Source organism: Sphaeramia orbicularis, chromosome 5, assembly GCF_902148855.1.
Source record: "Sphaeramia orbicularis chromosome 5, fSphaOr1.1, whole genome shotgun sequence".
Classification (NCBI taxonomy): domain Eukaryota; kingdom Metazoa; phylum Chordata; class Actinopteri; order Kurtiformes; family Apogonidae; genus Sphaeramia; species Sphaeramia orbicularis.
Genome location: NC_043961.1, coordinates 40078796 through 40150884, shown reverse-complemented (window position 1 = coordinate 40150884; position 72089 = coordinate 40078796). Strand labels below are relative to the sequence as shown.

The 72089-nt window shown below is 37.8% G+C and overlaps 1 protein-coding gene and 1 long non-coding RNA gene across 3 annotated transcripts in view; both read left to right on the top strand.

The window, feature by feature from the left end:
* The window catches only part of LOC115419609 (uncharacterized), a 2097-nt gene extending 1809 nt beyond the window's left edge, over positions 1 to 288 (top strand). The window contains exon 3 of the long non-coding RNA XR_003935447.1: positions 69 to 288. This is a non-coding gene — a long non-coding RNA (uncharacterized LOC115419609). The remainder of the gene's footprint in view (positions 1 to 68) is intronic.
* Positions 289 to 29176: 28888 nt separating this feature from the next.
* Positions 29177 to 54084, top strand: LOC115419594 (gamma-glutamyl hydrolase). 2 transcript variants are annotated; one of them, XM_030134486.1, is made up of 10 exons: positions 29177 to 29476; positions 35508 to 35622; positions 38369 to 38419; positions 41126 to 41210; positions 42345 to 42483; positions 46593 to 46696; positions 48239 to 48329; positions 51895 to 52032; positions 53340 to 53460; positions 53608 to 54084. In XM_030134486.1, coding segments are annotated over exons 1-10 (957 nt in total). In that variant the 5' UTR covers positions 29177 to 29364; the 3' UTR covers positions 53609 to 54084. The 2 variants fall into 2 exon arrangements, with proteins under 2 accessions (XP_029990346.1, XP_029990345.1); XM_030134485.1 differs by having other exon boundaries at positions 29178 to 29476; positions 53340 to 54084.
* Positions 54085 to 72089: the final 18005 nt, after the last annotated feature.

Below are 72089 nucleotides of genomic sequence, written 5' to 3'. Positions count from 1 at the left end.
AAGTGCAAAGTCAGTCGAGTCAAGTGAGTATGAAGATAATTTTATGTCTTTACTTTATTCAAGCAAAGAAAAAAACATAACATGCTCGCACTTGAAAACCCTCGGCCTGACTTATGAAAATCTTCAAAATATTGACTGTCACTGATATGTTGATTTGCAATATGCAAAATGTTCGACACTGTGAATTAATACTGGAACTGATTTGTGCAATAGACGTATAAAGGAATCCAAGATTTATGTAAAACAGTCCATACAGTGGTAAAGAATTAATGTAAATGAACCATAAGAGAAATAAGTGTAAGATAAATAAATATACATGTCAAGGAAGAGTAAAGGGCGCATTTCAAGTTTGTTATACGGATATTCTAATTTATCTGTTTTTTTTTTTTTTGTTTTATTGTATTTTTTTGTCTGTAATTGGTCGCCCCCTCCAGCAGATGGCGCCCATCTGCCTGTGTAGCCTATGCCCAGAGGCAGCCAGACTCTAACATAGCATTATTAACATTTGTGTTAACATTAGGGTCATTTTCACAGGCTTGAACAAAATATTGATGAAAGTTATTCTTGTTTAGTTCCATTTCTCTCACCCATTCCTCCGCTCTATCACGTCTCCACTGCCAGGCTGCAGTGAAGCCGGACAGGAAGTGGAGACTCCAGTGTTTGTTGTTTCCATATGATGGTTTACAGAGGCATTTTCTTTCATCCCTCTTTTATTCTTAACTATGCTGTGCACTGTCATGTCCAATTTCGGTCCGCATTGAGTGCAATCTGAGTCTGCGAGTATGCGCAGATATCCGTGGAGTGTATCAGCCATGGGCATTTCTAGGCCATTTTTGGGGGTGCTGAATCACCCGTAAATTGATTCCCAGCACCCCTAAAATATCTGAAGGTTGCTGAATTTTTTCGATCTTCTTGTTTACTTTATGTCTGTTCTCAACATGCTAAAAAATGTCAAAGCCATATACAGTACGTGGTTGAAACATAATATTTTAACAACAAAAATTCAGGACGATATTTAAAAAAGGGAAATCATCAAATCGATTTCATCCCTCTTGTGCCTCCGGGCCTCCAGGTTATCGTAGGCTCTTCCTCCTCTCTGTGACAGCGGTCTTTCACAGAAGTCTGGGTAATGACCGGACTTCAAATCTGTTCATGAACCTGCAGTAGTGATACCAGTGTAAGCCGTGGTTTCCGGATCCCGCAATTCACATATAACTACATGGGGATCACTCATCTTACGTTGTCCCGGATTCATACCGTACTGTCTTCTGCTGATGGTCCAGGTCGTGGGGTCAACAGCCTCAGCAGAGAAGCCCAGACAGCTCTCTGCCCAGACGCATCCACCAGCTCCAGGGATATAATCCCTCCAGCATCTCCTGGGTCGGTCTCTTCCACGCACGGATCCCCCAGTTTAAACAGAACCGCATGGGGATCACTCATACTACATGGTCCATGCACGCACAACTGATGCCTGCCTTACAGTGGTATCACTTCTGTGGGCCCAGGTACCCCAAAAAGGGCAAAACAAAACAAAACAAAACAAAACAAAAAACAAATAAATAAATAAATAAATAAATAAATAAATACATATATATATATATATATATATATATATATATATATATATATATATATATATATATATATATATACATACTTGATTTATTTCTCTTACTTGCTAAATGTTTCATTCACAAATGTAAGTTCTGTAACACAAAACCAAATAGTATTTATTTTTTGAAACATGTTGAACTTTATTTAAAGCTGTCAGATAAATCTGGAAACAAAAAGGCTGTAAAAACCATCAGTATTTGCTGTGATTTGTACATTGTATTGTAGTGAATTCCCCCTGGCAAACTTGTTGTTATTTTCTTGTTGTATACAGTGTTTGTAAACTCTGCTTCATTCAGTAAAGATTTAATGAAAAAGAAAAAAAAAAAAACCTTCAATTTTTTTTTCAAAAAAAAACCCAAACAAACAAAAAAGAGCCAGATTCAGGTAAGAGTGTAAGATCAACTTGTGTAACTTCATTTTCTACAGCAACCAAATATTCTATTACAATGATGTTGTAAGTTGAATAAATGTACCAGTTTATATCTCTTATTAGATATAAAACACATTGTTTGGTTATTTGCCTTTTGGTTAAAGCACAAAGAGAGAGAGGGGAGCAGAGAGACACTGAACATATACTCTGGTCAGTGTTATTCCACATATATATTGGTTTCTGTCCATTTATCCAACAGATGTCTAAATGTTCCACTGATAGAACCTGCACAGTGAATGTCTTGTCATGTGCAGACAGTGTTTGAAGTAGATCTGGTAGATCTGACACTAATATTCCTCTGGAGTTAAACCCATTATCACGTATATACAGCAGGTAGAGGAGCTGCTGTATCAAAATGGAGGATTGTCTTCCACCAGAAATTAGGGTTAGGGTATATTTCTTTTATGATTCCAATCCATTCCTCTTTTACTGTGGATCAGCATTTAAATAACTTTCATCAGATTTGATGGTTTAGTCACAGAGTTTCTCATACCCAAAAAATGTTACGCTTTTCTTTCACAAATGTGGTAATGATGGTCTGAAATTGTGTTAAAATGTACAAAACAGTGAAATTTCTCTTGCCTGGCCAGGCAGCACTCTGGGTGCTCAGCACTCCTAAACCTCTGATCCTAGAATCGCCCCTGGTATCAGACCAACTCCAGCCAACTGTTTGGGGGCCTGCCCCTAGTGGCCTGACTTATCAGTGCATGCCAAAGTTTTTGGACAGACGGACGGACAGACAGACAGATGACCAATTGATGACAATACTGTGTGGCCAGTGTGGCCGAAGGTAAAAACGCAAACAAAAAATACAGTTTTGAAACAAAAAATCAAGATTTGAAAACAAGAATGAAGGTTTCAATAATTTTAAGCTTAACAAAATTGATTGTGTTGTCATGTTCTTTCATTTCAAATCTGAAATTTCTGCAAATGTTTTGTCTTTTTAAAAGTTATGTTTCCAAGTCCAAAGGTTTTGCACATCAAAATCTTTTGTGAAGCTAATGAACAATGTTGCTACTTACTGTTGTATTTCTATGTTTGTGTATTCTGCCATCTAGCCTCGGGCTGTTATTATAATTATACAGTTAATAGCTATGACTTAGCAATGTACTCACCAACATTAGCGAGTGCTGCTATGGAGTAAATACAATGAAAGTATGGTTTGCAGGCTCATACCACATGTGAATGCTATTGTTATATGTTCTGTTGTAACAAATGTTACTTGTCTCAAGCTGTGCAAATATAGAAAACTGAATGTACATTTACAGTATTATTCTGTTTTATTTTGTCCTCGCTGTAACTATAGCCTACCAGCCACCTCTCACCTTATTAAGTCTATGCTTCATTTGTCTTATGGATAAAAATGTACTGTCTGTTTTGTGAACATGAACTTGTATGAGGATCCACTTTCTATGGTTTGTTTGGCAAGAAAATCAAATTCTGAAATGAAGTTGTGAAGTGTGGCACAAGTGAAGGTAATCTTTTACCTATATATAAGAATTAGCAATCATGTTGTATAATCTTGATAAGATTTGATTTTGTATTTGATTCGTTCGGTCTAGCAAGTACAGGAAAAAGTGTGCAGTCCACATTCCAAGAACGCCAGACTTTAAAAAAGGACAATCATTTTCCAAGAAGAAAAAAGAACCTCCAAAGAAAAAACTTGTGAAGGTGACTTCTTTTTGATGATGTAGACTGACCATTGTGAGGGTAGTCCACTTTGTCATGTACTTGTGCTGTGTTAATGATCCTGTTTACAGCATATTTCTATGTTTCTATGTAGATTTCTGGAGGCATTATGATTATGAAAGATGGAGAGCTGAAAGCTGTGAGAGGAATGGTGCTACCACTTGCAGTGCACCCAGGGGTGGATGCTGAGCAACTGTGTAAAGCTGCTGAACAAAAAATGAGAGACTTGAACAAAAATTTACAAGGTGGTCCAGACTTTCTTCTTGGCCCTGATGGAACTAAGATAGTTGACATTCCTGGGACAGACACACCTTCACTCTCCAAGCCTACAGGATGCACTTGGGAAAGCATACCAAAGGATCACAGTATGTATTTGAACAGTTGAAGATTTCTATTGTAAGTGATTCTGCAATTAATTACCAAACAAGAACTTAATGCTCTCTTAAATTGATGAGTAACTGAAGTAAAATCTTTTTTGTCTGTTTTTGTATTTCACAGCTCGGGACGTCAGCACAGACTCATCAGATACAGAGGTGATCATGACAAGCAGAAGTGATGCTGAATTCTGTTCGGCTGATACTGTAGTGAGTAACATTTATCATGTTGCTTCTGATTAGACACAAGGTAACATGCGGTTCCTTAACCTCATATAACTCTTACTAAATTTAAAAATAAAATAGAGATTGCCAATTAAACCATTAATGGACATTGACTATTAAACCATTAGTGAAATGGACATTATGAATAGTGCATAACAGGGTAACAGCAGTGGTCAATACAGCGGTTAAAATATTGCATGACTTCGGACTCTTAAGTACCTCCACTCACCACTCCACTCGTCTATGGTTTGTAATACAGGATGCACTTTCTAACTCAGAAGATGGCCCTTGAATATCAAGAGGTACAATGGACACTGCACACTCCAGGTATTATGCTTTCCTCTCAAAATGTAAAGTATTTTTTATTTGCAAACAATACATATTCACTGTAATTGTTGTCTCAGCAAATACACAGTATTATATGCATCCATTATAATAGAGGATGAAGAGGACTCGACCAGTGATGCAGCCTTTGCCTGACAGGAAGCAACAGGAGGGCTTAGGAGGACAAAATAATGAGTTTCTGGGCAGACTACCTGCTTGATAGTGAAGGTTGGTCAGTCTTCCTCTGAAGTTTTACCCACACAAAATATAAAGACAAGTCCTATTGTTGTTGTGGATGCTATGTTAAATCAGTTCATTCCAGTGCTTTGTCCTTATAGCAGATGACGGTGCAGTAACCTTGGAAGAGATCTTCATGTTCACCACAGGCCTGCCATGCATGCCTCCTGCTGGGATGAAACCTCAGCTATGCTTGCAATTCATTGCAAAATCAAAATACCCTATGGCAAATACTCGTGCAAACACTTTAAAAATGCCTCTCTCAGACAGCTACAGCACCTTTAAAGAAAATATGGACTTTGGCTTTAAGAATTCCCCTGGCTTTGGATGCACTTAAGCAGCCTTCAGCATTTTGTCCCATGAATCAAAGCCATAAAGGTAGACAAAAAGCAAGTGTACAGTTAAAACTAGGGATGCACCGATACCACTTTTTTCCAGATCGAGTACAAGTACTTACATTTGATTACTTGCTGACACCGAGTACTGATATGTGTACTTAATAATACCAGTACAGTTCTTAGTTACTTTTGTAAAAGTGCTTTATTGTCGTTGTCATTAGTCTGACTGTAACGAAGTACTGCTACTGACATTTAAAGCTATACCGTATGATGTGGCATTTTTACACTTTTCTTTTGTCATCTTAAAATGCTCCTAATAAGTGTGTGTCAAAATAAAATGTAAAAGAAATCCACCAGGTATTGAAACTCAAAAATGTTTAATTCTCATATATTTCTAATAAAAGCCTGACCAATCATTTTAGTCGGTCCGAATGAAATAATTGGCCGAACCTGACTGAGCCTCCTGTCAATCATCCATTACGGCCGTCCAGCATCCGATCCATTATCGCCGTCTCACATCCCATATGTGTCCCTCTGAATCTGACGCTTCACTGGCGCTGCTTCTCCTGTCACTGACCACAGTCTACTGTCTAGGATGTGAATGGATAGAACTGACATGCACATGTGGAAGGGAATAAACGGATTTATGAACAGAAACGACAACTGAGGGGCACAAACGGGAGTCTGATGAATGAAGGATGGAGATAAAAGTCCGGAAGTCAGCTGTACTGGACAGAACAGGTCTGCATAAAGCTCAGCTTTTATGACGGTGGGACTCATACAGGTGCAATTACATGGTGTCACACAATGTAAGATGATGTAGGATGATAATTGTATGGACTATGAAACTTCAAATGTCCACGGGAAATTCACGGAGGCCACGCGTTCACAGTGCACGCGCCCATCCCCTGGGCACTGCAGTGAGGACACTGACCTAGTACTGCACAGACCAGGTCTACTGATGGAACAGGAGCCGCGGGCCCGCAGCAGGTGGATGATGCATCTGATTACTGAGGGAGGGGTCCGCGGACACGCCAGAACGGGCCGGACCTCCACCTCTGCTTCCTCCTCCGTTTCCATCGCGCATCAGGTGAGAGGAGGAGAGAGGAGGAGCCTCAGTGCTCAGGCAGAGGGAAGGGGGCGGGGCTTTGGAGGGAGGCGGGTTGTTCGTGTTCAAACTTTTACTAAGTGCTGTGAGAAATGCCACATCGGTAGGTATAGCTTTAATGCAATGCAATGAGCATTTCTCAATCAATCCACCAGAGGGCGCTGCTCTTAATTAACCATACTGGACAAATACCATGAAGAAGAGTAAAGTTTTTCGAGGAGAAGAAGAAGAAGAAGAAGAAGAAGAAGAAGGAAGTCAGTAATAACACACATGGTGACGACAGAGGAGGTAATACTAATGCGGATACTAATGTTGATATTGATGAGGGTAGTTGTCATAAATATGTCAGTAGTTTTTCACTAACTCACACAATCGCTCTTTGAAAATATCCGCTACCTCCACAGATCCCGGTGGCACTGCTTCTCCGTCTGGGTACGCACAGAGCCTTATAAGATAAGTGGTATCGGTGTGTTTGTATCTGAGCACTTTTATGAGTATGAGTATTACTACACATACTCAGTATCCCTGATACCGGTGTTGGTATCGGTGCATCTCTAGTTAAGACACTTTGCAACAGTTTCCATTTGGGCCAGACTTTTGTATTTTGGATAAAATCATACATGAACATTCTAACATTTTTTTTTTTTTTTTACATTTCATGAATGCTAGCTATATTTAGTGTTTATGTACTTTAAGTCACATTGAAGGCTGATCAAACCGGAACAGCTGTGCCGGCAGCACCTTCCATCTTCCAAGCTCCGGCCACACTACAATTGCTGCACTCAGTGATGGGAGCATCACTTGGTTAGATTACATGTTGCCAGGTTCGCTCACATGCAACGGGAAACATCCGATCAAAACAAAAAAAACAAAAAAAAAAAAAAAAAAGAAGATAATTCACATATCAACCAAGACAGCGATGACTTGTCCAGGCATTTCATGGAAGTCTAAGTCAAGTCTCAAGTCATGAATAGCAAGTCAAATTCAAGTCAAGTCTTTTATCACTGTTAATCAAGTAAGTCACAAGTCCTCAATCCGGCAACTTAAATCTGACTCAAGTCAAGTCACTTGATTCAAGTCTTCCATTTCTGGTTGCAGGTGCTGATCTAATGCTGTAAAGCTGGCTCAGGGTTTGTGCAGATACTGTGAATCCATAGTTCTCTCCATTAAATGTACAAGAAAATCCAGAAAGTTTTAGATGTGACAGGGTATCACATCAGCAAATCTTAGTTCTTTTGATTTTCATTCTAACTATGGAGTTTTTCAAAGGACAAGGATGTGATGTGCATCCTGTAGGCGTGGAGAGTAAAGGCGTGTCTGTCCCAGGAATGTCAACTATCTTAGTTCCATCAGGGTCAAGAAGAAAGTCTGGACCACCTTGTAAATTTTTGTTCAACTCTCTCATTTTTCGTTCAACAGCTTTACACAGTTGCTCAGCATCCACCCCTGGGTCCACTGCAAAAGTGGTAGCACCATTCCTTAAACAGCTTTCAGCTCTCCATCTTTCATAATCATAATGCCTCCAGAAATCTACATAGAAACATAGAAATATGCTGTAAACAGGATCATTGACACAGCACATGTGCATGACAGACTGGACTAAAGCTGCAACCGATTAATCGAATAGGTGCTTGACGTCAATGCAAAAAGTCCCGATTCGACTGATCAACTCGAATTGATTGAAGGGAGATGTTCTATTGCAGTTTTCCTGAATTTAAACTTCTTTGTGCATCACAATAAGTGTCCGTGTGAAACACAACAGTGAAACCAATGTTTAACAGCAGAGAAATGAAGGAAACAAAGCTTTGATTCAGGTGAATTGTGGTTGACTTATTTTATTTTGATCACTTTGAGTTGATTAATCGGTTGCAGCTCTAGACTGGACTACCCTCACAAAGTCTATATCAGCAAAAAGAAGTCACCTTCACAAGTTTTTTATTCAGAGGTTCTTTTTTCTTCTTGAAAAATGATTGTCTGTCCCTTTTTTTAAAAGCCTGGAATTCTGGGAATGTGGACAGCCCACTTTTTCCTGTACTTCCTGGATCAAACAAATCAAATACAAAATCAAATGTTATAAATATTGTACAACATCATTGCTAATTCTTATATATAGATAAAACATTACCTTTGTTTGTGCCACACTTCTCAATTTCATTTAAGAGTTTGATATTGCTGCCACACAAACCACAGAAAATGGAAACTGTGCATGCAAGTTCATGTCCACAAAATGGACAGTGAGGAGAAAATAAAACAGAATAATATTGTAAATGTACATTCAGTTTTCTATAGCACAGCTTGAGACAAGTAACGCTGGTTACAACAGAGCATATAACGATAGCATTCACATCTGGCATAGGTCTGCAAACCGTACTTCCACTGTATTCACTCTATAGCAGTGCTTGCCAATTATGCTAAGTATGTTGCTAAGTCATATCTATTAACTGTGTAATTGTAATAACAACCCGAGGTAAGATGGCAGAATACATAAACATAGAAATACGACAGTAAGTATCAACATTGTTCATTAGCGACAGCAATCATTAAAAACTTATGAACAATGATTTACTTACTTAACCAGCAAGTCCAGTCCTATCACCACCAGTTTCTGTTGCCAGTAATTTCCATTGTGGTTTATTGTGTTGTGTTGTGGTTTATTGTGTTATGTTGCTTTTATATTGCTGTGACACTTCTGGGCTACCGTACAGAAGGACCAGGCACCAGCCACACTGTCAATCCAAAGCAAGCTACCAGTAAAAACCCACCCCTTATGCTCATATAGATCTCACCCATCCTGTTCAGTTGAACTTGCATTCAAAAGTTTCTGCTTCATAAAAGATTTTGATGTGCAGAACTTTTTGACTCACAGACGATTTTGACCTGGAGGTAAATACCACTTGAACTTGCAAGAAAAACTTTTTGACACAACTTTTTTGTCAATCACAGATATCTCCAAGAAGAAGAGACACTGTGGGTGTTAATCATTCTGAAAGATGTCACCATGACACAACCTTCAAGCACACGGCATATTCTGAGAATAGTCTAACATTGTATTTTTCCAACACAGACATTTACCATGGCAGAGCCGGCAAAAAGAAAGAGGTGGGCATTGTCAGAAGATGGAGGAAGAAGAAAAGAATGAGTGACCAAACCAGGAACAAGACGAGTCTGCCTTGGTCCAGCTTTAGCAGAATGGAGAAAGATGAAAGAAAAAGAAGCACCTAAACGGATGCAAATTTGGTGTTGTTGCTGTTGCATTTCGCCAAGATAAATCCTCTATACTCAATGCATTCTGGTGGATTTTTGGTATTGATGATTGCTATTCGTTGTAATTTAGAGTTTGGTGTCAAGGGTCACTCTCACAGACTTCATGCATAGGTATCTGGGGAGTGGTGAATAACCCTACAGGTGGATGCTGGTGGGGTGGAGGTCCATAGTAATCAGAAGGATCACAAATAAACCAGAAATGAAAGCCAACATCAAATGATTTGATGATAAGCATTACTTCATGTCTATCAATAGAGAATAATGTACCATCAATTTTCCATTGGGTATTCCGGGTCTTAGATCATCAAACACCCTCGCCCGGGCGGCCTAGCCAGGGATGATCAGCCCTCAACTTGTGTCCACGTGGCCCACTACTCCAAGGATCCCCCCTCCGGATCCACAGCCATCTTGAAGCTTTTTCTGCAGCCTCTATGATGTTCTTGATGGCTCTTTTGCACAGCTGGCCTTTCACTCCAAGGAGTTTGAGGGTTCAGTGTAATGACTGGCCGGCAAAACCCCGGCACCCCACCTCAACTGGTTCACCACAGGCTTTCCAGCCTTTCCTACTGCACTCTGTCACCAGCTCAGTGTATTTGGTCCTCTTGCGCTCATTAGCCTCCTCAATCTGGTCTTCCCAGGGGACAGTAAGCTCTACCAGAACCACTTGCTTCATTGACTCTGTTGTCAACACCATGTCTGGGCAGAGTGAAGTGGCTGAAATTTAGATCACAGGTGTCAAACGCATGATCCGTGGGCCAAAACCAGCCCTCCAAAGGGTCCAATCTGGCCCGTGGGATGAATTTGTGAAATGGAAAAAATGCATTTAAGACATTAACAATCATTTTAGTTCAGGCTCCACGTTCAGCCTAATTTGATCTCAAGTGGGTCAGACCAGTAAAATATTACTATGATAACATATAAATACTGACAACTTCAAAAGTTTTTATTTGTTTTAGTGTAAAAAAAAAAAGTATCATTTCAAGAAAATGTATACATTTACAAACTATCCTTTCACAAAAAATGTGAATAACCTGAACAAATATGAACAACATGAAATGTCCTAAGAAAAGTAAGTGTAATTTAAACAATATTCTGCCTGTTATTAAATGTTTTGTGTATTTGTAGAGTCGCTGTGATCTGTAAGTTGTAATGTACATTTGCAAATGAGAAGCTGAGGCATAATATTGTTAAAATTGCACTTATTTTGCTTACAAAATTTCTGGTTCTTAACGGTTTTTCATGTTATTCATATTTTTTAAAGACAGTTTATAAATGTAAACAGTTTCATGATGTAATTTTCCTTTTTTCACTATAAAACATAGAGAAAAGTTTGGAGTTGATATTATTTATATATATTATGTTATTATTTTACTGGTCCGGTCCACTTCAGATGGAACTGCAGAATTACAAATGCCACTTATTGTTAAGGTGTCTCATAGGATATGGTTGGTTGGTCGTGTGTGGGCAGAAATATACTCCCATTGTAAAAAAAAAAAAAAAAAAAAAAGAGAAAAAAAGAAATTCTATGCAGGAGGAAATGACCAGGGGCCTGGGGGCTGTGCATGGCAGTTTTGGCTGTTTCATCATTTGCACATCTAAAACAGATTCTGTAACCCTAACACAAGAAGAAAGTGTCAGTTTTAAGTGTGAGACACAAATCTGCGATATACGATCCACTTTTACCATCATAATTACGTCTGGAGAAATGTATAAATACACAAAGCACGACTTTAACAATTCCCATATTCCCACAGCTCCCATGATCACAGAACAGTACAACATGACTTGAACTAGCTCCAGTGTACAAAGACTCACTGCAAAAGTGTATATGTCCAGCAGGAATGCAGCAGCTTTTGTGTGATGTGCATATTACATCAGTAATACTGTTTATAGTAGGGATGCACCGATACCGATACAAGTATCAGCATCGGCTCCGATACTCAGTGTGTGTACTCGTACTCGTACTCATAAAAGATATCCAATACAAATGCACCGATACCACTTTTGGCCGTTTGACATTCACAGTTCAGTGCAGCAGGTACGCAGCGGTGGAATAATGTGTGGGGAGTGTGAAGAGTGTGGAGATTTTTCAAAATAAATGACGGTGATAAAAGTAACGTTGACTGTAAGTAACGTTAAAGACACAGACAGATACAGACGCAGCTTTCTGTCCATCCTCTGTGTACATTCCATCTGTTTTCCAGGTGCTGGCGGATGCATACCCAGAATGAGAATTCCAGCAGGTGTACGGAGTGGTGCGGACCCCCGCCAGCGGAAGTGAAAACGAAACTTATCACTCATTTCTCTTTTCTCTACCTGCTGAAGCTAAGCTTTTAAACCTTACTAGTGAAAACACTATAATATTAGTATCACATTAGTGTTACTTCTGTCATGTTTGTTATTACTGACTTTCTTCTTCTTCTTCTCAAAAAACTTTATCTTCTTCGTGGTATTTGTCCAGTATGGTTAATTAAGAGCGGCGCCCCTTGGTGGATTACTTGAGAAACGCTCATTCCAACACATTAAATGTCAGTAGCAGCACGTTTTTCCAGTCAGACTAATGATGACAATAAAGCACATTTACAAAAGGAACTAAGAACTGGAATGGGATTATTAAGTACTTGTATCAGTACTCGGTATCGGCAAGTACTCAAATGTAAGTACTTATACTCGGTCTGGAAAAAAGTGGTATCGGTGCATCCCTAGTTTATAGGTTTTAAATCAAAACAAAGTCACATAGAAACATTTAATTTAACAATCAGGGGGGATGCACATAGAAGTGCATATTAAAAGTCATGTCTTTACTTAAATTAATAACAAAAATGAATATTGTGATGTATAAGCAGTAGTTAGTCATGTTTGCAATTAAAGGATTTGCTAAAATTTGTTGTAATGCATGTTGTCTGGTGTGGTAAACTAAGAAAGAAAGGATGAGGTGACTGAAGAAGGCGAGACAAGGACAGAGATGACACATAAAAATGAAAATTTTTGACAAAGACGTGTCTTTTCATGTGCTGTTTTCTTTTCAATCAATCAATCAATCAGCCAAATTGTTTTATACAGCACCAAATCATAATAAAAGTTATCTCATGACACTTTACATATTGAGCTGGTTGAGACCAGACTCTCAAGCCAATTTACAGAAACCCAACAGAATCCTCCAGGAGCAAACACTTGGAGACAGTGGAAGGAAAAACTACCTTTAACAGGTAGAAACCTGAGGTAGACCCTGACTCCTGGAGGATGGACCACTGACATGACCAGTTGGACATGGATGCACAGCAAACTGAACTAGAACTGTTAAAAAGTAGAACAGCTGTTGCTAGTATAATTACCAATAAGTACAACAAATACCCATAACTGTTAATACTACTCCTACAAGTACACGTATTACAGTTATTATCCTCTATTAATGATGAATAATAAGCTGCTCTTGCAGAACAAAGTGCCTTTCTGTATTTATTTAGACTGTTCTGCCAGGCTGAATGGTGTTCTATTAGTTTAGTAGAACGCTACTTTCTCTCCAGCTGCTTTAATTGGTGAATATGAGAATTAAACCAGGGAGCTGACTTCCCTTGTTTTATAATCTTCTTCTTTAGTGGAGCGATTAGATCTAATGTTTTTTTTTTTTTTTGCAGAGAGTCTGCTGTGTTATCAACAAATTTATCAAACTGACATGGACTAAAACTGACTGAGTTAGGGAAATAATCCACTGTGTAATTCAGATGCGAGATTGGGATTTCCTCCTTAAACTTGAAATATAGCATGATCTGATAAATGCCTGGTATAAATATTTTTGGCAGGGAGGGAAATATTGAATAACAAAAATTTAAAAGTTATTTGGCAGTAGTCAGAGAGGAGGGGATTTAGTGGAAAGACTATTAAGTCTTCAAGTTCCACCCCATAAATCAGGGCTAAATCAAGGGTGGGATGAAAACAGTGAGTGGGTTTATGTACACACTGACTAAAGCCTGTGGAGTCTAGTAATGACATAAATGCATTACTGAGGCTGTCACTGTCATTGTCTACTACATGAACATTGAAGTTTCCAACAATAATGACTTGATGTATTTTAAAGACTAGACTGGCTAGGAACTCAGCGAACTTTAAAAAAATTCAGTGTATGGACCAGGACGATCCACTATAATAAATAGTATAGGCTGGAGTGGTTTATAGATTGGGTTGGATATACTAAGACTAAGACGTTCAAATGAGTTAAAATTTGGCTTAGGTTTAGGATTTAACTGTAGAGCTGAATTAAAATAGCTCTGACTTTGTGAATCTGATCATTACGGTGACTAGGAGGAGTAGCTTCACTGAAGGACATACTCCTCCTCACAAAACCAGGTTTCTGTTAAACAGACCACAGCAAATCTGCCAGTGTTGATTTTCCAGTGTTACTTCTATTTAACACTATTCAGTGTTAATATAATGTTTGATCCATAAAAACTAACACTCGTAGAGTCAGCTTGTGTCTTTGATAGTGTCCTTTTTCGGCGTACATTTACCAGGTGTTGAGGAGCATGATTGAACACCATAATGGGTGTTGGTTTCTGGACAGAGCAACAGAGAAGACCAGTGTGCTCATGGACGTCATATGAGGCGTCGTATAAGTACCATTTTACTTCTAAAACAAGGCTATTTATTAGGCTGGAAGGAACTTTTCTGTCAGTATCATAATGTGTATATTTCTGTTCGGACCAACTTGCTAACCAGCTGCTAAAATTAGCTCTTGCTGCAAACTTAGAACATCGAACATGCTAATTTTAGCTGGACGGCTTCTTGCGTTGTAGTCTTAGGTAATTCATACAATTCATACAAGAGTTGAGAGCAAAGCTGTTGAACAAATAGTGCATGTCATGGTGCAGTCCTGCGTTGCCACAGACCCCTTCCTCAGACTCATTATCAACTTCACCTGCTGGACTTAACGCTGACAGATTGTACATTTTTAACTCTAATAGTGTTAATCCCAGTGGACAATGTGGACCTTATGAGCAGTAAAGAAAACACTACTTAAATGTACATTTAGCACCACAGAATGTTTCTTGAATACTGGTGCAGTGTTGAATAGTTAACTCTGTTGGTGTCACTAATTAATGAACTTTGAATACTAATCTAGTGTTCTTTTCATCTATTGTGGTGTTAATATTTTACACTTAAAGAGTTTGCTGAACACTGTCATAGTGTTAATCATTTTAACATTTTCAAAAGTGTTAATTTAACACTTAACTGGTGGTTCCCATATAAACCCTGGCTCGGTGTTAATTTCAACTCTGAGGGTGTTAAATTTGCATTTTCAAATTTGCAGTGTATGTGATAATGTGATATAATATCATTGATTAATAAAGCTTTAGAAGATAGAGATCTAATATTCAAGAGGCCACATTTTATTTTCTTGTGCTTTGGAACTGTTGGAGTATTGGTGTTTTTTATTCGGTTTTGATGTACAGCTGTTTTTCTCTTTCCTTCAAATATATTAACTTTACATGTTCAATTTAATTCAAAGAACTCTATTTTTCCGTTTAAGAACTTCATTTGTGAAGAGCGACAGTGCATATTTAAACAATAAATACGTAGATGAATGTTAATGTTCAGGGGACAAACACAGTCTCTATAGGTTTAAAGTGGGTATCTGCTCTGGAAGTGCAGAGAAGTGTACAAGACTACAACCCTGCTTCCTGGTTTCAACTCTGGGTCGGGGTTTTGGGTCAGTCTTTTGTAAAGTTTTGTTTTGTCACTTTGTCACCACAGAACATCTCACTGTGTGCATATATTCAACTAAAACAACTTCTCTACCAGCATTGCTTTAAGTCAGGCATGTCCAAAGTCCGGCCCGGGGGCCAATCACGGCCCGCGGTCAGATTTTATACGGTCCACAGCTTCAGTTTTAGAATGTATTATTTATGGCCCGCTTGGACTGTTGAACCGAGTACACGAATCATAAAAGGTTCAAAATGCAGTTTCTCCTTTCACCTCATGGTGGCAGCACCACTCTAACTCTATCTGGCTCTGTGACTTTGCCGTGAACCCTTTTCGCTAATTTCTAACCATGGCGCCTGTAAATAAAAAAAACGAAGTTGACAGTGAGGGCCACCACTTCCAGGAGAGATGGGAATTACAATTTTTTTTCACTGAAAATCGAGGCGATTGTGTTTGCCTAATTTGTCAATAGACCGTTGCCTTGTTTAAGGAATTCAATGTAAAAGAGACACTAGCAGACAAAACATGCTAACGCATACGACAAGCTAGCAGGGAGTGAGCGCTCCGAAAAAGTGAAGCAAATTCAAGCTGCTTTAAACTCACAATAGTGACTTTTCATGTGAACCTGTGAGTTCAATGAATTCACCACCAAGGCAAGCTACCAAGTTGCCAGGTTAGTTGCCTCTAACTGCTGGTGTTATGTACTTGTAGATGTGACACAAAATATTACTTTCTGAATGATTTTGTGAAAGACAAGAGTAAGAGTCATATGTTTTCATCTTAAATGTTAACAGACTTTGCATTACTGAGTAAAATATGAGTAATGATTACTCATATAAGTCATTTTTAAAATGAATGTGGGGTTAAGATTTTTATCAACTTCTTGGACGTTTAAGATACTCCACACAGTTTGTTCTATGTTATCTGACTCCAGATGTGAAAGGAAGGCAGAAATGTTTTTTTTTTTGTTTTTTTTTTTAATTTGTTCACACCTGAGTGGCTTAGATTTGGTTACATTGCCATTTAAAAAAATGATATGGTGACAATGAAAATAAAATTGTTGGAGAATAGCGCTTTTATATGTAATTTTTACTGTTTAAAAAATGTCCAAAGGGACCACTGGCCCCTGGCAATCTCCACATTATCAGATCTGGCCCTCTTTAAAAAAAAGTTTGGACACCCCTGTTTTAAGTCATAGCATCCTGCACTCAGCACCTCTCATGAACTAGCCAGACAGCCCATAGACCTTTGACCCCTATTCCAGAGCGACAGTGGCTGGAACTAGATCTATGTATACCACTGTTACAGGCCTATTCAAGGGTTAAGATTGATGTCTATATGCAGAAAAAAGGAAAAAAAAAGTAAGACATGAAAGAGACACAAAGTACAACAATACACGGTGGGTTTTAGTTGTTTGACACTCTTGATCACTTGATCTGCAAACCTATTTACCAAACTTAGAGTGAGTATTTAGCTTCATGTCTTAATGTTACACCAAATTGTCATATGTAGTTGGTTTGACATTAGGTGCCAGGAGTTCATTATAACTGTGTAATTAATTTTTTTCCCCTTGCGTTCAGCTATAGTGATACAATAATCATTAAAATGTCATAAGCGTTACTGCTCTGACAAATGACGTTGTAAAGATGTCAGGAATAATTGCTTTGACCTCATCTGCAGCGTCATGTTTATGACAAGTTCAGCTGTCTTGGTTAACACCTAGTTGTCATAACAAAGGCATCTCAATGTCAACTTTGAAATGTACAGCTTTAAAAGTGACATAACTGTCAGAATAACACTTAGAGATAACAGTCCTAAACATCGATAAAGATGACAGGGGCCAGGTCAGTGTCATGAACATCCCTTCAAATAGAACTATACTGTTATGTAACATAGACCTATTTAGAGTACATGTATAGATAGATAGATAGATAGATAGATAGATAGATAGATAGATAGATAGATAGATAGATAGATAGATAGATAGATAGATAGATAGATAGATAGATAGATAGATAGATAGATACTTTATTGATCCTTTGCAGGAAATTGCTTTGTTACAACAGCAGCAGTACAAGAAGAAAAACACTGACCCATCACGTGAACATCCCACAAACAACCATCAATGGAACAAATGAATAATAAACAGAATAAAAGATATATATATATGTGTGTGTGTGTGTGTGTGTGTGTGCGTATATATATATATATATATATATATATATATATATATATATATATATATATATATATATATATATATATATATATATGTACATTAGACTGCAAGATTTTAGCAAGATTGTGTCTTTCTTGATATCTTTTTTTTTTTTTATTACATTTGTTTAACCAGGAAGTCCCACTGAGATTAGGAATCTCTTTTACAGGGGAAACCTGGCCAAGGTAGCAGCCATACAAAGTCCAAAAACATAAAACACATACATGATACACAATTAACAATAAAGCATAACAACAACTTTTCAACCATAATGGCATCAAGAAAAACAGTGACATTCGTCCTACACTGCATTCTCCATGATATGTTTAAAATCATTAATGGAAATGAATGTATGTAGTTTTACAGTTTTTTGAAGATTATTCCATGACCATGGTGCAAGGTAGGAAAATGCTGTTTTTCCAAAGTCTGCCAGAACTCAGAACAGTCAAAAGCAACCACTTGTAGCGATCTTAAGATATCTGTCTTTAACTGAGATGTATTTTTCAACTAGAAAAGCACTCGGAGAGTGCAGACCTCCACCAAGGCAGATCAGCCCCCCCCGATCACCACCAAAATTTAATCATTTGTTCCTTGTGTCAATATCACCATTTCCTGAAAATTTCCTGAAAATTCGTCCATAACTTTTTGAGTTATCTTGCTAACAGTCAGATAAACAGACAAACAAACCCAGAAGAAAACATAACGGCAGAGGTAATAAAATACCATGAAGAAATTTTATAGTAAAGGATCTATGCATGGAACACAAAGCAGGGACATCAAGATGATGTTAAGCCAAAACCGTTGGACATTTAACCTTAAAACTGAAGGTTTTATGTCATTGGGCCAAATCTCCATGATTACTTTTTTTTTAGCAGACTGAACTTTAAGTGATATGAGAGGAAAGAGGACTGCTACCCAATACAATCATCTGTGTTTTGTTTCTGAAGATGATCAAAACCATGACTTTGACTCATCACCTGTCATCATTTTCTGTTCTGATTCTGTGAGAAATGATCCTACAGGGGCCTGGTGGAGGACTTTGTGGGATGGTGCAGCACAAACCACCTGCAGCTGAACACCTCCAAGACTAAGGAGATGGTGGTGGATTTCAGGAGGAATAGACCCCGTCTCCAGCCCGTTTCCATCAGGGGCATGGAGGTGGAGGTAGTCAGGACCTACAAGTACCTGGGACTGCAGCAGGACAATAAACTGGACTGGTCAGACAACACGGACAGCATCTACAGGAAAGAACAGAGTCATCTGTACTTCCTGAGGAGACTGGGGTCTTTCAACATCTGCAAGAAACTGCTGCTGATGTTTTACTAGTCTGTCGTGTCTAGTGTTCTATTTTATGCTGTAGTTTGTTGGGGAGGGAGCATTGAAAAGAGGGACACTGCACGACTGGACAGACTGGTGAGGAGAGCTGGCTCAGTGGTGGGCCCAAAGCTGGACTCTGCGGTTTCAGTAGCAGAGAGAAGGACCCTGTAGAAGATTCTCTCCATCCTGGACAACACCCAGCATCCTCTGCACAGGACTGTGATCAGGCAGAGGAGTGTGTTCAGCTCCAGGTTCTGTCTCTGACCTGCTCCACAAACAGGCTCAGGAACTCTTTTGTCCCCCTGGTCATCAGATTGTAGAAGTCATCACTGAGAGGTCGGGGGGGTCTCGGTCTCAGTCATGATCACATTTGGACTGATCCAGTGTGACTGTAGAATGTCTCTGCACCTTATGTAGTTTTACTACAACGGTTTTTCTACCTGTTAAATCACTTAAGATCATTATAAATCACTGTGCCTTGAAATGTATAAATACTGTACATTGACTCTTAATACATTTAATTTTATACAGATTTTCAAATTAGAAGTGTTTTGTTTATCATATTGTACAGCAGGTTGTTTAGAGTATATACTCACCTTAATGTTAATGTTAATCTGGTTACTAACCTGCCTGTTTTGTCTGTTTTGTTGTTGTTGTTGTATGTAAGCTGCTGAATATTTGAAGTATCTATCTATCTATCTATCTATCTATCTATCTATCTATCTATCTATCTATCTATCTATCTATCTATCTATCTATCTATCTATCTATCTATCTATCTATCTATCTATCTATCTATCTATCTATCTATCTATCTATCTATCTATCTATTGGTCTATTTTGTGTGTTGACACAGAGCCTTGGAAATGTGGCCTAACTTGCAAACTACTACGTGAAACAGTGTCAGGTTCATCTGTCTTTATATTTACTTTTTAGGTATGGGCAGGGAGAAGAGGCAGATGGAAGGTGTTTTTCTTTTTTTCACATTCTGATTCTGATTTTCCACCTGACTCTGGTTCCTGCAGCTTTATGTTCACACAAACACGGTCATCGTCTCAACAAAGGCCTGAATATATTTTTCAAGGAACTGCATGAAAAGCTCTGGGGTCTTTTTGGTGGATGAGTGTGACCTCTTGTGGATATTTAGTTGCAATGCAGCCCAATTTGCACCTCTGCATTTAGTCACTGATCCATGGGCTACCTGCATTGGAAACTGCTGACTTTATCAAATGAAGACACACATGCACACACTCACTAAAACACCTACACTTTTTGCTGCAGAACTGACTCTAACATGCAGAGACACATCCACCACGCTAGCCTCCTCTCTCTTAAACTGATGAGCAAATGCCAAAGAAAGGTCACATTAAACCTTGATAAATACTCCGTATCTAACACACACATACAATACATCATAATTCTTCCACTCAAATATGGTAGGATATGTAGTTTCCAGAAAGCCAAACAGCCTCCTGAGCTGTGGGGCTTAAATGTAATAATGGTAATAATACTCAAGAGGCAGAAACTGATAAAGAGAATGAGGAGTCTACTCTGGGCCGGGGATTTTAGGAGTATTTAGGCGATTTATTCAAGTAAAAAGTACTAATATCACATAAAACATTTTCCACTGCAGACCCTTAGTAAAAGTAATTATCCCTTTAACACTTTAACCCCTGATGTGTCTGTGGTGCTTGTTCTGAATATATGATTTATTACCTCCGCCAAGGAACGGTGGAGGTTATGTTTTCATTGGGGTTTGTCTGTCTGTCTGTCTGTTAGCAGGATAACTCAAAAAGTTATGGACGGATTTTCATGAAATTTTCAGGAAATGTTGATACTGGTACAAGGAACAAATGATTACATTTTGGTAGTGATCAGGGGAGGGGGACTCGTCTGTCTTGTCGGAGGTCTGCGCTCTCTGAGTGCTTTTCTAGCTTTAATTATTCAACCGTTTGCTCGATTGTAAAAATTTGAAAAATGCTTATAGAATTGACCTTGTAGACATCTGAGCATGCTCAGTGCACCCCCCACCACCTGTGGAATGGAGGGTAAAACACAGAGCAGTGAGTGAGACAGACTGTCTATAAAAATAGACTGTTTGGGCTTCTTTTTTTGTTTTTTTTTGCTATTGTTTGCAGCGTTGTGGTGATTTTCTTCTCTCTTTTTTTTTTTTTTACTGTATTTTAACTGAGTTTTGTATGGTAGCAAGAGCCAAAAGCCAAACACACTGCACTGGCCCAATGTGTCTCAGTTACAGACAACTGTAAGTGCAGAAACGATGCAAATTCACAAACTCAAACAGAAGTCTAAACAAGATACAAAAAGAGGAAAATGGTGCAATTGAAAAAACGCGCTGCAAGAAACACAGACAAATGCATAATCATCCAATGTGCTGCAAATAGAGAAACGATGCAAAGCGCAAATGATGCAAACTAAGAAAACCTCTGTAAATGAAAAATGCTGCATAACCAGTCGGTATAACGGAAGTGCTCCAAAACTGCAGGGGGCGCTTTCAGGGAAACAGCTCAAAGGAGAGACACACAGGATGGAGAGAGAGATGGAGAACAGCTGACTGACAGTGTTTCAAACTACAGTGGGAACAAATTAAAGTCAGTTCCTCCAGGAATTTGCGATGTTGCGATCGCAGCTATTAACGCAAATTCAACCAATCACCGCAAATTCTGCATGGCGCTGCAATTTCGTCCAATCACCGCGAATTTTCCGCAAATTTGACTAATCACCTTAGCCCCCTTTCGCCCACCCCTGTCTACGTGACATGTACGTCATCACGTTCACTTCCTTGTTGACGGTTGAGAAGATGAGGATATGTGCGATTCAAAACACTCACATTTACCAACAAATGTCACTGCCAAAGTTCGTGCAAGTCAGTTTCCAGATGTGTTACACAAAAGCAGATGTATACTGTTCTGCACTGCCCGCAATATTGTGATGGAACATGAACGAAAGTGGCCACTCCACAGACACTTTTCAACCACAAAACATGCAGGAGAACGACTGAAACTGGAAGAGGACAGACGAGACAAGTCCCAATGACAGAGGCTGCTGGATCCAGAACAACAGCAGGAGCTGAAAGGATCAAGGTTAGCGCAGATATACTCTATAAGGCAATAGAAGAGAAGAAGAAAGAACCTGTGGAGGCATACTTTCCTTTCTGTGTATTGTGCGTGCGTGTGCGTGCGTGTGCGTGCGTGTGTGTGTGTGTATGTGTGTGTGCATGAGGGAGTGTGAGCGCAAGTCTGTGTGTGGAGTTAAAAAATGAGCTCACAAACGAAAATAGTCATTAAACTTGGTGTTAATATTAATGTTTACTCTAATGTGTTAGATAGAAAACAACCCAAGTTTGGCTGCCGTGTGTGCCTGTCAGTCTCTGTGTGTGCATGTGTCTCTCTGTGTGTATGTGTGTCTGTGTGTGTGCCTGTCAGTTTCTGTGTGTGTTTGTAACCCATCTAATCTTAACCCTAAATATTCTACTATATCATTAAGGAAGCAAAAGTCATGTGTTGTGTTGTATAAATGTGAGATGGGGATGGGATTTAATAAGTTTTCTTCTTCCCACTCCTTTTTGAGCAGTACATATTGAATTTATTTTGTTATTACTAGAGTACATGGCAATTGTTATTTTGTCTTGATCATCTTTACTAATTGATTTGCTCTGATATTAGTTCCTTGTGTCATGTCGGCTTCCAGACAGTGTCTGGATTTTGTCTGTCTTTTCTGTTTTGTCTGTCATTTCCTGTTTTATTTTGTTAAGTTTCCCTCATGTGTCATGTCTGGTGTCTTTACTTCCCCTCCTTCATTGTTTTACCTGTTCCTGATTACCTGTCTCCGCCCTGATGTGTTCCACCTGTGTCTAATTGTCTTCCCGCCCTCTTGTGTATTTAAACCCTGTGTCTTCCCCTCTGTCTTTGCCAGTTTGTTTGCTCCTTCATGTGCTTACTTACCAGCGTTTCTTAGATCCTGTCAGTCTGTCTGCCCGTTGTGACCCGTTTTGTCTACCGACCACCGATTCTGCCTGTTCCTGTTCTGCCTGCTCATCTGTTGTGACCTGGTTTGTTTATCCGACTACCAATTCTGCCTTACCCCTGTGTACCTCAGCCTCCAGCGTTTACCTGTGTGTTTGACCCATCGCCTGGATTACTGACCGTGAGTTTAGCCTGTCCCTCATGTCCCGTTGCCTACTGTATTGCCTTCCCGTGTATGACCTGGTCTGTTTCTTGACATCCCTCTGTTTTCTCCTAGTCAGGTTGCCGTTGAGATTTTTCCGGCTCGGCCACGCTGGCCGCCCGCTGACCCCGCTCACGGCCCAGACGTCTAGTCCCGAACTCAGCGTCTTCACAGATTTATTAATCATTCTGTGTAGTGCTTTAACCTTTATGATTGTGTTCAATAAACACACTCAACTTAACGTCTGTCTTCTGGTCTTGCATTTGGGTTCAGCCTTTGTACCAGACCCGTTACACCTTGTACACAAATTTTTCTTTTTACATTTTTCTTCTGCTCAAAACAAATGAATGAATGGTGGGGAAAAAAAGCCTGTTTTGTTTAAAATCATTGCTTCCTGGTGCTTTTTAAGGCTAAAAACTCAAAAAAGACTGTTCTAGGTAATTTGCAAATGCCCATGTTTCTGTGACTTTAATAAAAGAAGCCTCAAATCATTACAACTTTCACCGCAATTTTTTGGAAAAGCTGCCGCAAAATCAGGCATTTTAGGCCACAACAATCAAAAGAAAATCCCATGAATCCTGGAGGGTCTGTAAAGTTAAGGCATTGCATGGTAATGTGACTTTTATTTGATTATATTTTACACTAGTCTGTTGTCTATAATTATATCACTGTACAGCACTGGCACTGAGTTCATATTCAACATCCTAAATCTCTTACTGATGTACATTCTGAGTGACTGATTTAGTCCAAACCTGTCAAACTTCAATTCGTCTGTCTTTTTCTGTTATTCCACCCTGTTTTGACCCTAAAATAAAACCACTGAGGAAAAGGAACACAAGCACATACTCACAGCAGCTTTTATGACACTGAAACAGACGACAGTTCACAGCAGCACCTTTACCTGGAATTATGGCTCACGGGTTAAAGGGTTAATGTCAAAGAGGAACAGTGTTCCTTTCTTACAACTCGCCTCCCATTCCAGTCAGTCATTGCTTAATTAGCTGTGGTATGTTGATGTAAAATTGTGCACATCACAGACTGTAATGTAATTGCATCATGTCACAACACAGGACGTCAAGCCAAACTTGCAGGAAATCATAGAAAATGTTCAAGTTGAATAAACAAGTCTAAACAACTGTATTCTTGCCTGAAAAACCTAATAATAGTGTTTAATTTGGGAAACTATAACTCTCAGTTGTATGGTTCCTTGTTTCCTGTGTTGTGAGGTCACACTTACAATGACCTCAGAACATTGTGAGAGCCCCAAATGCTTCCTGTTTGGGCTGTCCTGAGAGGATGTGGTTTTATCTGGACAACTGGAAGTCATTACCTGATCACCTGGTTTTAGTTTGACTTGCTTTGTAGAATTTGTTTATCACTACATTAGGGTGGTCCAACAATCATGGTAAAAAAATAAAGTTTCAGAAAACCTCAATTAGAATCCTGTATTAGGTTTTGGCATTCAAACGATGATTTAGGGAAAAATTTGGAAGAAAAAGGAGATGTTTTAGAGGTTGCACAAGTTGCTGGAAGTTTCCTGGAAATTGACTAATTTTGCATTTTCAGCATAGCCAAGCTGACCTGCTAAGAGAAGCAGCAGTACTATCAAAACCATGGGTTTAGTGCAGTGGTCACCAGTCCTGGTCCTTGAGGGCCGGTATCCTGCATGTTTTAGATATTTCCCTCTTCCAGCACATCTGACAGGTGTTATCAGGCTTCTGCAGAGCTTGATGATAGGCTTATCATACGAATCAGGTGTGTTGGAAGAGGGATACGTCTAAAACATGCAGGAAACTGGCCCTCGAGGACCAGGATTGGTGACCCCTGGTTTAGTGCTTCATCTAGCAGTATATGTATTAAGTAAGGCATATACCAGGTTAATTTACTGGAATTTTTACTAATGCTTATTTTTGACTGTTAACAGATAAATACATATGGCCTGCAGCAGTATGGTTCACAACATTATGGAAAATGAAGGTTCAGAGGTTTCACTAAAGTGTTGTGATGCCCGTAATCAAGCAGATATTGAAGGGAAGCAGATCAGTGATTTTGTCACCACTAGCACGATGCGTTTCTTTGAAACTTTGGATCTGCCACAAACATTCTTCAGAATTCCTCCAGAAGACTGGGCTGATGAAGATTTTCAGAAGGCTGCTAAAACTGTGGATTCCAGAAAAGTTGTCAAAGATGTTGCTGAAAGAGGGGTGGAGCCTTTTCAAGACTTCAACTGTAGCTGAACAAAAAAATGAAGATCAGAGACAGTTCTTGCTCCAAGTTGTCAAAGAACACATGAACATTTTTTGTAATTTCAATAAAGCAACAGTGGTTGCTGGACTTTATAAGTAACATTTTTATGCAAGTTGCAGTTTGATTTTGAGAATAAAACTACAAATTATTCTAATATTGACACAAGCACATGGAGAAACCAAAAGCAGCACCTCAGATTTAGGTCTTTTAACAGTTTTATTATCAGACGAACTAGTAACAGACAAGGAACAGACAGCAGGTTGGTCAAGGCAGGCAGAGGTCGTGCACCGGGGAATCCAAACAGAACCAGAGGGAGCAGGCTGAGCCGTGGTCGGAAGACTGAAGGTGGGTCGAATCATCCAGGGCAGAGACAGACAGGCTTGGTCGGGTGAAGGCAGGTCGATACCGGGGCAGAAGACAGGCTGGCGTAGTCAGACGAGTGGGGGTTCGGGGAATCCGGGCAGGCAGGTCAGGCCGAGACAAACAGGTTCTGGATCAGAGGTTCAGACAGGTAACACTGGAGAGTTGCAAACGAGGTTGAACAATCTGGCGAAATACACACGTACAAGGTAGTGGTTATATAGGCCCAGGCCTAATGAGCGACAGCTGGGACCCACAGGTGAAAAGAGCTGAGTAATTAGGAGGAGTGTCAGAGAGAGATGAGGAGGTGTGGCCAAGAAAGAGAGAGAGAGAGAGAAAGAGAGAGAGCGAGAGAACAGAACAGGCAGAGATGGGACAAATATGCCTTATTCATTTGGCCAGTTATGTTATAGTATATAGAGTAATCTTCACATGTCTTGTGCAACCTCTAAATATTAATTAATTTGCATAAAATTTGGACTAAAGTAATTTGGCCAGATACGGAACCAAATGCAGAGTTCTAATCCAGAGAATCTTAAAAAAAAAAAAAAGTTTTTGGACCACCCTACACTACATATTTCACAAAACAACACTGGTTTTAGGAATTGGCTCCAGCACCCACTGCAACCCTAGTGAGGAAACAGTGGGTTCAGAAGAAGATGAACACTGGTTTTGCTGATTCAGACCATTTATATAATTAATGCATGCTCTATTTAGATTAAAATAAATAAATAGTAAACTTGTCATGTGTGGCCCAGTCCTGTTTGTCCATCCTAAGGGAGGTACCATACCAACAAACTGACCAAAGCCAAGTCAAGTCAAGGTGAGCAGAGCTGATACCATCATAGTATAAGTGCCATTGATATAGTGGTGTTAAATTAGCTGTACATATGTAAACAGACCAGTGGTGGCTGCTCGTCTTTCAGAGAGGGGAAGCTCATTGTCGGCTTACATCAAAAAAATTGTCAAGTTATTTAAACATAAATTCAGCCCTCTGTTCCTTTTTAAGAAAATGGTCAGTGACCTTATTGTACAAGCAGGCGTCTTTTCCAGGGACTTGACCAGTGTCCTCTCAATGGCCAGTAGAGCTAGGCTGCTTAGACGGCCTTGGCCCATTGTGTTGCAGGTGTAGGACTTGAGCCTTTTTAAACAAGAGAAGCTCCTTTCCACACCTGCTGATGTAGTTCCAATTGTTGCCACTAGTGACAACAGTTTGTATAGCTGAGGCATTGCACTGTCCAATTCCATATCTTTCAGAAAAATCGAGAAATCACACAGTTTTCCCGTTACCCTGTAAGTCCTCATTCGAATACAGGACTTGAAGCTCAGACCTCAGGTTCCCTGAATCAAAATAGACACCATAACTCTTCAGAAGACTCTGGAATGCCTCTTCTGGAAACACATCTCCCATGTCAGCAAACATCCCTGGATTGACTAACTCTAAGAACTGCAAACTTTCCAAATTTGAAAAATGCAAATTATGTTAAATTGACACAAGGAAGTACAATGAGTGTGTTTTATTTACAGTGCAAGAAATGAACAAATAATTTCGTAGTGGTTTCTCTCTCAATTTCACAGCAGAATGCGCAACGATATTAAACTGAACTCTGTCAAGTAAAGGAGTAGATCTCAAAATTGCTGTCAATCAAACGGGGTTCAGCCTTTCGACTGATCCTCCAATCAGCACATGGAAGCTCAGTGTCCAGCTCAGCTGAGCTCCGCCCACAGCTCCATTCACCCCCAGAGACGCCGAGCGTCCGGGGGAGGGACAACATCGTGACATTTATCCAATGGACTCTATACACAGCTCCACTACTTCCTGAACTTCAGGTGACTCCTTTATTTCCTGTCTTTCATTATTGGACACACTGATTAATCCAGGTGTGTCTCCTGCTTCTTGTTGTGACTACTGATTAATTAGGCACACCTGGATTAATCAGTGTGTCCAATAATGAAAGACAGGAAATAAAGGAGCCACCTGAAGTTCAGGAAGTAGTGGAGCTGTGCATAGAGCCAATTACTGTCCAGTTTTGAGGCAATGAAATAAACTGTTCCACTCAGTCCCATTGACGTGCATGGACGCCGAACTTCAACGGGCAAATGCACTGAGCAGAGATCGTATGAGAAAACAGCGCAACGGGAATGTATGAGAAGTTAACGACATCGTGTCCATTGATTTGTGATAAAGCTGATTCTGAACAAACTTGTCTTTGAGATGAATGTGTTCTAACACATTTGTAGTCAATAAAATGTCAACACAACCGTATATATTTAACCACGTTAATTTTTGTAATTTTAGGGGAAGCTGAGCTTCCCTTGCAGTCTATGAGAAATTGCCTCTGAAACAGACCACATGCACACACACACACACACACACACACACACACACACACACACACACACACAGTATTTTGTTGGACCACCCTTAGCTTTGATAGCACCTTCTGTGTCATTTTCTATGCCACATAATACCTATGCAATGTCACAGTAGGTGTCACCACAGTTACTTCTGTCCAGCGTTGTATTATTTCTACACCACAATCTCAAACTTACTCTTTCATGCATGAATGATGAAAAAAAGTGTCTAGATTTTTTTTTTTAATTAATTTTATTACTCAAAATTAGGCTTAAGTTGAAGTGCATTTAGAATATATATATATATATATATATATATATATATATATATATATATATATATATATGTGTGTGTGTGTGTGTGTGTGTGTGTGTATATATACGTGTGTATATATATATATATATATATATATATATATATATATATATATATATATATATATACATATATATATATATATATATATTTTTTTTTTTTTTTAATTTTGGTTTTATTAAGAAGATATTCATCCTCCTGAGACCCAGGAAAGTACAAGTTTTGGCTTTTTTTTTTTTTTTTTTTTTATAATTACTTATATAGGAAACATCATGATGCAACAGTTTTTTCAGATGCTTTTTTTTTTTTTTTTTTTTTTTTTTTTTACAGCCTTTGCAGTGGACAGTTTTAGTTTTTTGTATAAAGCTGTGAAATTCTTGTCCACAAACATGAACAGAAAACCATAGCTGGGTCTTAGTTTGTTGGTGTAAATATTTTCATAATTTAATATTATTTTTTTTACACTAAAACACAGACAAAAAATTGAATTGTTGTTGTTTATAGGCATAATGTAATATGTTTTTTTTTCCACATTAAACCACAAAGACATTTTGGAGTCATTATTTATAGATTATTATGCTATGACTTTACTTGAGATCATGACTGGGCTGTATGTGGAACCTGATCTGAAACAGGTTGAACACCTTTGACTGGTTCTATCTTCAGTGTCATTTTTGCACTATTCAGTCCATCCCACGGGTCGGATTGGAACCTTTGACGGGTCGGTTTTGGCCCGCGGACCACATGTTTAACACCCCTGTAGGTAGTTAATATATATTTTCCAGGAGGAGCAGGAGGAGGCCCTTGTGGCTGACGTGGGTTCGTGGAGAGGAGCTCCACATTTGACTGACTAGGTCCTCGTGCAGCCACAGGAGGAGGAGACACCGGAAGGCTCGTGCCGTCCTCCGCGTCACCGCCTCCCAGGACGCGCGCACATCATTCTACCATCATATCACCTGCTCACTACTGGGAGTAAACAGTCTGTATACAGACTAAACCAAAGCTTCCGCCCCAGTCACCGTCGGTCCTCTGCAGCGGTTTTGTCCGGTAGCCGGTGTTTTGGATGTGTCGGCCGGTGTTCGCGGTGCTGCTGACCGCCGGTCTGTGCTGCGCTCCGCCCGCGTGCGGCGGCGCGGCGGCCAGGAGCCAGCAGCTCAACTACCGACCGGTCATCGGTAAGACTCCCACACCCACACCCCACTGGTGCATGTCATCTGTGCGTGTACAGGATTATTATGGCATTTATGTAACTGTCATCGAGAACGTTCCAGAACATGAGCCTGTGCACAGGGATGGGGATGTGTGTGCTGGAGAACATGTGTGCGCTTTGATCCACCTAGTCCAGGTCTGGAAGCAGAAGAAGAACACATGCGCACATTTCAGTTTGGTATTGCGCTGTGTGTTCTGTGGAAGTGCTTTTCCCCTCTATGGTTGGTGTGTGATGCATACAAATCTGTTTCTGTCTCCCACAGACTAAAACATTCTTTGTTCTTATTCTGTGCATTGTCCAGGGGTCTCCAACCCATGGCCCCTGAGCCACATCTGGCTTTTTCGCTTCTTTCCTGTGGTTCTCTGTGGCATTCTCAAAAGTATAAGATGCATCAGAAAAACTGTTGAACATTTGAACATTCATGTATGATAGGTGTCGGCTTAAAGCAGGGGTGTCCAACTCATTTTAGTTCAAGGGCCACATACAGTCCAATGGGATTAGGGAAGTAACGATATGAAAATTTCATATCACGGTTATTATGACCAAAATTATCATGGTTATCATTATTACCACGGTATTGTTGAAATGTGCTCAAAATGTTCAAAAAGTACTAGTACACACACTCAAATAATTGAACCAAGTTGTATTTTGTAAAAAAAAAAAAAAAAAAAAAAAAAAAATAATAATAATAAAATAGGCACAATATACTTTCTGTTGGCAGAAACATTCAAATATTAACATGTAAACATCAAACATACAAATGTGCATTAAAGACGGAACCTTATGGACACTTTGACCATTTTCCAGATCAAGTTTGAATTGTTTTAGTTTCTTTTTAATAGATAGTCTCTCTCGCTCTCTCTCTCTCTCTCTTTCAAAATGCGGTAATCAAACACGGTTATCATGATAATTAGAATTTAAACGGTAATACTAACTGTCTGGAATTTTACCACAGTTTATTGTTATACCGGTAATTGTTACATCCCTAAATGGGATTTCAAGAGGGTTGACCAGTAACATAATAGGCGTACTAACCTGTAAATGATCATTTCCAATGATAATAATCCAAATTTTTCTCTGTTTTTTAGTGAAAAAAAAAAGGCAAAATACATTATGAAAATGTAATGTGAACTACCATGTACAACCTGAAATGTATTAAGAAAAATAAGTGCACTTTCAACAATATTATATCTCAGCTTTATCAACACAAATTAAATCGCAATTATATTGTTAAAATTACACTTATTTTTCTTTCAAGTTGTTCATATTTGTTTAGGTTATTCACTTTTTATTGTGGAAGGATAATTTGTAAATGTATTTTCCGAATATAATTTGCCTTTTTTTCATATTACACCAAGAAGAACATTTTTTAATATTTATAGAGTATTATGTTATTACGAGGGATGTAACAATATGAAAATTTCATGTCACGGTTATTGTGACCAAAATTATCACGGTTATCATTATTATCGTGGTATTGTTGAAATTGTGTTCAAAATGTTCAAAAAGTACATTTACACACACTGAAATAATTTAACCAAGTTGTATTTAGAAAATAAATAAATAAATACAGTAATTTGCACAATGTACCTTCTATTGCAGAAACATTCAAATATTAACCCTTAGCGGTCTGAGCCTATTTTGGCCGTTTTTCAGTCCTTTTGATTTTGCCTTTATATACTATAAAAAACAAATGTTTACTGTTTGGGATCTTTTTTTTCCAGCACAACTTCATCTATATCATCTGTCCATTATTTTTTTCACTTTACTATATCAACACAAAAGGACAAAAAACACACACACAAAATATATACAGGGTGGGGAGGCAAAATTTACAATATTTTGAGGCAGGGAGTGAAAGACAGTGTATGACCAATTAGTTTATTGAAAGTCATGAGAATTTATTTGCCACAAGAAAATTGACATAATAGAAAATGTTTTTATTCTATGTGTCCTCCTTCTTTCTCAATAACTGCCTTCACACGCTTCCTGAAACTTGCGCAAGTGTTCCTCAAATATTCAGGTGACAACTTCTCCCATTCTTCTTCAGTAGTATCTTCCAGACTTTCTCGTAATAGTTTTGCTCATAGTCATTCTCTGCTTTACATTATAAACAGTCTTTATGGACACTCCAACTATTTTTGAAATCTCCTTTGGTGTGATGAGTGCATTCAGCAAATCACACACTCTTTGACGTTTGCTTTCCTGATTACTCATATGGGCAAAAGTTTCTGAAAAGGTATGGATAATAGTGTTAGGTATGATTATGACATCAATATATATTTGGTTTCAAAACAATTGACGTAGTGCCTGCTGAGAAAAAAACAACTAAATGTTCATTGTAAATTTTGCTTCCCCACCCTGTATATATATATATATATATATATATATATATATATATATATATATATATATATATATATATATATATATATATATATATGTATAAAATAAAATGTGATTTGAAAAATGTATATACTTTATTGCATAAATAACACAAAGATGCTTAAAGAACCTTTTCAAAGACTTTAAAAGTGAATATTGGTTCCAAATATTAGGTATATAAAATTAAAATTGTAATAAATTAAAACTATTATAATATTATAATTATATAACAATAATAACAATAATAACAATAATAATAATAATAATAATAATAATAATAATAATAATATTTGACATAAAAGCAGATCTTTACATAGGCATTTTATTCCCCTAAAAGTGCAATAATCAAACATGGTTATCATGATAATTAGAATTTAAACGGTAATACTAACCGTCTGCAATTTTACCGCAGTTTATCGTTATACTGGTAATCGTTCCATCCCTAGTTATTACCTGAGATCACATTGGTCTGTATGTGACCCATGAACTAAAATAAGTTTGACATCCTTGACTGTTAATATCTTTAGTGTACTTTTTTCACTTTGTAAATTCATTCTGCAGGCTGGATTGGACCCTTTGGTGGGCTGCTTTTTGTCACGGCCCATGTGTTTGACACCCCTGGCTTAAAGCCATGAGTACACTGTCACTGTGGAAAAATATGCAGCCTAGGCACTGAATATGTTTTTGAAAAATGTAATCAGTCAAACTGTGCCACATGGTAGATATTTGTGTATAAGTTTAAAAGTGCAAATAGTTCATTAGCCTGATCAAAAAGTTAAAGCACCAATAACTAGATAAACAGATGACCACAGAGTAACCACCTGGAAATAAAACTTATTTAAGGGACTATCTTTTTTTTTGCAGCTCTTTCAGTAAAAGTAAAGCTTCTGCAGAGGTTGCTGACCCAGACATAGTTTACTGTGTTCTGTAAAAGTATTTAATGTTTTGAGAACACAATTAAAGGAAAGAATCCATGGTCAACCCCAAATGTTTAAGTTGTTTAATAGTATATACCTGTTACATTAAAAGGCCCCAGAGTATAGGCGTTTATCACTTTTATACATACAGATACAGAATGGAAAGACATGATGAAGATGATGATTTGTGTTGTTTCATGTTTTTTATGATTAAAGCATCCAGTATTTGCAGATGATGATAAAAGATCAATGCAGTCAGGGTTCAGAACTTTAAAACAACCACAGACCATACAGCAAAGAGGGGAGTGCTGAAAGTTCATGGACAGTGTTAAATAGATAGTGTTGGTGTTGTATTATCACTACATTGCTCTAAAATAACATTGCCTGTGTTACCTTTGACAAATAAAAGTTGTCAGATCAGAGTGTTTTTAACATTGATGTTAAATTTAACCCTCATTGGGGCCAAGCCACGCCCTCGCATAACGATTCCACACCCACAGCAGAATGAGCAAGGCCATATTGACTCATGATGTTTCAAAATGGCCGCTTCAAGAACAAGTGTTTTGGCTGATTACACCTTCAACCACATTGGTGGAAGACATTAAACACACCTGTGGAGCCTGATTGCTCTGGGAAACTTAAAGTAAGAAACCCTTAGAGAAGGGAAGGGTTGAGAATTTCTAGGATTTACACTGCAAACACACCTGTGTTAAGTTTGATGTTGTGGGAACTGAAGTTTTGATAGTGTGGGTGTAAAAGTTATCACTTCTGTTTTGAAAATGTTAAGTTTAACACACTTAATTGTTAAAAAGTAACACAACACTTTCCACTGTTATATCCACTCCACACTAGAGTTGGTGCTGGGAGGAAAGTGTTACTTTTGACACTGTACAGTGTGGCCACATATAGAAACTTTAAGTGTTAATTTCAATGCTGTGGGTGTTAAATTAACACTGGCATTTTTGCAGTGTATAGACTGACAATATATACACTATAAAAAAGGCTTTTGGGGGTTGATAAATACAAACTATGGAAATCAGTGACATTTTAATCAACAGTAATAGTTAGCCAGTGAAATCTATAATGACTGGTTCAGTTCTACCCACACTATCTGTTAACAGTAACAACTGCTACTTAAAATAATAGAATAAAATCTACCACATAATATTGTGATGTGTTGGGGGAGCAGCTGGGAGGAGTTTCCCAGCATGCATTGGGACAAACAAGTTTTGGGACAGTTTTTATGTGTTTTACAGTGTTTGGAGTTGATAAGATAAGTGTTGTTCTTTTTATATATCAAAGTTAAGGTTTGTTTTACCCTTTTTGTTAGGTTTTTTGTTGTTGTTGAATGAATATTTCTATTGGATTCCATGTTCTTGCACCATGGGCTAAGTTGCTCCTTTGTTTCATAAGTCTCTGTAATGATGTGTCATGCAAGGGTGGTTTAAAAGAAAAGATTAGGTTGAAGTGGTCATTTCAGAGGTTTCACAGGTTGAGTAACATGTACTTCCTGTGTCTGACAGCACTTTGCTACATAACACTAATGTTCCTTGATTAAGTGACGGTCAGTTAGTTAATTATTAGTTGTTAATCTTGACAACTAAATAGATGGATGTATTCCTGTTAACAATTAGGAGTTGATATTACTCACTGTTAATGACTAATTTGTTGTGTAATCTATTATATGTTAGGTGAATTTTACCTAATTTCTTTTAGTGTGTTGTTAAATTAAGTTACATTTTAATCCACTTAACTAAAATGAATGCAAACTGTTACCTCACTTTTATTAAGTACATTTTAAAGGTTTGTTTTTACAGTGTATGCATTTATCCCCTCATGTGGTAATGTGGTATTTTCACTCAGTCATCGTCTGCTTTTTGCCTTGGGGAGGCAATTAAACATGTTTTAGTCTCTGTTGCATAACATTAGTCTTCAGGTCTGTCCCCCTTAATCCTCACCTCACCTGGGGGCGACTTTGGGGGTTCTGTATACAGTAAATATCACTAGAGGGGAATGAGGGACCTGACCACACCTCGGCACCAGCTTCGTCTCAGTTAACTTCCTGTTTTTGTTTAACAGATCTTGTGTTGCATAGATTCATATATTTTTTTTTTAAGGTTTTATTATGTATGATATGTTGGCTCAAAATAATTAAAAACAAAGCTGGCGTAATATCTGTCAAAAACCAGGATGATACTTGTCACCTGAGGTTATGAGTAACCAGGAACATTGTATTCTACTGTCATGACAAGCACTGAATGCACGTGTTCAGGTGGTTGTTGTAGGTGGAATGTCAGGCAGATCATGGGCAGTTATCCTGGATATATTATATTATGTTTGTGGGAAAAATAAAGGCTTTGAATGAAAACAATGTCTTGTAGTGCTTTGTCAGATGCCATTCAAATTAGCATTATCAAAACATGACAGATCAGAGCCATCATGATCTGTCATCACCACACAAGCCAAAAACATGTGACTCACCTGGTCACAGCATGTGATGAATGTGAGCTATAAGTGAACCTCTGTCTTTCTAAGAAATCTGAACAAGTCAAGACCTGCATGGAACCTGATGTCTATGTCAACAGACACGTCAGCTTTTGCTCTTTATTGCTTTTTTTTGTGTATATTTCTCATGTATATGTGACAAATCTGTCTGTTACTAATATAAAGTTATATATTTTGTCTGTTTTTCAGGTGTGTTGGCACAGGAAAACCTTCCAGGAGACCAGTTTGCTCAAGGTTCCTCTTACATCGCCGCTTCATACGTGAAATACCTGGAAGGAGCCGGAGCAAGAGTCGTACCCATCAGGTACGCATGTCTCTGTGGGACAGGATTCCCCTGGAGGCAAAACAAACCACACAAACCTTGGAAATCAGTGGAGCATTGTTTTCCTGTGACCCTGTGTGGAGGGTAGTTTGAAATTGTTTTTAAATGTGTGCATACAAGGAAAAAACTTTTTTTTTGAGCAGAGAAGTGCTCAGATCAGAGCATTTGAAGGATGAAGGTAATAAAAATTATACACTTTTGCCCATAAAGTTGTAATAGTTTTGTTTTCAGACACATCCCTGTTTTTATTCCTATTTATACACATCGGTTTCACCTTTTATTACAATGCAATGATTACATACTGAGTCCCAGATACACTTCAACAAGATTAAATCATGTTGTCACAATCATTTCATGAGAAAAGGTAAGATTTATGGACAACAATGCACATTTAATACAATATATTGAGTAAGTCCATGCAGCTGTATGCTTAGAGAAAGCCAGGAGCTTTGTTAACAAAATACCTAAAACCTATCATGTCATTATCCTCATAGCATAATTGCCTAAGTCACACTCTACATGGACAAAAGTATGTGGACACATTGAAATCTGCTGTTTCTTTTCTAACAGGGGTCTGGGATACAAAACAATAATGACACAGGGTGCTTGTGCAGGTCTTGAAAGTCTTAAGAAGTATGGAATTTTGAAACGCTCTTTTCCAGACCTTGAAAAGTCTGGAATTTTGTGTGAAAGTCTTGATAAAGTATGGAAAAAATTGACTCTCATAGTGGAATTTTAGAGTAAGCTCAAAGGCACATGATCTTGTAAGATAAGAAATAGCTGAGGAAAACATGTTGGATATGATTGTGAGGTGCAACTTGTTTGTGTGATATCCATGCACTTTTGTGATTTTCATATGTTTTGAAAACATTACTGTCAGTGAAACATAATTTACTCCAAATTATGCATTGATTCATACATTTATACATTTATTAACATGAACTTTTCTACTACAGACAACAGGTACAATCTCAATCAAAAAAGTAGGCACACAAGTATAAAGGTACATAAAGTCAAGGTCTGCGAGGAAAATAGCAGTTTTGAAAAAGTCTGGAATTTTTATTTGGATAAAGAGCAAACACCCTGTGTCAAATGTCATAATATAGTTTAATATTGTGATAAATATCATATTGATTAATAATATTGTCAGATCATCATGAACAGGACATCTTACAGCTGTAGACATGATGTGTCCAAATATTTATGTCCATATAGTTTAGAAACATCAACGTTTCCTTACAGTTTAATGGGAGATTTTTCTTCCTCAGTGAAATGTGAAGAAAGTAGATGGTTAGTTGTGATACAAAATTATTATTTACAGTCAGCACATGAAAAATATTTTAGAAATTTAGTGGTAGAACATTTAAAATCATAGTCATGAATAAAAAAAAAAAAAAAACATCAGTGTTGAGAGAAATGAAGTGAAATGAAATGAAACCGTCTCTGAGACATTTTGGAAGCAAAAATAAAAATTTAAACCAAACTAACGAATGCAATGATATTTATGCCAATGTAAAACTGTATTATGACATTTGTCATTATTGTTTTGTATCCCAGACCCCTGTTAGAAAAGAAACACCTGAATTCAACATGTCCACATACTTTAATCCATGTAGAGGATGACTTAGGTAATTATGCTTTGAGGCTAATGATATGTCATTTGCAGAGATGAGACGTTCGGCAGCCTTCATACCTTGAGGCACTCCCCTTCCCCAGTTGTCCATGTATCAATCCAAACAAGACATACCATAATATTTATGTCTCAGCTTAGACATGAGGTTATCCAATATACACTGAGTGAAGAGGCTTTTATCTGAGACAGATGAGACATGGTTGCAGTAAGAGTTCTTTGGTACATGCAGACTCATAAAAGCCAATTCTCTGCCACTGGCTGGGAATGACCTGGGTTAAACTACGGGTAAGGAAGAGGAGGTCAAGGATCTGAGGATCAAAGTAGAGTTTTTGAAATCCTTGAAAATGCTTGAATTTCAATGTTGTGTTTTCCAGGTCTGAAAAGTGATTTAATTTCAGTTTGAGTGCTTGAAAGTGCTTGAAGTATAACTCTGTGATATGATTTATTTATGTTTTTTTCATATTAACTCTGCCAGGTTAGATGCCAAGCCAAAGCTACTTACAGAGAGGTGATACATTTTGAAAAATAAAACTTTATGTCAAAAAAGGAAATTAGCGGATGTTCTCAGGTCAACTCCAGATACATATTTATTTTAATCTTTGTCTCACTGCGAGTGTGCCTGGAGAATGCCAAGTGGCTTCCCTTGTTTTGATAAATTTTTGTGTTCTCCTTTAATTTCTAAACTTTTTGTTAGTATGAAACAGAATGATTGATGTTAATAGCATAATACAATGTACGTCATTGTGGTAAAAAGTGAAAAGAATAATCATGGGTATGTGTATTTGTGTAGATATGTATTTTACCCTAGCAATAAGGTGCTTTGCTGGAACAATTTGAAAATGGTCCTTAAAAGTGCTTGAAAAGTACTTGAATCTGACTTTGAAAAATATGTGCGAACCCTGGTCAGATCAGATCTGTTGTTTTCTCTTTGTCATGTAAATCATTTTTAAAAGATGACTGAGTAGATAATATTTGAATGTCTCTACCTTCAGGCTCATTTCCATGCAACTCTCAAAAAAGCTGTGTGTACACAGGAACTTTTTTACATTATGGCTTAAACCACTTTCTTTGTCTCTTTTCCTTGTTGTTCACCAGAATTAATCGCACAGAAGAAGAATATACTAAGATATTCTACTCCATAAATGGGTGAGTTCAAAGCTCTGCCTGACTCTTAATGCTTTTATTTATAGTTTTGTAATTTTTTTTTAATCATTCATTTTGATACTACACTAAGCAACTTTAAAAATGCACATTTAAAAATTTGCCAGAATTGTCATGACATGTACTCAGATGCTCCGAACGGCTTCTCGGACACACAATATACTGTTGCTCTGCTTGACTGACTGTGCTTTTCTCAACCATAGACCAATTTATGAAAGTTGTACTCATAAGTGTACAAACTGAGTAGGGGAGTAAAATACTGGGATGGGCTAAATTGTAAGCCAAAAATGTTTAGGCTTCGTACCCATGTGACCCTCCTACGGTGGCCGACAAGGGCCAAACACATTGCAGCAGCCCAGTGTGTCTCCGTTAGAGAAAACAGCTGCAAGTACAGAAACGATGCAAATTCACAAAGTCAAACACAAGGCTAAATGAGGTACAAAAAGAGTGGTGCAAATTAAAAAATGCGTTGCAAGACACAAAAACACATGCATAATCATCAAATGCTCTGCAAATAAAGAAACGTTGCAAAGCACAAAATGATTCAAACCAAGAAAACATCTGCAAAAGAAAAACGCTGCATAACCAGTCACTACGACGGAAGTGTTCCAAACCTGTAGGGGGCGCTGTCAGCAGAACAGCTCAATGCAGAGACACACAGAATGGAGTGAGAGACAGAGAACAGCTGACTGACAGGGTTTCAAACTACAGTGGGAACAAACTGATGTTATGGCATAGTGCGGAAATGTGACTTTTATTTGATTCTATTTGACACTAGTCTGTTGTCTATAAACACTGGCTGGCTGCAGGTGTAGAGCACTTCTGTTGTAGTGAGTGGTTATGCAGCGTTTCTTTATTTGCAGAGCATTTGATGATTATGCATTTGTTTTTGTTTTCTGCCCCGCATTTTTCATTTGCACCACATTCCTCTTTTTGTACCTCGTTTAGACTTGTGTTTGAGTTTGTGAATTTGCATCGTTTCTGTACTTGCAGCTGTTTTCTCTAACTGAGACGCACTGGGCCGTTGCAATGTGTTTGGCCCTTGTCAGCCATCATACCCTTCCTATTAAAACCCTGAAGTAAAAACAGGGAAAATGTCTGTAGCAAAAATGCCACACGTGAGTGCAGCCAACCGTGACCAGGCAGTTAAGGATGCTGTGTGCAGGAGTGATGCAGACGGACGTTGCATGTCACTTTGGTGGCCATCACTCCACCATTTCTCATCTAAGCAGACGTGACAGAGAGACAGGAAGCACCCGGGATCACCCACAACCAGGCCAGTCACGTGTTACCACCCCTGTTCAGGATCAACACATGAGGTTGGCTCCCCTCTGAGACACACACCCTCTTTGACTGCTGCACAGACACATGGAAGAATCTCCAGCATGACAGTCCAACGATGACTCCAGGAGCATGGTATCCATCCCTACAGAGCACATGTTGCCATGGTGTTGAACACCAACAGAAGACTTCATCATAATGCATGGAGCTGTGCTCACTCTAACCGGAACTGGCCAAGAGCAAGGTGGAACCATGTCATGTCTAGTGACGAGTCCAGATTCAAGCTCCAGGGGGATGGGAGGAGGGGAGCTTTGCCAATGCCCGTGTACACCAGTATGACCAGTATGGAGGTGGTTCTGTGTTGGTTTGGGCTGCTATAGCTTATGGCTGGTGATCAGAATTAGTCAACCTTACTGCGCAGCGATACCTCAACGAAATTCTCAGGACCCACGTGGCTCCACACATACGTTTAGAACAGGCACATGACTTTCATGCATGACAGCACCCGTCCCCATGTGGCACGTGTCTGTTGTGAGTATCTGGACACAGAGAACATCGATGTGCTCAGTTGGCCAAGATACTCACCTGACATGAATCCAATCGAACATGCACAGCATATGTTAGGTCATCGTGTGCGCTGTAGAGTACCACAGCCTGTAACATTGGCCCAGCTGCGTACAGCTCTTCAGGAGGAGTGGAAGGCCATCCCACAGAGACGGATTAATGGTCTTATAGCATCTGCCTCGGAGAGTGGCTGCTTTGGTGCAGCAAGTGGAGGTCATACCAGGTATGGAAATTTGAACTTATAAGAATGGATGGTACTGTCAAATTTGTACAGCCTGATAAACCATTTCCTTGATTCAAAATCTTGTGTGTCTCCCAGAATGTGTGCATCAAGAACAATAACTAGAATTGGAAATATAGTCCACAAATTAAAAGTAAAAAATTCATGAATTTCATTGCGTGTTTTTAAAGTTACTTAGTGTACTATTGGTATTTTCTGTGACTTTTTTCTTTTTCTTTTTTACATTTTTGACAAAGGAAATAAAAATGTGTTTCACACTGTTCTGTTCAGTTTGTTGCATAACTTCCTGGCCTCAGAAATGGAGATGTTTTATATAAAGTCTTGTCCTCAAACATATGGCCTTTATGATGCTAATGTTGGCTTTCTGTTCTGTGTGTGGGGAGTGTTGAGATGCAGTTGTGCAATTTCCTGATATAACTGTATACAATTTTCTTGTTGCACAACAGCTGATGATTTGTAATGAAACCACAGGCTGCATAAGTAAACATAATTCACCAATACAGGCGCAATTATTTCCTCTGTCACCTGTGGCTTTGGAGTCTTATCTACTGTTAGTATGCAATTTATTAAACTCATTAAACTGTATGTTGGATGTGTGTTGCTAGATTGTTGCTGCCTGGAGGAGATGTAGATATTCAGACGTCTCAGTTCAGTCGAGCTGCCAGGATCTTTTACGACTTGGCTTTGAAGGTAAGATGAGTTGATTAAGTCTCAGGACATCGACTAAATGAGGTCTTAATTCTCATTCATGCTCCCTCTACATGAATAAAGAAAGATCTGTTTTGGTCGACGTAACTGTCACTGACCTCATACTTCTTCATTTTGTTGCCATGGCAATAACAACCACAGTGATGTTGAAGAAGATTGTTATCATGTACATGTGAAGAAGAGTCAAAAGCAGAGGCGTCATTCTAAATGACAGTGGTCTGGGAGGTTATGTACTTTTTTACCCCTTGGCCGAGGGGTATTGTAATCATGTTGTCGTCTGTCTGTCTGTCCATCTGTCCATTCAACGACATAATCGCATTATCTGAAGAATGCATTGAGATATCTGCACCAAATTTATATTGTGAATGCATCTTGGTGTGGAGCAGAAGCCTATTGAAAATAGGTGACCTTGACCAACCTTTTCAAGGTCAAATGGCCTTGTGAAGTTATAATATCTGAGTACTTTTAAACAGAAACATGTATGTAATAAGTTTTACACAAAGACAATCTAATCTAAACAATAGGGCAGTAACTTTCAACAGAATCTTCACAATATTTGGCCATGGGGTATTAAAAGTGTGCAGTACGTTATGTTTGTTTTGTTTATGCATCATTTCTTTCCAGAGACCCTGTTGGTCTCTGGCTCACTCCATTCCCTCTAGGATTTTTGGTAGTGCTGCTCTGTTTCATGTGTATCTGAAAGCTTTGACAAGATGTGCAGAAATACAGATTACAATTTAGTACAGGCAGAAGGGTCTTCACATATACAGTACATATTGGTATTTATGTCAGGGGCATAACATTAACAATTATAAGTAACAACTAGCGCATTGACCCGTGGGGGACCATGGCTTACAGATGTCACACAATCTTAGATACTGTAGAGTAAAGAAGTACTAGAAAGGCAATATGAATCATGAATAACATGAACTACATGAATAATGATGTTTCCACCACAGCTGATGCTGGGACAATGTCTGACAAACAGCTTAGACAGATAAAAGCTGGGTCATGTTTCACAACATACATCTTACAGTGGAGAATTAAAACAGTTTATATTTAAAGACATCCTCCTTATCAATGCCTTGTCATTCTTCACTCTGTCTTGTCCTACAGGCCAATGATGCTTCAGACTACTTCCCTATCTGGGGAACCTGTCAGGGTTTCCAGCAGCTGGTTGTCCTCACAGCCAACAAGAACCTGCTAACGCTGACCGATACCAAGGCTGTTGCTCTACCTCTCACATTCACACCAGGTATTCTTCTTTGTTCTAGTGCTTATTTGCCCCAATGCTCTGCCTTCTGCTTTACTAAACTCACACAATGAAGACCTGTAATTTTTTTTATTTTGTCCTGTTCTCTGTTGCCCTAATCTTTTGTCAGATAGAGAATATGACACAACCGGTTTTAGTCTTTTCTTCAATGTACAAAGAAAACCAGTCTTTCATTTGTCATAATGCTGCTCATACAGGCAATTCTACAGGTAGAACTATGGTATGAACGTGCTTGTTATTAAAGGAAATGAGTTGTGCCACAGTTACTGCACCATAGCTACATAATTATTATAATTGCTGCATTTGGTCACCAGTGCGTAAGGGAAACCAGGGTTGATATAAGGTCAACAAACAGTTTTAAAAAGGTATGTAAAGAGAATAACAACATGATGTCACTGCAGCGAATAGAACAAATACTCCCTTTGGTGCTCCGGCTTTCATGCATGACGTCCACATTTGTAAACACATAGTTTAAGCTCACTTTCCAAAGGGTTATAAAGGCAATATTCTCCAAACCATAAGGAGGCAGTCTCCTAAGCAATACAATGAAGAAAAGTATGATCTTAGTTTTAGAATTTGGACTGCTCTGTGATCTCATACAGTTAACCTCTGAAGACCAAGCTATGGGTTTTCTGTCCACAACAAGTTTGTGGACAAGAGTTTCACAGTTTTATACAAAAAAAACCCCAAAAAAGAGCGTAACATGCGTGCACTTGAAAACCCTCGGCCTGACTTAGTGCATGCCAAAGTTTTTGAACAGACAGACAGACAGACAGATGGATGACCAACTGATGACAATGCCCTGTGGCCAGTGTGGCAGAGGGTAAAAACTGTCCACCGCAAAGGTGTTGTGGAAATGTTCAACTGACCACTCACTCAGAGAAGAGGAGAGAAAGTTAGAGGTAAAATAAATGCATTTATTTGAGAACTCATTTTTGGGAGTAATTGCCGTAATCAGATGCGAGGTGTTTACATGCACACTAATACTTCAATTATTATTCGATTTCTGGAGTTATCAGATTATTCAAGTACACATGATAATCTGATCTGTCTGATAGCAGTAGTAATCTGATCATGAGAAGTCACATTAACACACCTGGATTTCTCCCCAATACTCTGATGTCTTCATGCATGTATACAGGTTAATCTGATTTCTTTTGGGGATTATTTTACATCTGCGCATGTGTAAAAACAATTAAATCATAGAAAATAGAAGTGATATTGTAAATAATAGGAAGATGATAAAAGGACGTTTTATTCTACCATCGATTATTGCATTTCTGAAGTGAATGTAAATGTTTAATATGTGATAATTACAATTATTACAGGCTCACTGATGGAAAACTACTAAACAGATAAACTTCCATCTCTCACCAGACTGGTTATGTGGTTACACCTTTGAAACAAACAAATCCTTAGGTTACAGCTGATGTGTGTCAACAGGGAAGATGTCAACCTTTAGCTGATATATTTGTGTAGTACTAGGTAATAGGTATATATGATGTGAAGTTAGCACTGTACAAGAAGTTAAAAACAATTAAATCATAGAAAATAGAAGTGATATTGTAAATAATAGGAAGACGATAATAGGAAGTTTTATTCTACCATCGATTATTGCATTTCTGAAGTGAATGTAAATGTTTAATATGTGATAATTACAATTATTACAGGCTCACTGATGGAAAACTACTAAATAGATAAACTTCCAACTCTCACCAGACTGGTTATGTGGTTACACCTTTGAAACAAACAAATCCGTAGGTTACAGCTGATGTGTGTCAACAGGGAAGATATCAACCTTTAGCTGATATATATGTGTAGTACTAGGTAATAGGTATATATGATGTGAAGAATACTAGCTTTACTGGTGAACAATAAATCTCAAATATCAAAGCATATTTAAAGTCAATGTATGCCTCCCTTTATAGTAATCCTGCTGGAAACATGACAACACATCACGCTTTTGTGAAATGCTAAAGCATGAAACCTACAGGAGTCATGTTACTATCAGTCATGGTGTCAGACTAGAAGAGTGTGGATCCTATGCAAATAAATGCATCTGGGTTATATTTCCACAGCAGAACCTACTTTTAAAGGGGTCATATTTTGCTAAACCCACTTTTATTAGTCTTTGGTACATTTATTTGTGTATTTGGACCCTAATAGTTCAAAAAGTTTGAATTTGAACCCTCCAGGTGCTGCAAAGCTATCTTTATATTCATTTTGGCAAAAATCGAGTGGATTTCTACAACCATTTTTAATTCCTTCTTAATTTGTTATGTCTATAAGTAGTTACACCACAACATTTGCACATATAAGGTCAAGACTTCAGATGAACATTTCTCCGAGTACACCATAATTGTTTGTCAGCAGCAGCAGTTGTAGTCCATACTGAAAATATGTCCAAACTTCAAACCAATTACCTAAAATGTTCAGTTGTTGGTTGAACGGGACAGAGCAGCACAGTCAACAACCTGGAGGGGACGGGGCATGAAGTGGCTCATTTGCATTTAAAGGGCCAGCGCTCAAAATTATCTTCCTGGTGTCATTACTCAGAAATAGGGTTGAAGATGGACCTGTGGAGTTGAATTAATGAAGAATTCAGACCCAAGCATTGCATTTACAGTTTATGTAGACCACAGGGAAATGTTTTCAAATGTATAAGTCCATTTTTAAAAAAAAAAGCAAAATATCACTCGTTTAAGAAAAGCATTGCATCACCCAGCCACATGCCTCCATATTTCAAGAAAAGGGCAAAAAATGTGTAGTTTTACATACAGCATTTCATCTTGCAAGAACATTTTCGTGGAATAGTCCACCCAGTAACTCCACATAAAAAAACAAAGAAAACTGCTTATTCATATACAACTTGTTTAATTTTCTTCAGTGTAGTGATACCAATATAAAACAGGATCATAGAATTTTTACTCTGCCTTTCTGAATGAAGAGTCACATCTGTCTTTCGCAGTAATTTATGTACATTTCAAAGTACACTTCTCTTAGACACAGAAAGGGAACTCTTTTTATAGGAGTCCACCTACAAAATTACTAAAAGAGCACAACTTCCAACTTCTGTCACTTTTCATGTCATGAAGCCTATGGGAGTCGTGACCATCAGTCATGGCGTTAGACCAGTGTTTTCCCAACCTTTTTGAGCCACGGCACATATTTGGTATTAGAAAAACCACAAGGCACACCACCAAACAAAAATGTCACAAAACGTATATTTATTGAAATATAATGAAAATCTAGTCTCAGTTTACTCAGTGTGAAACCTGGGCCTGTTTAGTTGAACACAAAGGTGATATTCTTGCAGGAATTGAAGAAAGTTATGGAACAAGAAAGCTGAGAGGGGTGTGTCAGTGACCCCTCGGACGGACCCCGGCTTACAGATTGAGATCCCTCTAATAGAGACATATCCAACCCGAACCAGCGGGTAACCTGCTGATCCATGCATCACTACCAAGGGGGGCTTCATCAACAGAACGCACCGCATCACATTCATTTTCACTTTGCAAAGGGAAACTGTTGTAGTGGATCATTGGTGCATGCAGTTGTATGTATCTATATCACACTGCTCGCTTACAGTAACAGTCAGGTGAAATTGGAGAATCTTCCACGGCACACCTGATGATTTCTCATGGCACACTTATGTTCCGTGGCACAGTGGTTGGGAAACACTGTGTTAGACTACAGGTGGATGGATCCTATGCAAATGAATGTGACTGTGTTGCATCATTACAACACCACCAACCCTGATGTACCTTCAACTTGGAATTATGAACAAATGAATCAACCCATGATCCCCAACACAATAATTGACCTAAAAGAGGGATACTGTGGTCTGTAAAGATATTTAAAACAGAAGAATAAATTGTGCATGCATGATCTGGAGTGGTTCAAACTGGAACATCCACAAAATCACAGAGAGAACATGAGAGTTTGATACCCAGATTCTTCCAACTGGATATCAGACTAGCTGTAAGGCAACACTGCCATCTGTTCAGCTTAGTTTTTAGTCTTTGAATTAAAAACAAAACAACGAAAGTTTCAGTAATGTGGTTAAAACCTTCCTGCTCATTCTCCAACAGCCCAGTCCAGCCGTTTGTTCCGGAGCTTTCCCAAAGACCTGCTCCAGGCTCTGGCTGAAGAAAACATTACATCCAACTTCCACAGCTGGAGCCTGTCTCTGCAGGTATGTACTGCTGGACTAATGTAGTTGATTCTCCATTGTGTTGTATTTGATCAACACAGCAATGTTTACCTCCACCAAGGAGGTTATGTTTTTGTCAGCGTTGGTTTGTCTGTTTGTCTGTTTGTGTGCAAGATAACTCAAACAGTTATGGACAGATTTGGATGAAAATTCCAGGAAACGTTGATAATGATTAAATTTTGGTGGTGATCAGGGGTTGGGGGGGGTCACTGATCTGCCTTGGCAGAGGTCTGCGCTCTCCGAGTGCTTCTAGTTTTCAAAGTCTTCACCTTTACATGATAAAGGTAGAGACAAGGATCAAACCCATGATCTTTGATTTATCAGATTGATGTCTTTCCACTTGGTTACCACACCAAAGCTCTTTGTAGTATCAGTGATCATCCCACCCCTGAAGAAGAACACTGGATGTGTGTAAGGGTGTATTCAGACCTACTTCGTTTGGTCCGTTTAAAACAGACCAGAGTTCGTTTCCCCCGGAAAGCCCAGACTTTTTTTTAAGTGTGAATAAAAACGTGAACTCTGATTCGAATCATACAAGCGGGCTGAGACTCAGTCTGCTTCCAAACTGACTCTGGACTGGTTCACTTCTGATGTGAATATAACTGGCCTCGAGCTGAAACAAACCAAGAGCAGTAGATTCCTGAGCAGGTTTAGTGGCCTGTGTTCATCAGTTGATCTTGTCATACAGAGATCATTAATTCAACCCCCATCTATGACTTTGCTGTATGAGTTGAAATCAGTGCAGAAACAGTGTGTGCATCAGTTTTATAAAAGTCATAAAAAAAGAAAAAGACAAGACATTATACACGTCTGTTATAAACATAGTCAAAGAACTAGACCATTCTGGGGCTGTTCTCCATGTGAAATGGCTGAGATGTTTTTGTTTTTGTTTTTTTTTTACTCCTTCTCAGTCCACACAACATATGTTTAGAGCCGGTAATAACTCAAAATACTGTGGCTCTGTTAGTTGTGTTGATAAAAGCAAAAACTACCTCAAGTTACAATAAAAAGGCGTTTTGGGGAAATTATGAAGATTTGTTTTATATTCTGAAATTTCCATAAACACTTTCAAATGAAAAATGTCAAACAGCACATATTTTATCAGGTGTATTTATGGAAATGCAGTGTACCTTTAAAAAGTTTGGCGGCAAGATACATGTCATGAACCTCTTTCATGCCTCTGAGTATCTGATTCCCACTTTACATGTAAACAGTAAATTATGTAATATGACATATAATATGGGAATTATGATTTATTTTTTAATTTTTTTTACCAAAACTCTTTTTTCACTTGTCCATCTGTTCGGGCTCCCTTGAAATGCCTCATATTAGAATTACAAGTCAACAGATTGAACAAAGAAGCTGTGGTTTAGAAATAAAAAACACTTCAACATGCTGAACCTTTCTTCTTCATGCTGCAAGTCAATGTACATCACTAATGTCAATAAAATATTTTTTTTCATATGCTTCTATACAAAACTATATAAGTGTTAAAATATCACATATGTGTCTTTGAACCAACAGAACTACAGCCGAAATGCCAAGCTGAAGAGGTTCTACAAGGTCCTGTCCACCAACAATGATGGAAAGAAGGAATTTATCTCCACCATGGAAGGTATTTACTCACCCGAATTGGCTCATTTCATAATAATACAAAGCTGACGTAAATCTGTAAAGATACACACTATGGTCATATGAATGCATAGTTTAGTACTGCATTCACCTGTCCAGCAGAGGGCACCATCACCGAACCACTGATCCAATACTCCCACATCGGTTCATATAGGCAAGATCTAATCTCATACTATTGGCTGTTTCATCATCAATATGGAGCATTTTCTGTTTATGTTTGTAAGGCCTTTTTACCTCCGCCAGGAGGTATTGTGATCACTTTGCTTTGCGTGTTTGTTTGTTTGTTAGCAACTTTACGGGAAAACTATTACAACCATCTTTACCAAATTGTACCCACAGATAGGCCTAGGCCCTGGGACGAAACCATTAAATTTTGGGCCAAGTAGGCCAAAGTTCAAGGTCACAGCAAGGTCACAAAATCTCAAATTTTCCTATCTCTCATCACTGAGCAATTTTCAAAAATTCCTAAAAAAATCAATTCAATTCAATTTTATTTGTATAGCCCAATATCACAACAAGGTTATCTCAAAGGGCTTTACAGAGTCAAATTCAAAACGACTCCGATTAGCCTCCAATTTGATACACCCGTAGCTTATAACAATATCTTGTATCTGGCACAAAATTGTCCACATCCACTGTGGAATGTGGACTCTGTGGACATTTCAATTTAACATTGAAAATCCCATTTACGGCACATTTTTCATTATAACTCAACAAATATTGATTGGAATTTAATATAATTTGACATACACATGACTGGTACCAAGCTTCAACCTTTTCTGCTGTATGGAACAACCTTGAAACTGTTTAATTCAAAAAGAAATAGTCGATCCACACATGCACACTGCTCAGGGTGCTTGGCGGAGGTTTGCGTTCTCTGAACACTTGTTTCTTTTGACATTATTATAACATGAATTTTATATTTGTCAAATAATAGTTAAATTAAATGGTTTTTTTTTCCTGAAATTGCTGTAGAACCAATTTTAACCCATAAAGACCCAGTGCTACTTTTATATCAGTTCCCAAATGAAATTTTCTTTTTTTTTTAACCTTTCTATAGTGATATATCATGATTTATTATTATATTATCCTCTGTATTTTGTTTTCTATCAGTATAAATCAGGTATTTTCCTGTATTTCATTTATTGATCATGAAGATGTTCATTCAAGATCAGATTAAAGTTCAGGGTTATTGCATCTAAAGCAGAGAAAACTACAGAAAAAGTGTCTTTTTCAGTCCAAACTATCATTATCTGAACATAAACCAAGTGTCTCCATTCACTGTCCACAACAACTACAGAGCCTCTGAAATTCCAAATGAGTCATACTGTATTTTACACCAATTATTGGCATGTATTGATAGGATTAGTGGATCAACAGGTATTAGACAGTTTACATCAGTAGATGGTTTTGGTCAGTGGTGGATGTTTGGGTCTTTCTGGGTTAATTAACTGTCTATTAGATTTTATGTGTATATGGGGCTGGCCCAGCGGTACCAGATGGACAGCCCTACTACTTTTTCATTTCCCCTTTTACAACTATTTATGGTAGAAAGATGAATGATACCTCATTTTGCAGGGATTAATGAGCCCTTTTAAATGTGTGATTGAAAAAAAATGTTTTAACTTAATTTTCTGGCTTAAAAATAGTCAAAACCCCTCTGTAACAGATGGATTGAAAATGAACATCTGTTTTTGACCGCTTCATAAAACCTGCCTTAAAGTGCATTTGCAGTTTTTATAAAACTGTAAAATCTTTACTGTTGGTCCTCTTGGGTGTCTATTTTGCAAAACAGTTAAAAGTTTGTATTTTTTCAATATATAAGAGTATAAAATAGCAAGAGTTTTGCAAAGTTTTTCGGTAACGGATGGACAAGGGAGACTAAATAAAAATTTCAATCATTTATTCAACATTTTTCTTAGTATGTATGTTGCATATATAATATCTACTAAGTCAAATACCTTAATAAACTAATTTAATACATTTTAACATGTATTTATCTCAGTTTATTAGATATTTGTAACCACTGTAGAAAGAGTAGCCAAAGGTTTTAAATTGACCTTACAACTTATCCTCAGGATAATATAGGTCCAATAGAGGAGGATCAAAGTTATACTTTGAATTACACTGATGGACAAAGAATGCAGCCATAAATTTATGATGAATATAATACCATTGAAGTATTTTTAAAACACTTTTCTAAAAAAATAAAACTTGTGCTGTACTTTCAAAATATATAAGTCTTCAAACAGTGATTTTAAATGTATTTTTTGACCTAGATGTTAACCTTCCCTTTGTCCCTAATATAAACCTTTCCTGCTAACACCCATGTTGCGTAAAAGAACACAAGTGGAAGGGCTAGCCCACTTAAAAAATATTGCCACAGGTAAATGACAGAGCAAAATACAAAACAATATGTTTTTCTATCACCACATGAATTTTGGACAGGTTAATCATTACAAAAAATGACTTAAATATTCTGATATTCAACATGTAATATTTGTCAAAGGTGACATGGATTATAGTAAGACAGGAAAATAAGTATGAAGGTCCGATCAAGCGGTAATACGTGGACACATTTGGCGTTCAGCAGGCTCTGTCATGTAAGCAGAATAACTTAGAGATAATGGATAACTTACAGATTATAGATAAAATTTTTAGGTGAAAAATGTGAAATTACTGCTCAGTAACATGAGGACTTGAAACAGCCATCGATTTTTAAGCTTTACACAAAATTTTAAAACATGTGGTTCTCGACAGAAATTGATATCAAGTAGGACAAAACCTTCTAGATATTATGTTCAACTATGCTGAAAATAAATTTTGGAGTAAAATACTGAAAAGTCTGTGTTTTATTGACATCAGAATGTGGTAACACATGGACAGGCTGACACAGTAACACGTGGACGACTCTTTACCATTATATGCATCGCCCAAAATGTTGACTTATTTTTTAAAACGCCAAGCCAGATATAATCACAATGTTTTATTTAATGTATTTAATACCAACACAGTGTTATTTACAACTTGTGCTGGTCCATAGTGACATAGGTAAATTACAAATAAAGAGTAATTTCTCGATAACGGTTCACAGATAGTCTTTTTAAATGTGACCAGTATCACAAACTTCATCATTCAAAATTTTAGTTTTTCAAAGTAATAGTTTAGTTTATTAAGTTTATTTGATAGGGACAATGCAAATTACATAGTACAACTTCTACCTGTTACAAACAAGCTGTAGTAACTGGAGATTCACATAAGGAGGTTATAGCTATTGCTATAGTTACGGTCTTTTGCATGTCTTTTTGTTAATATAATGCAGCCTAGCAGAATGTTCGAAACTTCTCCTGTTCTATGTAAGTGGTATTTTAAAAAGGATAACAGTTCCATAAAATAGAGATCTTTAACTAAAAAATTAGTCAACTTGATAAATGATGTGTGCAAATTTACTTTTGCATGTTGATGTTCACTTTCGCTTGATCGGACCCATGAGTATAAATATAAGTATGAATGATGATTATTGTTCTTTGTTGTTTTCCGTCCCTCAGCCTACCGTTACCCATTTTATGCAGTGCAGTGGCATCCGGAGAAAAGCCCCTTTGAATGGATTGATAAACCTGGCATGGTCCACTCCACTAATGCTATAAAAGCCTGCTTCTACACTGCCAGCTTCTTTGTCTCTGAAGGTAGGAGGCTGTATTAAGCTGATATCTTCACTTCTCAGAGGTTGCTGAATGTACTGAAACTTAGTGTAAAGCAGTGGTTCTCAATCTTTTTCTGTCGGGCCCCCCTTTGGATGACGAAAAATCTCCAGGCCCCCCTCAACCCCAACAACATTGTAACAGTGGTGCAATTGTAAATTTTATTGAAAGAAACATCAATATTGTAACAATACTTTTTGCTTTTCCTTGAATAATTGTTCAAATTAAAGATTACTTATGCTGTGTTTCCACTACGTGGTACCTGCTCGACTCAACTCGGCCTTTTTGCATTTCCATTACGTAAAAGAACCTAGAATCTGGAACCTGTTACTAGTTTTTTTGGTATCTGCTCTGCCGAGGTTCCAAGACAGGGGAAGAGATACTAAAACGTGACGTGTAAACACTACAGACCACTGACTGGTCAGAGAGTTGGCTCTGCGTCATCAATGTGCAGCCCACCATTTTAAAAAAAACAGATTCAGAAGTTTACAGTAAATATCCCAGTAGGGTCATCCACGTGATGGCAGCCCACAAAACTACACTGTGGTTGGTTGAGGAGATTCAGACATTTCTGTCCTTGGTGGCCTCCGAAAAAATTCAGCGTGAGCTTGACGGGGCAATGAGTGAGTTTATCAGCAACTCTGAGAAAACATCACAGAAGTTACACACTGCACCGCCATGATGTCCAGGTACTCTAAAGTTGGTAGTATACTGTAATGGAAATGGTCTCCCAGGAATAGTACCTGGTACCCGAGTCGAGTCAAGTCCAGCCGGTTCCACATAGTGGAAACGCGGCATTAGATTTTTGCCTGAACAATACAAATAAACTCAACCAGACTGCTCCCTGAGACAATATTTTTCCACATAAAAATAGGAAATGCACAATTATCTTGCAACTATGATAATGAAGTAACTTTTTTTTAGAACAACAAGTATATCGTGATAACAAAGAAGAACATTTTAACAGTATCAGTGGCTGCAATGACAGATCACCATGGTAGTGGATTTATTTGTCGTACATTCCTGAAGTGAGTCCAGGGTGCTCAAACACTAAAATATTAGTTCCACCTGCTACATGTTCTAACCTGAAGAGAAAAAAAAAACACACCCAGGAGTGATCCCACATCCCCTGGTAAGCCTTTGTGCCCCCCCTTGGGGCCCACCCCACAGTTTGAGAAACACTGGTGTAAAGTAACAGCAGGGCAGATTTAACCTGATATTATGGACTTCCTGAACTGATACTCATCTACTTTCCTTGCTCTTCCATCTTCCCTTTTCTCTCTCTCTTTCAGCCATGAAGAACCACCATCATTTTTCCAGCCCTTCAGAGGAGGAGGCGGCGCTCATCTATAACTTCTCTCCTGTCTTCAGAGGCACCGGCGCTGTTTTTGTGCAGAACTATTACTTTGACTGATGGAAGAAATCGAATGCATCTCACATTCAGAGTCACAGAGTCATTAGACTTTGTCATTATCGGAAACATGCTGCCCCAAGACAAAAATTAAACATGACAGAATAATCCCAAATATAAGGTCACCTGTTAGCAGTTTATTTCTGTGTATTTGCATGAAAAAAACACAGTTATGAGAGGCAGTGATAACCAGTACAGGAAGGAAATAATGTTACATACATCATATGTATTTTTTCAAAACGTAGTACGCAAAATAAAGGTATGAAAATCCACACTGGCAGTATATTTAACAAGATATACAGAAAACCTGAAAGTTTAATTGGGTTCAACAGGAATTGATGTATATTTCATTTAATTGCTACTCTGTCTGTGTTCATCAGTGTAATGGTACAGGTGTTTGTGTAAGATGCTGACTCACAAACTGACTCTATGTACAGTCACTTTTAGCCAATTAATAAGTTACACACAATGTACTGTTAAATGTAAGACTGATTTTCAAAGCCAATCATAACTTTTCACAGCTTATGTCAAGGACATCTTCATTAGCTTTACTGCAAAAGATGAAAGCTGCAGACAGCACAATGAAATCAACCACAAGGAATATTAAACAATTTTGCAACCAGTAATTGCCCAAGTTAGAGTTTTGTGTTTTTGCTCTGTCATCTTCCTTAAACTCATGTGTCTGAATACTGTCTGCTTTCTTTTTCTGTTGAATGAGGAACAAACTTTTCTGAGCTCTGTTACTACACTATCTGCAGCTCTCCACAGGGTTTGTTCTAAACAGTAAACAAATGAAATACTGAAATTCAACATCTCTACCTAAGTGTATACTGATGTTACAATCAGAAGCTCTGTGTCGCTTATAAGAAGTCTGCATCATTACTCTGCAGACTGAATGTAAGGTTGATACAGGGTTTAAAAACTGCATATCATCTGTCATTTCATTAACAGTGATCATAGAACTGCTTAACCCATAAAGATCCAAACATCCTCTGGCAATGAAAAGCATATACTAGTCAAAGGTTTAATAAAAGAAGTAAAAGGTTTAATACCTGTTGATCCACTAATCCTATTAATACATGTAAATAATTGGTATAAAATGCTTTTTGTCATCTTTTCACGATCATCAGATATGACCCATTTGGACGTTCAGAGGCTCTGTAGTGAACGTGGAAATACCATCATCTTCTACAACATTGATTCCCCAGTAAAACCCATGGAGTTGGATCAATGACAGTGGATGGACACACTAATTTAAGTTCAGTTGTCATATCTTTGCTGAAAATATGAGCATCTAAATTAAGTATTGGAAATTAGATATAGAAAAACACATGAGTTACAGTGAAATTTGAAAAATACAGAGGATAAAATAATAAATGGTGATAAATCCCTTAAGAAAGGTTAAATAGAGTGAAAAATTCATTTGGGAACTAACACAAAATTAGCACTGGGTCTTTATGGGTTAAATGAACAAAGAACACGGGGCTTTTGCAAGTTATACCATTGGTAACAATGTGTTGAAGAGGATTATCTGGATTGTCCAAGTCCTTCACCTTTGTGTGCATCCGTCCACCACAGTCCACTGTGCCCTTCCTTCACCAGTTTGTTCAGTCATCTTGTGTCCTTTTGTTTGTTTGATGCTGCCTCAGATGACTGCACTGGTTAAATCTGACATAAAATACGTAGCATTTTAACCCATAAAGACCCAAACATCCACCATCTAGCAAAACCATTTACTGGTGTAAATATTTAATACCTGTTGATGCACTAATCCTATCAATACATGTAACTAATTGGTGTAAAATGCAGTTTGTCATCTTTTCATGGTCATCAGATATGATCCATGTGGATGTTCAGAGGCTCTGTAGTGAACGTGGAAACAGCGTCATCTACAACACTGATTCACCAGTAAAACCCATGGAGTTGGTTTTTAGCCTTTGTTTTTAGTTCAGCTAATGATATCTTTGAAGAAGTCCCTTTTTCTGATATAACTCTAATCTTTAATCTGAGCTTTTATAAACATCTACATGATCAGTGAATTAAACATAGGCAGGTATAAAAATACTTGATTTTCAATGAAAAAAAGCAATATACAGAGGATAAAATTAGAATAAATAGTGATAAATTGCTTAAACTGAGAGGAAAAGTGCATTAGGAAACTGCTGTAAAAGTAGGTCTGGGGCTGGGTCTTTATGGGTTAAGGCAGATGTCAAAGGACCTGAACCTCTTTAGGAAAAACAGCCGACTGTCCTTTCTGATACAGTGTACCTGAATCCAGGGACCAGGACCAAGATACTTGTATGTCGGCTCCACCTAGATGTCTACCCCACATATGTTGAGTGGCTGAGGAGGGGGTTCAGACTTTCTGTAAATCTTTTGCCATTTCTTAGGTCTTAGAAGTGTTTGTTAAGAGGCAGTTTTTGAGACTCCAGTCCCAGAAGGCTTTAGTCAGGTCCCTTTTCTCCCCTTCCTGTCCACTCCTGATACATACGACAAAAACGGTCTTGGATTGGATTGAATGACTGTCATGTGCACATAATTTTGTCACACTGTAGACGAATGTTAGTGCGTATTTTTAATCATGATCATCAGGTGCCGTAAAGTGTGTGTGTGTGTGTGTGTGTGTGTGTGTGGGGGGGGGCATATGTCTCAATTATTTTTTCTTCTGTCACTCCAAAAATGTTTACACGAGGATGAAAACTGCATTCTCTGCATCTCGTTTCATCATTTCTTAGTCTTCTAACCGCAGCCATGTGTGCGCAATTACACATCCAAACCATTTGCACCTCCTTTTCAGACGTGGTAAATACAGATGCAGTTTCTATGAGCAAAATTGCTTTCGGGTTTGATAAATCACTTTGCGTGTGCTAAATTACTTACATTTTCTCCTCCCAGCACACACACAACTGTGTGTAAACGCCCCAAATTGCATATTCATTGTGACATGTACTAACTGGATGCAGACGTGCTATTTTGCACCTTTGAAAGACACAACCCTTATTGCGCACTGTTAATAAATCAGTTTGTACATTTTTTTGCGTGTGCAATGAGTTTGCACACGTTTTAATACACACAAACCTTTGACAGATCCGGCCCATAGTCTACTGTGTACAATGTAAACAGGAAAAGAACCAAGACAGTGCCCTGTGGAGCCCCAGTGCTGCTCATTACTGACCAGGATATACAGTTTCCCAGCCTGACAAGTAGTCTGTGATCCAGGAAACCAGTGAGTGATCTTTCACCCATACCACGGTTTGTTTCAAAGAATAAAATACTCACATAAATTACTGGCTCATCCAGATGAGAGTAGGTTTGGTGTAGCATGTAGAGGACAGCATCATCAACTAACCCCCCCCCCCAATTTCTAATATTCTTTACATGGTTCAAGAAAATGAATATTCCACTAATATGCCTATTTTCCATCAGTTGTGCATAATCTGATTTAAAACGCTGTTTTGAATCTGAACTCTGCATCCATCCTCGTTCAGTCCTCGGAGCACCATCTGGAAAAGGTCAGCTTTTTGATAATTACCGGTATCCTTTTTTCATTTTATTTATTTATTTAGACAGGATCAATGCACAATATACATTAACCTTAAAAAGGAGAGATGTACAGGGTGGGGAAGCAAAATTTACAATATTTTGAGGTAGGGATTGAAAGACAGTGTATGACCAATTAGTTTATTGAAAGTCATGAGAATTTATTTGCCACAAGAAAATTGACATAATAGAAAATGTTTTTATTCTATGTGTCCTCCTTCTTTCTCAATAACTGCCTTCACACACTTCCTGAAACTTGTGCAAGTGTTCCTCAAATATTCAGGTGACAACTTCTCCCATTCTTCTTTAATAGTATCTTCCAGACTTTCTCCTAATAGTTTTGCTCATAGTCATTCTCTTCTTTCCATTATAAACAGTCTTTATGGACACTCCAACTATTTTTGAAATCTCCTTTGGTGTGACGAGTGCATTCAGCAAATCACACACTCTTTGACGTTTGCTTTCCTGATTACTCATATGGGCAAAAGTTTCTGAAAAGGTATGGGTAATAGTGTTAGGTATGATTATGACATCAATATGTTTGGTTTCAAAACAATTGACGTAGTGCCTGCTGAGAAAAAAACAACTAAATGTTCATTGTAAATTTTGCTTCCCCACCCTGTAGTGTGCCAGGTTGTAGCACTAGTGCTAATTTCCACCAGTAGTCCCTGTGCAGCTGATGTTATCATTAAAAAACAGACATTAATAAAAATCCAAACATTAAAAAACAGTTAAAAAAAATGCATTTCTATAACTCCATCTAGATAAAATATTGATGATGATGATGATGATGATGATGATGATGAAATGCTTTATTCAGTCATCCCATAATACAACCAGTGTCAACATTACAAACATTACCAACAGGTTAATGACTGAAAAGGCCCAGGCAGAAGCAGAATGCTTACATTAATGCCTGTCCTACAGAACTAATTCAGCTACCCAGCATTCAATATAGGAAAAAGAAAAAACAACAATGCATACAACCAAACAAACAATCAAAAACATAAAAAAGTGAAACTAAACCAGAAAAATAGAAAACTTAACCAACCAAATTAATGGTAATTTAATGTAGAATCAAAAATAAATTATTTACCTATTACTAATTAGATCCTAACAGTTGTATCCTTCAAAAATTGCCTTACGTACCATTTTTTTTAAATACCAAAAATGGGCTACACATTCTTAAATCCATGCTGGCCTCATTCCATAGTTTAACTCCAACAACAGATATACATCTATCTTCATCTATATTCATTCACATCCAACCATTCACTGTTATTCATCCCACTGCAGTCCATCACACACACTCTACGCATGTTTACATTACATGACATTATGGCTGCAGGTTTGGTTAGAGTAGCTGTTTTTTCACTGTGCAGGAAGAATGTGTGATAGTAATTGTTAGTTGTTCTGTTGGTAATGTTTCCACTGTCGCATGGCCACACATGAGAACGCTGAATTTGCAAATGCTGTTTTGTGACTCCAATCAACAGGTTTTTGAATTAGAGACAAAATATCAACCTTTTTCAGAGTGGAACATCTGTCACATGAACAGGATTTACAGTGGAATTTTTATTTAAATTAACCATGTAAAAACAGCTCCTCTGGAATTTTGTTATTTGCAAAACAGAGTCAAAAAACAGAATATTTTGTGCATGTAAACGTCCACACAGACTCACCTCTGTTTCCTCTGAATGTCAACTGGAAGGTGAACACACTGCTGTTTCAGTACTAGTGTGAGATAATGACTGGGACTCTTCTCTCCGATAGTCTACTACAGGGGTGTCAAACTCAGATCCTCAAGGGCCAGTATCCTGCATGTTTTAGATGTTTCCCTCTTCCAACACACCTGATTCAAATGATGAGCCTATCATCCAACTCTGCAGAAGCCTGATAACGACCGTCAGGTGTGCTAGAAGAGGGAAACATCTAAAACATGCAGGATACCGGCCCTCGAGGACCAGAGTTTGACACCTGTGGTCTACTAGGTCTATGTTGCTTCTGTTGCTGAAAACATTCACATGTCAGTGTATGTGTATCACTCAGCATTTTCAGTATGTTTATCAACAATGAACCAAATGGTAACTGTCAGAACACATCCTTACACTGTGACTATTATACTTTACTGTATGGTCAGGATTTCTAGAAATAAGCGTTGTTTAAAAACTGGATCTGTTCCATGATTGAATAGTCATGTGTCGCTATTCTTCTCCATCAGAATATTTTGTATTTAGGTAGAACGCTGACAGAGAATGCCACATGTTTTCGAAGATTATCAGGAACTAAGACATGCTAATATTTGCAATAATGTGCCATTATTTTATAAAGTTTAGCTGTGTGTGTGTATTTTTTTTTGTTTTGTTTTGTTTTTTGTCTTCCCACTCCTTTTTGAGCAGTACATATTGAATTTATTTTGTTATTACTAGTGTGCATGGCAAATGCTATTTTGTTTTGATCACCTTTATTAATGTATTTGCTCTGATATTAGTTCCTTGTACACAAAAAATATTAAGTTTTTTCTTCTGATCAATACAAATAAATGAATGAATGAATGAATGAATGAATGAATGAATGCATACATGGCACAAAAGTACACGTGTCTTGCTTGTTCAGCCATGTATGAAATGATCTAACAATAAAAGAAGACACATAAGGTATTTGCAAAATCACTGTTTTTGTGTGTAGAATTTTTAGAGCTGTAAGCTTAAAGGCAGGAAAATGTTCCATAAAGATGAGGGAAAACTGCAGAGACAGCTGAAGGGAATAATTGTTTATTTGGTCTCTATGGAAAATTTATTTGACATAATTCATTTTTAATGTAATTAATTCAGAATATATGATTTAATGAAGCTTTTATTGCTACTTTACCAGTGGGAATGAATCCTATTTAAATAATGCAGTCTGGTAAGAGAACCCCAACTGTCACCATTTTGATCTAAATGCATCTATAGTACTTCATATCACCATTTACAAAGAACAATTTATGGGGCAAGTGCAGTGTTCTTTTTTTCTTTTTTTGTTGTTGTTTTTTTTAACTTTTTTTTTTTTTTTAATATGAATGGATAACTTGTGTTTATACTCACCCTTTCTTTATGGAAAGTGGAAATAGTAACATACACCTTACAGCTTGTTGTACCATGTTACACCAGCAGGTGGCAGCATGATACCACTCAATGAATGCAGAAAAACGTGCTGAAAGTAAATATTCTTAGTTCAAAGTCTACTTAAATTTAAAAAAAAAAAAAAAGAAAGAAAAGACAAAAAAAGGCTTCCAACACAATACTACATTTGGCAACTCTCTCTCTCTCTCTCTCTCTCTCTCTCTCTCTCTCTCTCTCTCTCTCTCTCTCTCTCACTATCTATCTATCTATCTATATCTATATCTATCTATCTATCTATCTATCTATCTATCTATCTATCTATCTATATATATATATATATATATATATATATATATATATATATATATCTTCTTCCCACTCCTTTTTTGAGCAGTACATATGCTCTGATATTAGTTCCTTGTACATAATAATAACCTATGATATAATAATAATAATAATAATAATAACCTAGAAATAATGACAACTTCAAGTTTTCTCCTTGGTTTAATGTAAAAAAAAAAAAGTAAAATAGTGTTATGAATATATTTACATAATCCTGTCACAAGGAAATTTGAATAACCTGAACAAATACGAGAAACCTGAAATTTCTTAAGAAAATTTTAACGATATAATGCATATTAATAAATGTTTTCTGTATTTGGAGAAGTCGTGTTATTAATAAACTGTGACATAAGTGAAATTGCACTTATGTTTTTAATAGTTATTTCAGGATGTACATGGGTGTTCAGGTTATTCATATTTTCATAAAGCAATTTAACTTTCACACTAAAACAAAGACATAAATTTGGATAATTATTTATAGATTATTATACTTATCATATTAGTGGTAAGACCCACTTGAGATCACATTGGTTTGAATGTGGCCCCTGAACTGAAATGACTTTGACACCTATGTCCCAGACTTTGCATGGTTGTACCCCAGTTTATTTCCACAGTCCAAAAGCATGCACCTTAATGCTGCTGGGTAATTGGCCACTGAGTTATGAATGTGAGAATGAATTATTGCTTATCTCTGTAAGTCACCTGTTCCAGGTGTAATCTGTCTTCACCAGAGTTAGTAGTAGTTGTAGTTAAAGGTAGGGCTGTTTCCTCACAGTACAACAGAATGTCATGAATCTGATGAGATGCATTTCAACACAGTGCAGATGCAAATTCTTACGAAAACATAAGTTAAATGAAAACATCAGCACCATTTACATCAAATATTTATTTAACTCAGTAAACGCTTGTGCTGTATCTTCTGACTCCTAAAAACATTTGGCCTTTGTAGCAAGCAGGCATTTTTACAAGAAAAAGATAAAAATATTTTTTAGAAGATGAATAAAACCAGGCTTGAACCTCACATTAACCCTTTAACCCCTGACGTGTCTGTGGTGAGTGTTCTGAATGCATGATTTATTTTAAATATTCATAAAAATTCAACTGTTGCTCAATAGGAAAAATTTAAAAATGTACTGAAAGAATAGACATTGTGCTTTCCATAATCTGAGCATGCTCAGTACACCCCCGTCTGCCTGTGTAATGGGGGACAAAACACACCAACACTATAAAAATAGTTTTTTTGTTTTGTTTTTTGTTTTGTTTTTTACACTGTTTTCATTGTCATTTGTTTGTTTGTTTGTTTGTTTGTTTTACAATTGTTTGCAGTATTGCTGTGATTTTCCTTCCTTCCTTCTTTTTTTTTTTTTTTTATTGTGTTTTACCAAGTTTTGACAGTGTAACTGCTTTTTGGAGTTCAATCAGGTACCAAAACAAAAACTACAGGGCCAAAATTCAAATCCTTGTTGTTCACAGTTCATGTTCAACATCCTAAATCTCTTATTGATGTACACTGAGTGCCTGTAAAACTGGAATTCCTCTCTTTGTCTTTTTCTGTTATTCCACCCTGGTTTGACCCTAAAACACACAGTAAAGCAAAACCACTGAAGAAAAGGAACACAAGCACATACTCACAGCAGCTTCTATGACAGTTCTAGACATGAATTCACAGCAGCACGTTTACCTGAAATAATGTCTCAGGGGTTAAAGGGTTAAAGTCTTTCTTTCTTGTAAGACCCAGACTTCCCAAGTAACAGCTCTATACCACACCATGATCTCAACAGCAGCCTAGAGCTTCGTTTAAACCCATATGAGACTTGGCTGCAAGAACTGTCCAGAAGCTGGTTTTCCATGATTTCAGAAAATCAAAGAAAATGTAAATTTATACACATTTCCATCCACTACAGCTGAGTGAATATTAAGAGCTGCTTTCTCTTCATCATCATTGTCATCACATCCTCATGGATTAAAGTTTTTACAAAAGCATCTACTGATCTAAACTGTTAACTTCTATACCATTAATCCTATCAATCCATGTAAATAATTGGTGTAAAATACAGTTTGGCATCTTTTCATGGTCATCAGATATGAGCCATTCACAGCAAATCTGCCAGTGTTGATTTTCCAGTGTTACTTGTATTTAACACCATTCAGCGTTAATATAACGTTTGATCCATAAAAACTAACACTCGCAGAGTCAGCTTGTGTCTTTGATGGTGTCCTTTTTCGGGGTACATTTACCAGGTGTTGAGGAGCATGATTGAACACCATAATGGGTGTTGGTTTCTTGACAGAACAACAGAGAAGACCAGTGTGTTCATGGACGTCATATGAGGCGTCATATAAGTACCATTTTACTTCTGAAACAAGGCTGTTTATTAGGCTGGAAGGAACTTTTCTGTCAGCTCTGTCAGTATCATAATGTGTATATTTCTGTTCGGACCAACTTGCTAACCAGCTGCTAAAATTAGCTCTTGCTGCAAACTTAGAACGTCGAACAGGCTAATTTTAGCTGGACAGCTTCTTGCGTTGTAGTCTTTGGTAATTCATACAATTCATACAAGAGTTGAGAGCAAAGCTATTGAACAAATAGTGCATGTCATGGTGCAGTCCTGCGTTGCCACAGACCCCTCCCTCAGACTCATTATCAACTTCACCTGCTGGCACCTGTCACACCTGGAGCAGATCTGCATGAGGAGTCCTGTTAAAGAAAAATACATATATATTTTTTTATTGCAGTACTTTTTGGAGTGATTATTGTACATGTGTGGTGGATGGTTAGACTTAACACTAACATATTGTACATTTTTAACTCTAACAGTGTTAATCCCAGTGGACAATGTACACCTTATGAGTAGTACAGTAAACACTAGTTAAATTTACATTTAACACCACAGAATGTTTCTTGAATACTGGTGCAGTGTTGAATAGTTAACTCTGTTGGTGTCACTAATTAATGAACTTTGAATACTAATATCTAGTGTTCTTTTCATCTATTGTGGTGTTAATATTTTACACTTAAAGAGTTTGTCTGAACACTGTGATAGTGTTAATCATTTTTAACACTTTCAAAAGTGTTAATTTAACACTTAACTGGTGGTTCCCATATAAACCCTGGCTCAGTGTTAATTTCAACTCTGAGGGTGTTGAATTCACATTTTCAAATTTGCAGTGTTTGAACATTCAGAGGCTCCGTAGTCAACATGGAAACATCGTCATCTTCTACAACATTGATTCACCAGTAAAATCCATGCAGTTGGATCAACGACAGTGGATGGACACACTGGGTTTATGTTCAGTTAATGATATACTTTTTTTTTTTTAAAAGTCACTTTTTCTTCAGTTTTCCTCTGTTTCTGGTATAATACGCCTTAACTGTACTCTCAGCTTTTATGAACATCTACATGATCTGTAAATCAGTGTAGGAAAATACCTAATTTTCACTTAAAAATGCTAAATGCAAAGGATAATATTATAATAAATGGTGATAAATCACTTAAGAAAGGTTAAATAGAGAGAAAAATTCATTTGGGAACTGTAACAAAAGTAGCACTGGGTCTTTATGGGTTAATGTGAAGAAAAAAGGTGAACTGATAATATGAAAGGGTCTCCTCCAGGTTCAGAGGACCCTCCAGGACCAGCTAGTCCTTCCAGTCCAGGTCCTCCAGTTCCCTCCGCATTATAGGTTCATTCTGGTGTCAGTGGACCAGACCTCAGTACTGATCTAAGTTAGCGTCCAAGTGCATTCAGTGGCACCTCACGGCTTCTAATGTGTGCTATATACTAATTCAATTCAATTCAATTTTATTTGTATAGCCCAATATCACAACAAGGTTATCTCAAAGGGCTTTACAGAGTCAGGTGGATGTAAACAACAACAGTCAAATAAACAGCAAGAAAATGAGTAATGTCCAGGGCATCCCCCGTCCTTAGATCCTCCTTCTCGGCAAGGAAAAACTCAAACCCAGTGGGAAAAGGGAGAAACCTCAGGGAGAACCACAGTGAAGGAGAGATCCACTCCCATGGATGGACAGGCTATAGATGCACCAGGACTGATGGGTCACCGCAGATCCTGTCGTCATTGGCTCCCAAGCGGCTACAGCTGAAAAAGTAGCCACTCCCCCGGAGGGGAGTGGGGAAAGGGGACACCGGGTGAATAGTACTGCACAGACTAAGTTGGCTAAATATTAGAAAATATAAATACAGACAAAAGTGGTACGTAGAACCAGAAACAGGTGATAGGACTCAGTGCCTGTACTTCCCCCAGCATTATTGCTCCTAGGGCAGCTTAGACTGAACTGTGGGTTCAGTCTGGTTTTAACTAGCCTGACCATAAGCTTTTTCAAACAGGAACGTTTTCAGCCTGACCTAATGCTAATGCGAATGTTAATGCAAGGTACTGCGTCTGTATTTGGATGTGTAAAATACAGAGAATGAATTTTCCTACAGAGATAATGACGTGTGTTACCTTTTGACCTTAATGTTAACTTAATATTAATCATTTAAAGATTTGGATGAATAAATGTTCTGTAAATTACAAAGATCCCGGGCTTATAATAATACATTAATTGTGTAAAAATAAATCAGATTTTACTGCAAAAACATCTGCAAACAACTGCAAACTATCTAGTGTACATGTTTTCATCACAGCACTTGTATCTTACACTTTTTTCAGTGAACCTTACCCTCTCCATCTGTTTGGCAGCTGACTTGACAAAACAACACACATCTTTTATTTAGTCTAAAGTGTCCTTCTCATGGAATGAATGTATTTTTCAAAGCACTCTAATACCACACAGACTCACTGCAAATTGAAGTCATTATTCTGCTGATCTCCAGAAAGTATCATTTCAGAATTACCAAATGTTTTATATTGTTTTAACGCCACTGACCGTCCTTCACAAGTGCAAGCATCAGTTTATATGTTAGAGAGTTCAAGAAGACTTTTTCTGTGAGATATAGGGGATTAAATATTTATACAAGCATAACCTGTTCTTTGGTCACCATAGTTTTATACATTATACATAACAGCCTTGGCCACTGATCTGTAGATACAGTGTGTATACCATTGTGTACTGTGTGTGATGTGTAGCTGTTCAGACAAGGACACACACACTGTCGCTATAAGGCCCGTTTGAGATGACAGATCAACTTTAACAAACTCTTGAGTGAGAAGTACATTGTATGTCCTAGCAGATGTACAGACACACAGACGAACACACACTTCAGTGACTGTTACATGTCTTTGTTGGGTTGTCTCTGCTTTTATGTGATGTACTGAAGCGTCAAGGATCTTCAGAAACATAAGCTGGGATTCTTTGTGAGTTTTCAAGAGCCAAGAGAAGAGGACAGAAGGAGCAACAGGAGGCAAATGTGGAAAGAGCTTGAAAAGTACAGGACAGAGGTGAAGAAGAAGGCAGACAGAGAAAAGGACAAAGACAGCAGAAAAGGAGAGGGTCCAGGCATGATTTGTTTTGGGGGGGGGTTCTTACACTTCAGTGTCACTACAATAGCTCAGAACAGACTTCATGTTTCTGGTTTTCTATTTGTAGTGGTGTGATCTGATGTTTAAGCTGCATTAATGCCATCTACTATGTCTAAATGTGGACCACAGTTAATGTCCTCTTAGCTCAGTGGTTCTCAGTCATTTTCTCTTGGGCCCCCCCTTTGGAGGGCGAAAAATCTCCAAGCCTCTCTCAACCCCAACAACATTGTAACAGTGGTGCAATTATGCAATTCTAAAGTGCTTTTATTGGTTTTTAAAACTCTTAATGGTCTTAGCCCCATTTATTTATCTGATCAGGTCCTTGGGTAGTAACCTTTTAACTGTTCCTAGAGCCCATTCCAAAACTCATGGGGAGGCCTCATTCAGCTTTTAAGGCCCCAAACTATGGAACAGTCTACCTGAGGACCTGAGGTCCGCTGTGAGTGTTCATATTTTTACAAGTAAACTCAAAACTTATCTTTTTAGTTAAGCTTTTAATGAAACTCTTATTTTTAACATTGCTTTACTTTGTTACTTTTATTTTTATTTTACAACTGTGGGACAGTGGGGTTTTGATGTAAAGCTATACAAATAAAGTTTGATTGATTGACTGAATTATAACTTTTATTGAAAGAAACACCAATATTGTAACAATGCTTTTGGCTTCTCCTTCAATAATTTTTGTTCAAATTAAAAATAACTTAGATTTTCGCTTGAATAATACAAATAAACTCAACAAGACTGCTCCCTAAGACAAAAAAAAAAAAAAAAAAAAGGAAACTCACAATTATTTTACAAATATAACAATAAAGTTACTTTTTTTTTTTAGAACAACAAACAAATTTTGGTTACAAAGATTAACATTTTAACAATATCAGTGGCTGTCATGAGCCCATTTCCATTGTACATCTCAGAACAATAAAGTGCAAACTGTACAAACTGTGCAAAAACAGAAACATTACACATTTTTCTTTTCTAAAAATAAGTTAGATTCTTGATTGAACAATGCAAATGAACTCAACAAGACTGCTCCCTGAGACAATATTTTTCCAAATAAAAATAGGAAATACACAATTATCTAACAACTATGGCAATAAAGTTACTTTTTTTTTAGAACAACAAACAAATTTTGGTAACAAAGGTGAACATTTAACAATATCAGTGGCTGCAATGAGCCCGTTTCCATTGCACATCTCAGAACATTAAAGTACAAACTGTACAAACTGTGCAAAAACAGAAACATTACACATTTTTCTTTTCCAGTCCAGTCCTTGTCCATTCTCCAAACCTAAACTCTTTATCTAATCTAGTGACAGATCACCATGGCAGTGGATTTATTTGTCGTACGTCCCTAAAATGAGTCCAGGGTGCTCCAACGCTAAAACATTAGTTCCATCTGCTACAGAAACACTGCCTTAGCCAAGAAGTTCAGAACAAAACAGACAAAAAAAATGCTGATGTATGTCTATTTGGATGTTTTTCAACGCTGCTTCAGACATATATTTTGTAAATATGTAAACATTGTACTCATGCTGTGGTTCTGTCACCACATTCAGATGGACAGAAAAACACATAGAGAGAACAGTACACTTAAATTTTTGCCACGTGACAATCTTATATGCATGAATTTGTATGAATTTAAAGAGCAAGTTTATTTAATTTATATGCATTAAAAGAAACTCGATCATTGTAGTTACATGAATTTGCTTTAATTTAAAGTAACTTGATCACTGTTTTTATGAATTTGCATGAATTCAAAATAATTTGATCACTGTATTTATATTAACTTAAGGAATTTGATGATTGAACTTGAATGAATTATTATGTATTTAAAGACACTTCTACATGTTTAAAAGTTACTGATAACATGAGATATTGTGCATCAACTGTCATGTGATATCACAATCAAGTACTCTATCTAAACAGCTATGTCGCATGATCTGTCCCATGTCTGATGAAGAGCTGTGGCCCAAAACGTCACTACTTGTGGTGAACAATTATTTTTTGGGAGCTCACAGTTTGTGCAGACCTTATCTAATTTTTTATAACTCCTACACAGACCACTCCCCCCACAGGTTTATGAGTCCAGGTTCCCCCACCAGCCATTAGAACTGAAGAAGTCTCTTGGATGAGAGACAAAATGTTTTCAAAAGAGCTAAACCAGTCCAGTTGAACCGAGAAGAACTAACAAGAACAACGATGACCTGGGAAAATGAGAACCTACACAGACATCTTGTTTGTGAAAGCTTTATTTACAGCACTGTGGGCAACATATAATTTTCCTTGTTTTTTGTTTATGTGTTTATATTACAGTATATTATGCTGTATGCATTTTTTTTTTTACTGTAATGTATGTAAGTTGCTTTATGTGTGTGTGAACTGAAATGGTTAGTATGAGTGCAATATGGGATGTCAAACCTACTCTTACCATTAAATCCTATTTTTTCAGTTTTATACACAGTTGTATTCTGTAAACGAGACAAAATAAATTAGTCCAGTTACCAATGTCAATGAAGGACTGGGCTCAGACTGAGAGGTGGACATGAGGGATATTTCAATCCTCCTCTGCCATAGTGACAAAACATCTAAACATTTGGACTTCCAGTGCTTACACAATGCCCAAGGGATGATGCATTTCGGAGGCACTGACTATTTATATGAGAAAGGAATTTAGTTTTGACACATGAGTGAACTGTTTTGGGAGAGATATGAGCTTTTGCAGGTGAACCATTGTGTTGTGCTGAACCATCCAGGTTATTTTGGCAAAAGCAACAAGAGTGTTGAGAACGTCTGCTCTGTTTCAAGAAATGAGCCAAAGCAAATGAGAAGGATCTTTGCCTTTTTGGTGGCACTGACTATTTATATGGGAAAGGAATTTAGTTTGAAGTATGAGTGAACAGTTTGGGGTGAGATATGAGCTTTTGCAGGTGAGCATAGGTGTTGTGCTGAATTGTAAGACTGTTTAGCTAAATGATCTTAGAGTTTTGAGAATGGAATTTCTGTTTCAAGAAATGAGCCAAACCAATGGAGAAAAACTGTAATGACTAAATCACCACATAGTCACATCACAGTGATTGTCCGTATGGTTCAGGTCTGGACTCTGTGACACTGAGAAGGATGTCTCGTCTCCCTGAACCTCTCTTAAACAACCCTGATGAACCTGATGAATCTATAGTCATCTTGGAGTATTTGTGTCTCATCAGGGAGTTTAAAAATCCACTGATATTTTGACCTGGTCCTTCAGTATGTTCAGGCTCAGCTGATTTTATGGAGATATATGGTTACTGAACCTAGACCTGACCAACTGAGGCAACCAGAAGCAACCTGTGGAACTAGAGCAGGGATTCTCAACTGGTGGGTCATGACCCAAAAGAGGGTCACAGACTTGTTTTCAGTGGGTCGTGGGCCTTTGTCTGATCAACAAATAATTTTAAGAAACTAATCCTGTGCTTTATTTTTGATGGAGCTGTGTGCTGTCTATTCACTCTCCCTAACAGTAGGTGGTGGTAATGCACTGTTATGATAATGAACACCAAACATTTCACAGCATTATAGAAGACCCAAAAGTATCTATTCATATACTTAGCCCCATTAAAAACACATGGTTTAAACATGTGGTGTAATTTCCAGAAAATGATTCACTCAGGTTATAACTGCTGGTTATTAAATGTGTCCACGCTTCGTACTGATGTTCACAGCAAGTTTATTCTTCACAGAAGATAGGTGGTACACCGTGAAACACCGTGAAAACTAAATACAAACAGAAAATTAAACAATGTTTTACTTAAATGTCATTCATACAAAACACTGTAAACATAAATTAAAAGTCACTGTTACCGTGTTTGCCTGGATAACCAACAGAAAAATGGGACGGGGTATAGTTTTCTCTGCTCGGACCTGCCAGATCTGTCCTTTCCTCCCGCGTTGTCCTTCGCTTCCGTGTTGAGGTCACATGACTGTACATGACCTTTGACCAGGATGAACTTACTTATTACAAATACTTATGTGATTTACAAAACAACTTAAATTACAACAAATCAGATATTTCAATAATGAAGTGTAAAATAAAATTAACCCAAAAAATCTAAAATATAATAATCAGATTAATAAACAACTGTGTTGCCCTAGAAACTTGACAACCTGAAACTCTATCCATTACACAGGTGCCTATTTTGTATATGCTGCTCATGAGATGAGTAACACGGTTAACAGCTGTATTTTTTTCATACCCGACTCATGTGATGTCAGCATTTGGACTAATCCCTTAATGTAAGACATTGAGTCGAATCTCTTGTACAGAGTCACTGGTAACTTTAGGTGTGGTCAATAGCCAATATAAAGGCAGCAAAGAAAACACTGAAATGTTTTTGCCAGCTCAAAATGCCATGACTTATGATACAACAGGGAGAACATGCCACTGGCATGTTACGAGCAGGTCTGAGCTGTGGTGAAGTCGCTCGCCATCTGCACTGTCATCGCAGTACAATCAGTCGTCTGAGTGATCGGATCCCTCAGGACAGGATCATGAGACTTGTCAGTTCCATGCGTCGTCGCTGCACTGCTTGTTTAGAAGCCAGAGGCGGACAGACCCGATATTGAATGATGACAGTTTCAGCTTCTGCGTCCCTGTACTCAGTGACTGAATAAATGTGTTCAGTTGATCACAATTTGTCCACAATTCATTCTGTAATGACCAGTGCTTCCCTCTTTAATATGAAGGTAACCCCAAACCAATTAATTTAATATATCTCCAAATATACATGTTATTCTGACCAGTGTGTTTCTAATAGGCCTGTAACGGTACATAAAATTTTCGGTTTGGTACAATTTCGGTTTTGAAAGCCACGGTTCGTTTTTTTTTGGTTTGGAAGAAAGAAAGCCCCTCAAAATGTCTTTAATGCATTTATGAATTTTTAAACATTTTTCCCAAAACCTTTGGAGACAATAGAATATAGAAAAAGAGGAATAATATAATTCTGCTGCTATAAATCAAATAGAAAATGAAATAAATAAAATATTACTAAATGTATTTTAAACATTAGTATTGCACTTTTCCCTGAAAGGTAGTTTTAAACAAACAACAAAAATCTAATCCCAGTTCTCTCAGTTCACATTCTGCATAAAAATAAAAAAAATATTCTACATGAGGTGCAACATTAACAAGAGGACAAACTCATATTCTCTTTTAACAAACTGAAGAGCTACATTGACAACAAAATTAACCTAATTATTTATTTTAGGATAGTGAACAAACTGTTTAGGACACTTTGTGTACTTGTGTCTGTGTGTGCAGGGTGCGATTCGTCAGAAACACGGGGGGGGGGGGGGGGGGGGGGGGGGTCCATAACCAACATAACTAACGCTGGTGTGAAACAAAAGTGAAACTTTACATACTTCACATGTTACACAGCGTACGTGTGTGTGTGTGTGAGAGAGAGAGACAGACAGACAGAGCTAGTGTGTTTTACAACTACTGTAGTTCATAGGGGTCAAAAAGCGTTTGTCTTATCTTCTCTTTCCTTGTTGTTGTCTTTCAACGGGACCTGATGTGATTCCAAACGGGACTGTAATGATGGTGGAGGGTCTTCAGTCTCTTCCTTCCAGGTTGACATCATATTTGTTGTTTGTTTTTTTTAACCTTATATCAGCTGCTATTTCATATTTTGGGTCGTTGTGCGCCAGTTCCATATATCTGTGTAAAACTTGCGCGGATTTAAAGTCCCGCATCAAACGACGTCTTTTGTTCCTTTTTCTTTTTCTCATCATACTGTGCTGTTTTGGTACAGCTGTGTACCAAACCGAACAGGTGTGTACCAAAACAGTTCGGTTCGGTACGTGTACCGTTACAGGCCTAGTTTTTAATGGTGCTAAGTACCGTATTTTTCAGACTATAAGGCGCACTTAAAATCCTTTAATTTTCTCAAAAATCGACAGTGCGCCTTTTAATCCGATGTGTCTTATGTATTCATTCTGGTTGTGCTTACTGACCGATACTATGTGGTACATGGCGCTCAAAAATCTGTCAAAATATTTTAGTACGACTTTGGTAAGCTACGGAGCCTCACCGCCTGATGGATTGTCGGAGCATTACGGTAGTCAGGGGCCTCGCAGAGTAATACGTAGTACTGTGCTCTGACATAATATTACGGTTAGGGTTAGGGTT

What these genes read in the sequence shown, in the direction of transcription:
- LOC115419594 (XM_030134486.1), top strand. Translation starts at nt 29,365, where the DNA reads ATGTGTCGGCCGGTGTTCGCGGTGCTGCTGACCGCCGGTCTGTGCTGC. An exon ending in GCAAGAGTCGTACCCATCAG is followed by an intron (nt 35,623 to 38,368) that starts GTACGCATGTCT and finishes GTTGTTCACCAG; the next exon opens with AATTAATCGCACAGAAGAAG. An exon ending in ACCTCTCACATTCACACCAG is followed by an intron (nt 42,484 to 46,592) that starts GTATTCTTCTTT and finishes ATTCTCCAACAG; the next exon opens with CCCAGTCCAGCCGTTTGTTC.